This window comes from Eulemur rufifrons, chromosome 29 (assembly GCF_041146395.1).
Source record: "Eulemur rufifrons isolate Redbay chromosome 29, OSU_ERuf_1, whole genome shotgun sequence".
NCBI lineage: Eukaryota > Metazoa > Chordata > Mammalia > Primates > Lemuridae > Eulemur > Eulemur rufifrons.
The window spans coordinates 27,809,780-27,881,868 of NC_091011.1; the positions used below are offsets into that span (position 1 = coordinate 27,809,780).

Below are 72,089 nucleotides of genomic sequence, written 5' to 3' on the forward strand. Positions count from 1 at the left end.
GGGAGAGAGTTCATAATTCTTGGGTAGATTCTCAAAGGAGTTCATGATCCCATAAAGTTGAAGAATCACTCCAATAGAAGATTATTTCTAGAATTATTTTAATATCTAACTCAATTTATAGATGAATACTGTTATCAGTTTGGTCATTTAAGTGCTGGGAACATAATGCCAACCAGAATCACTCTAGTAATTTAGCCTGAACTTCCTCCAAATCCTGACTTCTTACAGTAGCAAGAAATAGAAGTGAGGTGGTGACTGTGCTCGTCCCTTCAGTGTGCTTTCCCCGGCACATCCCCCAAATATTCCATTCCATACCTCTTCTCCTCCCTTCAACACTTCCCTTCCCCGAGGAAATTCCCATTGGATTGGTCCTAACCCAGGTCTCAGCCAGCCTGTGCAAGTGAGCGAAGTGCAGGGACTTCAGGGCAAAGCTGGGATCGCACACACCTTAGACAGCAACGATTTTCATGGAAGGCGGCTTTCATGTGATCTCAGGGCCACATTTCATACATCACACTATAACAATGACCTTGAGAAACACAAAAGGGAAAAAAATTTACTGACTCTGGGACAAATTTCTGAGGGAGAAAAATGAAAGGTCAGTGTTCACCTAACTGTGACTGACGAAATGAAATAGGCAAGAAAGGTGATGATGTTGGCCTCCGTATGTTTATTCCTTTTTTCCCCCTAAAGATTTTCTTGAGGACAGATATGTGACACTCTTCCTTTGGAAGTTGTATTGTTTAATGAACATACCAAGCTACTTGTTATTTCCTGAAAACACACACTTTCACATTCCTGAGCCTTTGCTGGTGCTAATTCCTTCAAATCAAAGGCCTCTTTTCTACCAATCAAAATCCTTTGAGATGAGAGTCAAATTTTGATGCTGCTGCATATAACAGAAAACCTCAATAATATTGTTTTAACCAAGAGAGACTTTTTTTCCTCATACAAAATTGTCTGGAAGGAAGCAGTTCTGGGCTGGTGTGGGAATTGCACACAGTCATCCAGGATCCAGACCCCTGCCATCCTGCTCCACCACCCTGAGCACTGGCTCCACTAGCCAGCACGTCCCTTTCCAGGCAGTAAAAATAAAGGGGTGCTCTTTTTCAAAAAAGCTCCTTTAAGAAGCATCATCCAACTACTTCCTCCTTGGCCACCCCAATCTGCAGATGAGATCAAGCATATTGCCCCAACCACTCTTATATGGGAGAAAAAAAAAGTGTGGACAACTACATGGGTGTGCCCAACCTCTATAAGCTCACTTTCTTGTTATATAAAATATAGAACATATTTTAATTGTTTTTCTTCACTAGACCAGGGTTAACAGTGGTAGTATCAACATTTGGGGCTGTATAAGTCTTTGTTGTGGAGGGCTGCCTGTAGCACCATACGATGCTTAGCAACATCCACAGCCTCTGCCCACTATATGCCAGTAGGACCGTTCATTTCCCAGTTGTGACAACCAAAAATGTCTCCAGACATCGCCAAATGTTTCCTGGGGGGCAAAATCGTCCCCAACTAGGAACCACTGCAGTCGACCGTTCTAATCATCTTTGTATCCCCTCCACAGCTCAATTATAATAATGATTATTTATTGTTATGATAACTATACTTGTTTTAACAGTTAAGGCTACTTCTGTTTTACTCATTTTTATACATGAGAACTGAGCTCAGAAAGAACTCTCCCAAGAAAATGGAAGCTAACAAGTGGGTTCAGCCAGAGTCTGTCTGACTGCAAAGTTTATGCTTTTCCTCTTTCATCCACTGCCCTGTTCACCACCAAACAACCGCTTGCCAATTACCCCTCCAGCACATTAAGCATTCAGGAAACATTTGTTGAATTAAGTTTAAATACGAAAAAATGAATGCTCTGGAGCCCAGAAATAAATCCTCAGTGTTTTAAAACACTACATACAGATTTTGGAAGAAAGGAGGGGAAGGTGGAGAAGGGGAGAAGGGAAAAGGACCCTGTATTCCTGAAGAGCTTTAACTTAGTCATTCCTTAAGGCATCTACCTTTGAGCAGGTAAGGAGATGCCTACCTTATTAGTAATGAGCCACTGTGAAGGGTAAAAGCTAGACCACTTTTACCTTAGACTCTCAAGGAGCAACTGAGATGTGTGTGTGTATGGTTTTTTTTTTTTTTCCTGAAGCAGATAAAGTGCTATTGTTGATGATTAAATCCAACTATATGTTTCTGCGTCGCTGGCAGAACTGTAGTGGTACAGACGGCCACTGATATATGCGGTCAGGGCAAGTGGAGCAGGGAAAGACGGGCTGTAGGTAAACTTCTGCCTAGATAAGTCTGTATCCCTGGGATATTTGCAGTCTGTTACAGACCTTATTCATGCATTGGGACAAAACAGTAAAGGAATTAAAATAAATCAGAAGTAAGTACATGGCTGAGCACAGTGGCTCATGCCTACAATCCCAGCCCTTTGGGAGGCTGACACAGGAGGATCACTTGAGGCCAGGAGTTCAAGACCAGCTTGAGCAACATAAGGAGACCCTGTTTCTACAAAAAATATAAAAATTAGCTGGGCATGGTGGCATGTGCCTGCCAGCCTGGGCAACAGAGAGCCTATCTCTAAAAAAAAAGAAAAAAGAACTAATTATGCCCTTGCCCACTGGCATGAATTATATTAATAGTAGCTTTTTCCTCCCTCTCACCCTTACCTTGATCTCACCCTGATGGTTGATCTGTGAAAAATATAATCACTTTGCTTCCTGGAGTCAGGTTTGAATTAGGAAAATATTATCTGTTGAGCATCTGTCCCTCTTTATTATATCCAATGTTTATTTCAACTTACTATTTATTAAGTGGCCTTGAGTTCCTGAAATGTTTATGAGATATTGCACATTTTACTTTGTTAGAAATATTTAAAAATCAGGGAGACATAACAATAAGGTTCATGCTTTTTAGAGAAGCCCTGACTCTTACAGACTCATATTATTTAGAAATATCATGTTTTTCACCAGAACATTAAATTTTTCCTATATTCCTTTTAAGCTTGTCTTAAAAAGGGATAGTTGTTGCTAATCTTTTTTTCTCTTGAACTCATTTGTTACCACCCACCCAGGTTCGTTGTCCACTACTCAAGAGGAAGCCAATACACTGAGACGGCAGGGTTTACAGCAGAGAAAGAGTTTAATATCGCAGATGCCATGAGAGGAGATGGGAGGAATTTCTCAAATCCATCTCCCTCAAAATTTGGGAGAAAGGGTTTTTAAAGACAGTTTGGCAGGCAAAAGGCTAGACAATTGGGTCTGCTAATTGGCTGGGTTCAGGGCAGCAGCCCAGAGCAGTAAAAATTGTCTTCTTTGCTGCATTGGTTCTTGGGTGGGGGTCGCAATACCAGTTGAGTCATTCCTCTGGGCGGGTCAGCCATTCCACTGGAATGCAGGGCCTGGAAGACATCTCAAAAACTAGCCTTAGGTTTCACAAGGGTGATGTTATCTATAGCAAAAGTTAAGAATCTTTATGACCACCAGCTATGTGACTCCAGAGTAGCAATTATAGAGAAGCAAACAAGGGGACAGTGGCTGGTTATTATTAATATTTTTAGCTAGGTCTGTGCACAGAGTTTTAGATCTGTACCATAGTCCTTGCCTTGTCCCCCTTTATTGATTTGTAAAGGGCAGTTTCACTTTTATCATCTCACCATCTCATAATATATCAGATTCACCTGGGATAAGAGGTACTTCTTTGGAAATACAGGGGACAGCAAAGGTTTCTGTAGCAGTCAGATATGGGGAGATATTAATTTCAGAACAGTAATGAAAATGAAGAGCTTGATTAGTTTAATTTTCCTGGAAAAATGGGAGTCAACAATCATTCATATGCTATTTTATAGCACTTTTCTTTGACCTTCAGGGCTTCTACACATTCTTCCTAATAGCCCATTTTTACTTTGCTTCTCATCTATTTCCCTGGTCTTTTTATATTGCAGTCAATGAAATTTAGAACCTTTGCGCTTAATTTCTGAGAATATGTAATAATAATAATTAGTCAAATAGATGCCTAAGGATAACTAATAAAAATAGTTGTTCGTAAAATATATCATGGCATTTTCCTCTCATAATGTAACACAAATGTAGTACATACAATCTTATATGTAGCTTAGAAATGGGAACTATTATCACCCATTATTCTCTTCCTAAATATAGGAACTAAAATATGAAAGAAGCTAAACAAGAAAATCACTACTAGAATCAGGAATGGAATTAAATTATAACTAGATTAATGTCAAAGTACACTCTCTTTGTAGAAGTAGAGAAATATTATTTTAATCCTGAAGAAAAATTATCTCAAAATTTATTTTACTTCTTGCCAAATTTCCAGGCATTACTATATTGTGCTTAATAAAACATAAAACTATTGTTCCTCTTTCTTAAAATATGCAAGAATAGTAATTAGCTACAGCAATGCACCAACATAATTTTCAAACTGCTTTTAAAATATCATGGAGCTTTTCCTTTGTTATCTAAAGCCCTGAAATGTAACCAATATTGCAAAATTACTTTTAACCACTAGAGGGCAGAAAATGCTCCACATTTGTACATAACTAAGTTTAAATTCTTAGACCAAAACAACAATAACCACCACCACAACAAAAAGTCTGTAAGATCTTGTTTTAGACTGTACAATATACTGTATATTTAAGGCTCAATAACCTTAACAATTTTAATTTTTTATTTTTTATTATTATGGATACATAACTTGTATAATTTTTAATTATGGATACATGTGATGTTTTGATACAGGCATACAATGTGAATTAATCAAATTCAGGGTATCAAATTGGAGTATCAAAAATTTTTAAATTTTAAAGTCAAATACAATTGCCTCAGTTCAACAGTTTATAGAAAGCAAAAGTAAACATCTTTTTTGCATCTTAATTCTAGCCGTGAGTTAAGAATCATTTATTGGCACCAGGGAATCAGTACATCCTCAAGGAAAGGGAGATCACTTAACACAAAACAAAACATATGACACCTATCGAGAATAAACAAAATTCTTTTTATGCTAAAATATTTGCAATGGAATATACTGAAATAGTCACCAAAGTTACAAAGCTATAAGAGGCTAAAATATGTACATTGGAATCTTCAATTCCTATATGTATTTTCTTTTACCACAAGCCAACTAATTGTGGCAAAGATCTAATTGTGGCAAAGATATTTTTGGTTTCCTCTTAATTTGTCTTTGTACCCTAATTAACTTTTGTTTCCCTTCCAATGAAGCCATTTGCATTTCAGTAACTAAAGCATTACTTTGTTTGATTAGAAACCACAACCTCTTCACTTTTTCACTCTCATTAATTAAAACACATCATGGTAAATTAAGCCATTTGGATTTCAGTCTAGGTGGGTGACATTTTAACTACTGCCCCTTCAACCTTCCCTCTCTGTCAATCTCAGCCACGTCCTACATCATAGGACAAGCCAGGGGCAATGGCAGCAGGCTGATGGAGAGACAAGCAGGCAGGGAGCCAGGGGTCATACATCACCGAAGGCAGTGACTTCTCTGATGCATGAGGGTCTCTCTTGCCAATCAAACCTGATACAGCTTTTACCTTGCAGGTTTATGCATGACTTTACCCAAGACACTAAATCATTTCTGAAGTCTTGTTTCTTATTCTAAGCAAACCTACTCTGCTCACTTTTCAGGTCTGTGGGCACTGTTCACTCTAACACTAATAAACACGGTGCAGTGGTACAGAAAAGCTGGGAGTGGGACAGGGTAGTGGTGTCACTCTTTGCAGACTAGTAAAAGCAATGCACTTCTAAAAGCAAGACTCATCACAGAAGAAAGAAACTCCTGTATTATTGCCTATTGGTGGAAGTTACAAATTGGCAAATTTAAAAGAAGCTTCTAACAATTATAGCTGCCCAGTAATAGATCTGACTAATATCAGCCATAGGAAGGTGTTCAAAGGTAGGTATACATCAGGAATAACACAGGTGCCGTTTCTACATGGGATGCGAAGTTTTACTAATTAACTTCTAAAACCTTATGACGCTTCTTTTAAGATTAAGTTATCCTTAGCAAAGAAACACATGTATAAAGTTTAAAAATTTGAAAGAATTTTACAAGGCTTTTAATCAGAGTGACTAATCATCCCAGTTTTCCAGGGACGGTTCTGATTTGTATTAGTCTGCTCAGGCTGCTATAAAATATGTCTTAATGACTAGGTGGTTTAAACAACAGACATTTATTTTTTCACTATTTTGGAGACTGGAAGTCTGAGATCAGAATGCCAGCATGGTCGAGATTCTGGTAAGGGCTCTCTTCCTGGCCTGTAGACGGCCGCCTTCTCACTATATGCTCACAAGTCTTTTCCTCGCTGCATGCACAAGGAGAAGCAGCTCTCTCGTGCTCTCTCTGTTCCTCTTCTTATAAGGCCACAGTACATCCAGGATTAAGGCACCACTGGTATGGCCTCATTTAACCTTAATTACTTCCTAAAGACCCTATCTCCAGATATAGTCACATTGGGGGTGAAGGCTTCAACATATGAACTTAGAGGGATACAATTCCGTCTATAGCACAATTTTTACCTATCACCCCAGTGTAATTATTAATAGTGCCTCCTTTCACTCTCAAAAGTGTCCCAGCTGAATGAAAAATTACCCTTCCAAGTCCCAATCTCATCTATTCTCAATTTCTATTCCCCAGAAGCAACTACTTTCAAGTTGTTTATGATTTCCTCTATTTGGCACCAAATTTCTAAAAAACATGAGTATACTATTTGCATCAGTTAAAAACTGCCTTTGAATACTAATTTATAGACTAGGGAGAAAAATTATTGACTTAAACAATTAGAAAAGTGTGCCTGGAAGGTAAGTTGTCTGAAAACTTATTCACTTGAAAATGAGGAAGAAAATGAATTTTCCTACCTCTAAATTTTGTTGGAATTTTATACCCATCCAAATTCTCAACAAAGTGGGGGGATAAGAAAAGTTACATTATTGTTGAGACATGATATAGCACCTAGACCTCCCTTCAAAGCAGGATTTGCTGCCCAAGCTGTCAGCTCTAACAGGAATTGCCTCAGCTGCAGAGAGCTACCTGGCCCACCGTAATGCCTTCCCAGGTCAGCAGCATCCAATACCTGAATGAGGAAGGGGTATACAGGCCATTTCCACCCAACCTGGCCATGTGTGCCCCACAGCTCCACAAACGGTCAGCCAAGGTTCTGTCAGGCCCTCATCACAGAGAGACTTCTCCCTCTGCCCAATCCTGCATCCTTCCCTTCCTTCCTCAGGTGTTGATCTTTAATAAAAATCTTACGCCTCAAATTCTATGTCAGCATCTGTTCCAGAAAACCCAACCTGCACCAAATAGGCAATATGGTTCAAAATGCAAAAGGTGCAAAAAGGGATATAGTGAAACATCTCCCTCCTCCACTCAATTCCAGTTACCAATTCCTCTGGCCAGAGTCAACCAATGTGGCCAGGTTCTTGTGTATATTTCCAGAAATTTTCTATAGTATATAAGAAAGTATGTGTGTATAACTTATAATACATAATTTTCTTTCATTTGTTACCCAATGGTAGCATACCCTACAACTGTTCTATACCTTGGTTTTTTTCCCCTTAAGACATATCTCAGAGGTTTCAAGTCCATACAAGAAAATATCAACAATAACAAAACCTATGAGATGCAGCAAAAACAGATCTAAGAGGGAAGTTTATAGCAATAAAAGCCTACATTGAGAAAAGAAGAAATAAAGAAATAAATCCCAAATAAAGAGATTAACATTATGCTGCAAGCAACTAGAAAAAGAAGGACAAACAAAAAGGTACATTAAAAATATAGTATAAAAGATAAAAAATGGTACATCTGTATAGGGCACTTACCACAAATGTAGCTCACAAGACTGGAAATTGCTCTGGGTGAGTCAGTGAGTGAGTGGTGAGTGAATGTGAAGGCCTGGGACATTAGAAACTAACACTGTATACTTAGGCCATACTAAATTTATAATTTAAAAAATTCTTTCTTCAATAACAAATTCACCTTAGCTTACTATAACTTTTTTACTTTATAAATTTTTTAATTTTTTTAACTTTTTGACTCTTTTATAATAACACTTAGCTTAAAACACACCACACATTGTACATCTACACAAAAATATTTTCTTTCTTTATATCCTTATAGCATAAGCCTATGCTATAAGCTTTTTTCTATTTAAAAAACTTTTTTTTCCTTTTTAAACGGTAAGTACAAATACTTACCATTATGTTACAATTGCCTACAGTATTTTGTTAAAAACTAAGATACAAACACATATATTAGCCTGGGCCTATACAAGGTCAGGATCATCAATATCTTTCACCTCCACATCTTGTCCTACTGGAAAGTCTTCAGGGGCAATAACATGCATAGAGCTGTCATCTCCTATGATAATAATGTCTTCTTCTGGATACCTCCTAACGGACCTGCCTGAGGCTAGTGTACAGTTAATTTTTTTAATAAGAAGGAGTATACTCTAAAATAATGATAAACAGTATAGTAAAGATTAATACATAAATCAGTAACACAGACATTTATGATCATTGTCAAGTATTCTGTATTGTACATAATTGTGTGTGCCATACTTTTATACAACTGGCAGCATAGTAGGTTTGTTTACACTGGCATCATCACAAACACATAATGCACTGTGCTAAGACCTTTTACAATGCCTACTATCTCACCAGGTAATGGGAATTTTTCAGCTCCATTATAATCTTAGGGCACTACTGTTGTATATGTGGTTTGTCATTGATCAAAATGTTGTTATAAGGCACGTGACTGTATACAATACACAGTTGACCCTTGAACAATGTGAGTTTGAACTTAGAGGGTCCACTTATATGCAAATTGTTTCAATAAATACAGCAGGCCCTCAATATCAGTGGGTTCCCAATCCACAACCAAATGCGGATTGAAAATACAGTATTCAGGGGATGCAAAACCTGCATACAAGAAAGGCCAACTTTTTGTATCCACAGATTCTGCAGGGCTGACTGGGGGACTTGAGTATGCACAGATTTTGGTTTATGTGGGGGTTCCTGGAACCAATCCCCTGAGAATACTAAGGGACAACTGTATTAATAACTTTGGTCATCATGATGTAACAATAGATCTCTTATATATATTTCTAACTGAAATTTTGTGTCCTTCCACCAACATTGCCCCAAGCACAGATGACGTAAGAATTGGTTTAAAAAAGCAAAACAGAAATGCAAATTAACCCAAACATTCATAACTTCAGAAAGAAACTACTGGCCTAGGAGAGAGGGACCAAAAAGAGAGGTGGTGTTTCCAGAACCTAACAGCCTAGCAGGAGGACTCCCATGTGGGTTGGTGCACAGAACTCCATGGGCAAGAGGCTTGTCATAGCTAGTTTTCATACCTCTGGGGAGGGGACACTATATAGCCAGTGCTTGGACTTCTGAAAAGGGGACATGACCTGGTGAGTGTCTACAGATGATCCAGGGGCAAGGCCCAGAAGATGAAGAGTGAGGAATAACTGGTACTCCCACTGTCAGTGGGTTTAACCTGGTTGTGGGCTGTTGTTGGTACCACTGAGGGGCACAGCAAGGCTGGTGCGGGGGACTGCCAAAAGGAGCTGGAGGCTAGAGCTAGAGCTATCCACTACTGCTGGAGGCAGGAGCTGAAAGCAGCAAGGAAATCCCTTCTCCCTTCCTCTTGCCTTCCACACTTTCTCCCCTTGTACCTTCCATTGACTGAATCCAATGGAAGGTCAGCTGGTGAGAGTCTGAGAAATGTAATTTACAGAATCTCTGCCCTAGAACTGCAGAAGGATGGGCTTCAAAGTGAAGGCCATAGGTAAATAACCAACACAGTCCACTACTTTGGCTACTCAGTATTCATGCACACATTTCTACTCATATTTAAATGCCAATTCAATAATAATATGGCCTGCTTCCATGTAAAGACATGCCATTATTTGTCATACAAATGAGGATCCTATCATCCTCTCCCCAGAAGGTCCTAATAGTTACCATATCCATTTCTGGGTGATGTTATTTCCTTTTCCAGATTAATTACAATCTCACCAAAATATCCTGTGCCCTATATACTAAATTGTAAAGTCAACCACTAACAACCACCCTAATACAGAAATAGAAGACAAGAGAGAGAACAAATTATGTAATATATACAAACATATATGTGACAAGTATTTTAGTCATCTATTGCTGCATAAAAAATCATCCCAGAGCTTGGTGGTTTTAAAGAACACCCATTTTCTCTCTCTCAATTTGGTAGGTTGGCTGAGATCATCTGGGCAGTTCTGCTGGTCTCCCTCAGGGCCCCTCATGTCGCTGCAGTCAGATGGCAGCTGAGGCTGGAGTCATCTCTTTAGATGATCAGAATACTCTAACAGAGCCTCTCTGCCTTTCCATGCAATCTTTCCACAGTGTCTCTCCAGCAAGGTGGTACACTCATCTCCTGGTGGCTCAGGGATCCCAAAAGCAAGTGTTCCAAGAGGGAGAAAGTAGAAGCTGACAGTCCTCCTAAGGGCTTGGTCTAGAACTGGCACAGTTTCACTTCTGCATTTAAGTGGTTGACACGAGTCACAGACCAGGCAGCCCATACAAATGTGGGAGGGAGCTACAAACAAGTATGAATAGCAGGAGGGGGTTCACTGGGGCCATCTTTGGAGTCTAGTTACCAGTAGAAGCTAGGAAGAAAATACGCAGCATTCCCATAGTCCTCATGACCATCTGTAACTCCTGAGGCTGAGATTGATATTTATAACTTCCTTATCCTACCATCTATCCCATGTTCCCTCTACTCTCAGTACCAGGGAAAGGATTTTTTACCTGGAGAGTAATCTTTATGCCTGAAAGATCTGAACCAGTGGTGGTGCCTTTATTGGGCTGCTATAGTTTTCTATTAACTTTTACCTTTGAACATGAACAAAAAGGCACCGCCCAAAATTTCAGAGAATTCTCGGAATCTTCCCTTCCCCTACTGTATAGCAGCAACCCATTCCCCCTAAGTAACTGAGATCAGTTATTCCAGCCAATACAGTAAACCCCTGTACTCTTTCCCTATTGGTTCAATGCACTGAAGAATCCCAGGTCACCAGCTATTTTTCTGTATTACATCACATTCACCTACCTAACCAGGCTGTGAGGCTCAAGTGAAGTAAGTATAACAAGTGTAAAATGTGGCAACTCTAGGTAAATAGTAGTTATTCTTTTCTGCTAAAAGCACTCCGTTTCCCCAAAACAACTATTTCAAACCTTCTGCACTACTCACACTTTCCACCTAATCTTCTGTCCTCATTCTAAGCAAATCATCTGACCTGTTTACCTTTCTCAACTTCCTGTCTCAACCTCTTCCCCCAGTTTAGAAATTAATCTGCAACCCCACCCATCTTTATACCTTTTTCTCGTGTCACAATGGAAGGGGTCCTGGTGAGGTAGCTATGGACTCCTACAGCAAATGTGCTCGCCAGCTCCCCCAGTCACGCACTTACATCACTGCATTATGACTATTCACTGCTCCATGTCCTCATAGACTGTAGGTGCTGTGACAACCCCTGACACATTCTAGGAAAGTAGGGACTATTTACTAAATAAGCACATTTTATATATCTGTGCATCTGTGTCGTGTCAATGTTCATTAATAAATGGCCACATAGTTCCTTAGCTACTCAAGGCAAAAAGATAATAATAATATTAAAGTGTCATTTAACTCATTTATAGTTTGAAACCAGAAGAATATATATTTTTAATTGTTATTTTAGTAAAAAGGTATAAACATTGAAACCACTCAATTTTTTTAAATTTCATATTTTAGCTCCCTGAATAAATTCTTCATTTCCAGGAGTTCAGTTTGATTTTTCTTCAATATTTCGATTTCTCTAGTGAATTTTTCTTCCAAGTCCTGGATCTTTTTTGTGGTTTCTTTGTGTTGGCTATCCATTTTTTCCTTGCATAATATTCAGCTTATTTATTATCCATTTTTGAAATTCTTCCTGTGACATGTTGCTATTTTGAATCTGGTTTGTGTCAATTGGTGGAGAACTAGTAATCCTCTTTGAGGGCAAGGTTTCAGCTTGATTCTTTATACTCCCAGAGTTCTTTTGCTGAGCCCTTCCCATCTGGATGAATTGTTAAGATTTCTTCTTTCAGCTTTAGTCTGGCTAGAGGCAAGCCGTTTGCACTGATCTTAGGCAGTGTAGCAGACCAGGTAAGCTGCCTCCTCTGTGGCTAGGGGGAGCCCTTTGCATGTTGTTAAGGATTTTGCTACCTCCGCTGGGGGGCTGCTCCTGTTGGGTCCAGCCCCAGAGAATTAATTTGACCCAAAACCCGTTTGAGAGTCGAGACATTGGGCTTTTCTAATTGCAGACGGAAAGTGACTCTTTCCCTGCCTCTTCCTCTCCCGAGGTGGTTTCTTCCTCTCTCTGTGTGAAAGACAGTGGCTAGGGGGAGGGGGCGGCGCCCTCATTCGCCCAGCGCCCCAGCTGCTGCAGCTCCCGTGGGTGATGGTCCGCCCCGCTCCAATGTCCGCAAGGTCCACGCTCCACTCTCTCGCAACTGGGGAAGCACTCAGTGTTCACACAAAGGCAGAGCTCCTAGTGGGGGTCCACAGACCAGGGGAGGGAGCCGTCCAGGGAGCTGCCTGGTACCCAATCGCTCCGCAGCGTTTAGGCTGTGGACCCCGATAATGGTGGCCGCCCGTCTGCAGATCGCTAGCACTGGGGTTGAATGCTCAGGGTCCGGCAAGGGCCGGAGGAGCTGGGGACTGAGGGAGCCCAGCTGTCCACATAAAGGAGACAGTTCAGCGTCTGCTAGGCACCTGTCGCTGCAGCTTTTCGCAGACCCTCACCAGCCAGTTGCAGTCCGCACACAGAGCCCCGGGGTCCAAAATGCCTCCCGCTAATGTCTCCTCTCCACAGAGCCCCTCGTCTCCCGAGGCAATTCTGCACTGACTTCAGGCAGATCCCTAACTGAGTGGGTGTGGAGGTCAGTGGGGGAACAAGCTGCTTTCCTGTGGGGCTGAACCCACCCCACTCTCTGGTGAGGTGGGTACAGCCGTCCCCTGCTCTCCTCTCTATTGTCCGTCCCGCACTCTCCAGATTTTCCCGATCTTATTTCCCATTCACCTCAGTCTTTTCTTGCTCTCTGTGTCCCACACTGATTCTCCGTGGATTCACACCGCTGTTCTTGAGGGGGAGCGATCCTCTAGCATTGTGGCAGGCCGAGATCCATGCCTTCCTCTCCAGGAGCAGGAATCCAGGAGGTCACCACCACTCCACCATCTTTTTGTCTCTCTAAATTTCATATTTTAAAGTTATTGAAAGAGATTTCTTAATACATCTTCTAGGCAAGGCATCAGACCCAAAATTTTTTCATTTAAAAAATACTGAGTCCCTCAAAAGCTTATTTAATTCATTTTCAAATACCACTTTGTTAAAGGTCTCTATAACAGACTTAAAAGAAAGGTTATAGACTATATAATTCATGCTTTACATTATTATACTTCCTATACATTCTTTACCTGAAGATGAAAGGTCTAGCTGTCTACTGTCATAGATACAGTATTCTATGCATATATTATTTTCATTACCAAATTTCATCTTTCCAGCTTAAAGGATTACTAGTGAAGGAGGTGGTAAAAAAAAGAGATCAACATGTCAGAAGTAGAAGGAAGGTGATCTGAAGCTACTGACCCCACTGGCCGTGATATACAGAACAAGTCAATCACTTTGAGCATCTCTGGGTAGGAAGCTACTTTGTGTGTTGGGGTCACACACACACATCATCTGCTGGCTGAGGTGGAATGAATTACATCACAAAAGCTAAGAATAAAGAGTGTTACTCAAACAAATAGACCCAATCCTGATAACCCTGAGAACTTTCAGATGGAAAAGCATTTCCAAAGAGCACAATTGTTTCATAAGGACCTGACAATGAATTTCCCTTGCCTGTAAATTTTATTCGAAAAATGACAAAGATAAAAATAATTCATTACATTTTCCTACTCTTTACACTCATTTGACATAAAATAAAATTTCAGGCCAGGTGCAGTGGCTCTCGCCTGTAATCCCAGCACTTTGGGAGACCAAATCAGGAGTATCGCTTGAGGCCAGGAGTTCAAGACCAGCCTGGGCAACATAGTATGACCAATCTCCACAAAAAGTTTTTTAAAAATTAGCCTGCTGTGGTAGCATGTGCCTATAGTCCTAGTTACTCTGGAGACTGAGAGGGTAGGATTGCTTGAGCCCGGGAGTTCCAGGTTACAGTGAGCTATGATTGCACCACTGCACTCAAGCCTGTGCTAGGGACCAAGACCCTGTCTCTTTAAAAAGTTAATTAATTAAAGAGAAATTATAAGCAAAATTCAAACCCACTAGAACCTGGAGGTTATCACCACATATCCTGGTTATTCAACCTGTAGTTGCCACAACTTCCCGTGCGTTACCACCATCCACATACATACAAGGCTAGAGATGCATCTTCATCAGATACCGCTGATTATATCTGCCAAGCTCAATTATTCCTTCCGGAAAGAATCAAGCCATGAGGAAGGTCCAGCATGAGGAAAAGATGAAGCATGGAAAGTACTGGAAGGCTGGGGACAGGAAATGGGCGGGGCTGATGAGGAATTTAATAGGAGATCCTGGACACACAAGAGCAGCAAAAGGCAAGGACGGACTTCTACCAGAAACTGAAAAAAAGAAATCCTACCAGCAATTGGAAAAAAAACATGGGTGAAGGTGTCAAAGATAAAAGCCAATGTCACTTAATTCACAATTCTGTCTCCAACAGGATCTTCTTGGTCAGGGTTGGTGGGTGGCAGCTACCTGAGGGTTGGGAGAGGTGCTGGGACTGAGAAATACAGTAAGACTATAAAATCACCACTAGGCCTACTACTCCAATACGCCTTTTTTCCCCCACCAGGAAACACGCACTTAGAAGGCGGCACAAAATGAGTATCTACTGGCCGGTTAATAAAAAGTTGGAAAATAGGCAGAGAATGGCAAAAATACCATCATACCTCCGTTCTCAGAGGTGGTCACTCTCGCCCCCACCTTCTTCTGCTCAATTCTAGCCTTTCACATCCGAAGAATAACATTCCCAACTCCCGTTCCTTCCTCAGCCATCACAGAAGCTCATGGCCATGTAGGTGCAGAAATGTGGTTCGCACTCATTTCTTTTGGGGTGACCTCAGGCAATCGAGGTGGGGCTAGGCCCTTGGGGACAGGGCAGCTAAAGGCCTTTGCCACGTCCTCACCCACCAGGGGAGGAAAAGCAGAGGCTCACTTTGGGTGCTAAACTGGGGCTGCGCTTGCAGAAGCCTGCAGACCCCACCGTCAACCTGGCCGCTCTATCTCCCATTCTCTAAAGGTGAGTCGGGGAGGAGGACAGGTCGGACGCTCCCGCCTCCCCGCAGTCTCCCCTGGACCAGTGCTCTTTCTCCTCCCAGTCCACAGAGAGAACGCCTCAGCCCGGGGACAACTCCAGAGCAGGCAGCTCTGGAGGGAGAACCTGAAATTTCGGCCTCCGCCGCCAGGGGGCTCCTTGGGGCGGGCGAGGCCAGGTCTGAAGGGGGCGGGGCCGGGGGTCGGTGGCGGAAAAGCCCATTTCACCGTCTGACTGGGTGCCTCTCTCTTTCTCTTCACTTCCGGTCCTGCTTCCCGTGGTTGCTTGTCCCGGAGCTACCGGGCTCACTTTCCGGAGACCTCTAAGAGCGGCCTGCGGCTCCCCGCCCGCCACTCAGGAGGCCCCCGCCCCTCAGTCATGCATTACCTAGTGCTATGGTCACGGTCACCGTCACAGGCGCCCTCAACCCCACCCTCGGCCCGCCCGCGGTCCCTCTCTCTCCCTCACCCGCACCTGCCAACAAGCGTCCCGGGGCCGCAGGTGCGGAAGACCAAGAAATTCCACGCCCCGCGGAGCCCGCCAGCTCTAGGGAGGTGAACCGGAGGTGCCGTCCCGTGGCGCTCCCAGGCTGATGTCCCAGGTGCGTTGGAACCCCCGAGGCGCCGCTCGGCAGGGCAAGGATGGCCCGGAGGCTCCGCCTCAGATCCCGGGACCCTCGGTCCCAACCTCTGAGCCGCCTCGGCTTTACACTCAAGTCCGAGGGAGGCGTGGGTTTCTCACCCGCGCAGTTGGGAGCCAGGAATCCCCTGTGGGGTCCCGTTCACACTGCACCACTCAGTCTCCACTCTCTGCAAAGGGATTCTTGTCGAGAATCCCCGAAGCCTTCAGGACAGCTCTTGATTCTGCGGGATGACAAGTCTCTTTGATTTTCAGAAAGACCCGCGAGGGTAAAAATAAGCTGAGTTTTTCTTGAATAATTATGGTTAGATTTGAGGCAAGAATTGAATTTCAGCCGATGTCTGCGAAGTAGCAGGCTTGTATGGACCCAGTAGTGTTTAGATTCTACTTGGAAACATTTTCCACTTCGTGTATTTGTTTCAGCTGAAATTTACTTCCACAGAGCTTAAGTCGCTGTTTATTACTGATTTGACATCATAGAGTCCACATACGGGCTTTGGTGAGTAAGGAAGCCCCTGATGTCTTTGCAGTGTTGAGTTGAACAATTCAGCAGTACAAAACGTGTTTCTTGCCTGCCTTGTCTCCCAAACAATATGTGCCCTCCTTTTCTTTTCCAGATTGTGCCTTTTTAGCCAAGGACCATGGAGGTAATTCACGGCAGGCCCTACTGTTGCAGGGAGCTTGAAGGATCTGACATACTGTCAAACACCTTTTACTCTAATGAATTGCACACTCCCCTACAAACAACTACTCGCCCAACTGCCTCAGAGGACAGGTAAAACAAAACTAGAAAAAGCAAACAAGAAGGAAGCGTTTGAATATATTGGTGTATTTTTGTACATGAGGAAAAGCATTTATCGTTCTGGGGCTCTTCTGTTTGTCATATAGGGAAGGCAAAACATGACAATTACCTAAACCATAAAGTGTCTACATCTGTTAGGAACTCAATGAGAAGCAAGTGGCTGTGTACTAGTGAAATGCAGACATCAATGTCATCCACTGCACTGTAGAATTCCATCCCTTGTTTGGAAGTTACTCTGTCTTAATCAGATTTTTTATTTTATTTTATAAAGGTTATTATATTGGTTTCCTAACATGCCCTACTACCATTTGCTCCAAAATACTTGCAGAACTTGTTGCTCATAGTAATTGAAATTTCTGCTTTACCAAATTACCTGTAACACATTAATTACACATTATGATAAAAATTGCATCTAACATCTAGTGATCACTGTGTGTCAGCACTGTACCAAATGCTCTGTATGTAGTAATTCTTTTAACCCTCAAGACAACCTTATAAATACTATTATCATCCCCATTTTACATATGAAATAAAAAGTACGGTCAAGTAATTTGACAAGATTTTAGTTCCAACTTTTTTTGTATTGTATTTTCTTGAATCGATTTTGAGGGGAAAAAAAAATCTCAAAACACTTGGACAGTAAAAGACATAGACTGTGTGGCTGTTTTCTTGTTTTATGTTTTTTAAGTTCACTTGGTCATGTCTCTTATTTAAGAAGTCTTTCTTTAGGAAATGAGACAAGAAGTCACCTAGCTTCCAGAATGGGACAGCACTACCACACAAGCAGTCCATTCCATTTTTGAAAGCTTTTGATTGTCAGATAGTTTTCTTTCTATGAGAACATTCTTCCTCCTTATAATTTCTACCTGTTGATTCTGGTTCTTTCCTCTGAAGCTGTACAAAATAATAATTCATCAACCCTACGCTAGCAGCTCTTCAAAGAGTTTGAAGATTCTTTTGGCCTCTTTAAGAGTTGTCTTTGCCAGACTAAACATTGATTCTCGCAGACTTTGCTCTTCTTTCTTCTTGTATCTATACTTTCACCGTCTTGATCTTCCAGGGATCTTTTCCAGTTTATAAATATGCTCTTTATATTAAAAAAGGAAAAGTTTTTTTTCCTTAATTATGAAATTAATACATGTTCCTTGTAACTTGAAGATCATACAAATCCATAAAGAAAACAAGAACTGGATATGGTGGCTCATGGCTGTAATTTCAGCCTTTGGGAGGCCAAGGCAGAAGGATTGCTTGAAGCTAGGAGTTTAAGACCAGCCTGGGCAACATAAAGCCTGTCTCTATAAAAAAAAAAAAATTTTTTAAGTGTCCATTTTTGCAAGAGAAAAATTATGAAATTAAAGCACAGGAAAGAAAACCTCTGTACTTCCCTTATCCAGAAATAATAGCCAATGTGTTAACATCTCAATATATGCCCTCTCCATTTTTTTAAATGTAAAGATCATATTCAATTTTTTTATATGTAAACTGCTATTTTCACTTAATTAAAAGTAGTATTTTTATATTTGGGGTTAAAGGGCTCATGTTACTTATACTTCTGAGTCAGTCTTTGCTGCCCCTGCTCCTCTACCGTTAACCTGATGCACAAGAGTGGCTGTCAGTCATAAATTCCTCTTCCACTCCAAGGGCCATCACATTAGGCAGATGAGTCTAATGAAACCCTTAGCAGAGCACGTGTGATCTGGGGATAGGCAGTTGTCCCTGGCTCAAAAGCAGCAATGTGAGGTTTTATATTTGGCCAAAAGTAATCTGAGTAAGAACTTAAGGCTGCCATATCTGATTGAATTCACTGTGGCCTCAAAAAGCACTCATCAAAGGCTTTTCACTGAAATATTGATCCCCTTCTACCTAAATGGTCCTGTGCTTGGTTAGTATTGGCTCCCAAATCCCTTAACTGGTATGAAATTTAAGAAAAGCACCTTTGAGAAAATGTAGCTTTTCATCAACTGGTTATAAAATTAAACACAACATAAGGTCAACTACCTATAAACTATAAGACGGTATTATTTGAAGCTATAGCTAGGTACAACCATGTTCCTGGCTCCTACTACCTAAAACTGGCTTTCCCTTTTATTTCATGTGAATTCTTCGCTTTAACAATTCCCAGATCAAGAGAGCCAGGATAATCGTGTTCTCAGAACCTTTCCTCTTAACTCCCTCTTAAAAAGCATCCAGACAGCTTTCAGAAGATTCTCCTTGATCTCCGTGTCACTCACTGAACTGTTCTGGAAAGTGTCACCAGGATAACAATGATACTTGTGCTCTATCATTGCTGAGGCTCACTTCTTGAGGTCAGGGTCAGGGTTTGTGGCTCCCAACTCAAACTACAAGGCCTCTGAAAAGCAAAATAAAACAATACAAACCAAAAAGTTCCTGGTTTTTAGGGATTACCCTTCACAATGGTAAGAATGAGCGTGAGACCTAGCATATGTTAGCTCCCAGCAGCTTAGTTTTCTAAACATGGGTGTACTTAAAGGGACACTCTTTTTAAATATCTTGATTTATTTTGGACGAACTTGGCAATTTTAACTGGTACAAAATTATTTCCTCACATCAGCCTACTTTTTTTTCATTTCACAATAGGCAATGCAGTCTAGCTCCATCATTCCCCAGGATTGGTCTGTAGACAGGACTAGTCTTATATCAGAATCACCTGAGGAGCTTTCTAATAATAACAGATTCCCAGGATCCAGCTATAGATATTCTGACTCATTAGGTCTGAGGTGGGGCAAGAGAATCTGCATTTTTTAGAAGTTTTTCAGTTTACCACTAGGCTAGCAAAAAGCACTGAAAACGGTAACAAAACCACAATTATGATTCTGGCTTACCTATTGACCAAGAGCAAGTTAATCGTTATACTTTAATTACTTTGTTCAAGTACATATTTTAGAACATTTACAGTAGCCACTATTTTAAGTAATCTCACTTGATTTCCTTTAAAAATAGAAAGTAAACAGGTAATATTCTTTTGTATTTATTTCTTCTATTGAAAATTTAACAGTGTGAGGACACTATTCAAAATGATCACAGATTCCCATCTCCTCTTTCCATTCAGCTGACTTCTCCTTACCTCTAGCAAGTTCGAAAGCTCATTAGGCAAACAAACATATCAATTAAGCAGGTGCCTTGAGAATTGCTTAGGATTTCACTACAGGCTCTTATTTTATTTCTGGATTCACTTCTTTGTTTTCTGATTCCTGAATTTTTTTTTAAATATTAGTTCTCTTCCAACTAAGAAATGAGGGTTATATTTGATCCAAGTTTTCCTTTAATCATGCCTCCTAGTAATTACTGACTAAATTCAGCTCCCTGAATTTGGGATTTGATGCTCAAAATTCTGTACAGTGGACTTTAAAATGAGATATTGGTTCATCCATAGGAAATGTATCTTTCTCAAAAACAAGTATACAATTTTGTAGCTACAGATTATAGTACCAGTTATTTGATTATTATTCTCTTTGTTATGGAGATGTGTTTTATTTAAGCTCTAAAATTACTACATCCTAAAAACTTCAATTTTTGTTTTAATTTAGTTCCTTCTATACAATACTGTGAGTATTAAAGCTAAGGGGGCATGAGACCCTAAAATAAAAGAGAAATTTGACTTATTTATACATTGCCTTTTATTTTAAGTGGTTTTCTGAAGCTTGATGGTTTTAGGTGGATGCCAGCCCAGATGATTGATTAACATTTTCTACTGGCTCATCTTCCTGGGACATGTAATATACAGGGGTCAGATGTTGAAAAATTGACTCATTTATGATTTGAATATAACTTTTACAAACTTAGATATTAAAGCTTAGGTTGTCATTAATCAAGTATGTTTAAATATTTTTCACTTGTCATGTCCCCTGACCATGTCTGTTGATGGTAGTAAGAGCTGATGGTGGGCCGTAAAAGATTGAGCTGAATGCCAGCATCCCTTCTACAGCACCCAGATCAGTGGTCACCGACATTCTCCTTGACTAGCTAGTGCAGGCTTAGCAAACTTTTTCTGTTTAGAGCTGGATAGTAAATATTTCAGGCTTTACAGTCTCTGTCTCAACTATTCAATGGTGCCATTGTAGGGTGAAAGCAGCCATAGACTACAGACAACACATAAATGAGTGGTCGTTGCTGCATTCCAATAAAATTTTATTTACAAAAACAGGTGGTGAGTTGGATTTGGCCCATGGGTCATAGTTTACCAACCCTCAATCTAGTGACTTCACAAGATAATACATTCCATTTATTAGACAGGCCTGGGTGTTTTATTTCTTCAGTTACATTAAGCCAAACACCCTACTGGTACAAAGGGAAGAGTAGCTCCACAGTTCATGCCTCTTCCCTGAGCTCTCTGCTGTGTTCCTGACTGGCTCCCGTTGTTCTCATAGTGTAGCCCAAAGGGCTTAGAAGGCCCCACAGGATATCGTCCTTGTTTCCCCTCTCACCATGGCTCTTCTCTACTGTGCCCCAAATTCCTGAATTCTATATCAGCTCTGTAAAATAATCCAAAATTCAGCTCTATTTTCTGAGCCCTTAAGATCACTCAAATCTTTACTCCATGCCTTGTGGAATCCCCCAGAATTTATCCAAATTCCAGGTTGCGGATAGGGGTGGCACTTGAAAGTCTCTTGGTTACTTATGACTGTGGGTTTCTCGTTCGACTTAAGCTGTTTCTGTTCAGCAACACACCAATCCAACATTGTCAGAAATCTTCAATTCTATAACCTTTCTAATCTCTAGGCCTTTCTACATGTTATCCCTCCTCCACCCCAGTATTCCCTCTCTTCCATATAGATAGGTCCTATTCATCTTTTAGAACTCATCTTACGATTCCCTCAAGAACCCTTCCTTCTGAAAAGACTCCTATTGTCTTGCAAGGTGCTTGGGGGCATATTACCAATCCTGGCCCAGGATTGGTAATATGCCCCCAAGGTCAAGCTTTGGGTGAATGCAAACTTGGGCCACTAGAAAGCTGGTTTACCTCTGAATCACCTTGCATGTGAGAAATTAAGCCTTTAGGGGATTGTGGAGATGGTCTTCTTTTGATTCCTTGCCTGGATGATTTCTGTATCCCTCGCCTTTCAAGGCCCTTAAAATAAATATGTAAATTTACCAGAATTGTCACTGCCCTGGGAAGGGCAATAGTGGCTTCTATGTTTACCTTACAGGATTCCTATTTATCCTCTTTGTAGCACTCATATCCTTTTCTGTCTTATCAACAAGACAGATTTTTTTTTTTTAAGATTTTGCTTTTTCCTCCCAGCATTTTTAGTTGTTTTCAGTGGGAAGTTTGGTCCAAATAACCCTGCTTGCCATTACTGGAAACTAGAAATCATTAAATCGTTCCTAATCAGAAAGCAGATCTTTTACCAGATATATTCTCAAGTGTTTTTGTGAGGCTCTCTCTCCTGCCAGAGAATTTCATTCCTGCACCCTAGAAAGCCATCCAGGAAACAAATCCATCTCTTTGATCTTATTCATTCATGCAGTAGATACTCACTGAGCACTTCTTGTGTGTCAGGCACTGGGGTAAAGCATGGTTACAGCAATGAACAAGATAGAGTCCCTGCCCTTTACTTCTTTGTTAGGAAAGATCAGAGAAAATCATCTGAGCTACCAGATTCAAGATCAGATCAAGACCTACCAGCCAATTTAGTAAACTCCCATGTCTTCAGTCCACTGAATAATGCTGTTGTAAGTGTTGACATATGGAGATCTGATTACCGTAGGCAGTAACTGTTGAATAGGACAGTGCTTCTAAAACTTGAGCCTGTATAAGAATCACCTGCAGGGCTTATGAAAACATTACTTCCATCCTCAGCGATTCTGATTCCTAGGTCCTGGAATGAAGCCTGAGAATTTGTATGTCTAGCAAACTCTTATACAACTAGTCTACAGACCACACTTTAAGAACCATTATCACAGGAGCTCTAAATAGAACTTAGGAGCAAGTAGGTCCTTTATGATATTAGTATCATTCCTTTACAATCTCTTTATTTTTGAAAATCAAAAGATAATCCATGTCCAAGACCATTCAATGAGGAAAAAGCCTTTTCAACAAATACTGCTAGAAATGGATAGCCACATGCAAAAGAATAAAGTTAGACCTTTATCTCATACCATATACAAAAATTAACTCGTTATGACTCAAAGACCTAAATGCAAGAGCTAAAAGTATAAAACTCTTAGAAGAAAACACAGAGGTAAATCTCCATGGTCTTGGATTTGGCAATGTGTTCTTAGATAATGACACCAAAAGCACAAACAACAAAAGAAAAAAATAGATAAAATGAACTTCATCAGAATTTAAAACTTGTGCTTCAAAGGACACTATGAAGTGAAAAGCAATGCACAGAATAATAGAAAATATTTGCCGATTATATGATATGAGACTTGTATCTAGGATATATAAAGAACTCTTATAACTCAAAAATAAGACAAATAACCCAATTAAAAATGCAAGGGATCAAATAGATACTTCTCAAAAAAAGATATATGAATGACCAATTGGAACATGAAAAAATGCTCAACGTCATTAGCCATTAGGGAAATGCAAAGCAAAACCACAATGAGATACCACTTCACACTCACTAGAATGGCTATAGTAAAAAAATTTGGGGGGGGGGGTGTGTGTATTTTGAGACAGGGTCTTACTCTGTTGCCCAGGCTGGAGTGCAGTGGCACATTCATAGCTCACAACAGCCTCAAACTCCTGGGCTCAAGCTTTCCCCCTGCCTCAGCCTCCCAAGTAGCTGGGACTACAGTCCCACATCACCATACCCAGTTAATTTTTTAAATTTTTTGTAGAGACAGGGTCTCACTGTGTTGCCCAGGCTGATCTCAAATTCTTGACCTCAAGCGATATTTCTGCCTTGGCCTCCCAAAGTGCTGGGATTACAGGTGTGAGCCACCACATTCAGCCAATAAAAATAATTTTTTTAAACAGAAAATAATAAGTATTGACAAGGATGTGAAGAAATTGGGACCCTCATACAGTGCTGGTGAGAATGTAAAATGGAGCTAGTGCTGTAAAAAATAGTTTGGCAATCCCACAACAAATTAAACAGAATTACCACATGACCCAGTGGTTCCACTCCTAAGTATATTCCTAAGGGAATGAAAAACAGCTATTTGAACAAAAACTTGAACACAAAAATTCATAGAAGCATTATTCACCAGAGCCAAAGGTAGAAATAACCCAAATATCCATCAACTGATGAGTGGATAAACAAAATGTGATATATCCATATGGTGGAATGTCATGCAGCCATTAAAAGGGATGAAGTGCTGACACATGCTATGACAGGATGAACCTTGAAAACATAATGCTAAGTGAAAGAAGTGCACCACAAAAGACCACATAGCGTATGATTATATTTATAGGAAATGTCCAGAATAGGCAAATCTATAGAAGAAAGTAGATTAGTGGTTGCTTAGGGATAGGGTGAGGGTAGAGGGCATAAGGGGTGTGGCTTAAGGGTATAGGAGTTTTTTTGAGATGATGAAAATGTTCTAAAATTGACCATGGTGATAATTGCACATACCTGTGAATAAATTTAAAAGCCATTGAATTGTATGCTTTAAATGATTTAATTGTGCGATATTTGAATTATATCTCAACAAAGCTGTTTAAAAAATAAACACTACCACTGTTGGGGAAAAAGATAATCTCTAGGTCCTCAGGAATTTAATCTCATTTCTTCCGCAGTCCCATGATGCCTAAATAACCAGTATCTGTTAATATCATAATGTACCTGACACTGAGAATTCTGTGTTCTGAAAATGTGATCTGAAAAGACTTATGAAGCAATAGGAATTTTATGCAGTTAAGCATATGTTATGTTGCTGAAGCTGTTTAAAAAGGTCTCTCTTCTTTCACAGGTATCGGGAATTCAGGGAATCACAGCAACGATGTAGGCTTCCGTGGGGGGCTGAAAGGGAATACGGTGGGATAATGCCAATCTCACTCCCCGAGGAACACAGGCTGAAATGCGAACTGCCTCGCGCCATGGGCAAAGGACATCAGCATTATGGATTTGGGGGAGACACCTGTCCAAGGTAAATAAACTTCCTGCCATTCACATAAAGGTCTTTATTATCCATTTTTCTTTATTTCTATTGTGAGTCCTTTGATAACTTAAATCTGCCTCCAAACGTCTCATCTGAAACTAAATGGGAACATTCCTGAGACAAAAAGAGAAAGAGAGATTAAATTTAAAATGCTTTTACTTGAACAAAGAGCTGGCCTAATTTGTACAGATGCTTTTGGTTTGGGGAACTTTTGATTTGTAATTTGTTCATCAATATTATAGTCAATAGAATCTGGGCATTGTTTTCAAGTATTAAAATACTTCAATAATAACTTATAAATCTTATAGTCACTGAGCAACTGTATTCAAAACAGGTTAAAATTAAAGAAAAAGCAAAAAAATCTGAGCAGCAAATGTCACATGAAATATTTTCTAAAGATTATGAAATTTACTAAGAGCAGAATCTATAAAGCCTTGGCTGGGCGCGGTGGCTCCTGCCTGTAATCCTAGCACTCTGGGAGGCTGGGGCAGGAAGATCATTTGCACTCAGGAGTTCAAGACCAGCCTGAGTAAGAGCAAGACCCCTGTCTCTACTAAAAATAGAAAGAAATTATCTGGACAACTAAAAAAAAAATATTGAAAAAATTAGCCGGGCATAGTGGCACATGCCTTGTAGTCCCAGCTACTTGGGAGGCTGAGGCAGGAGGATTGCTTGAGCCCGGGAGTTTGAGGTTGCTGTGAGCTAGGCTGATGCCACGGCACTCTAACCCAGGCAACAGAGTGAGACTCTGTCTCAAAAAAAAAAAAAAAAAAAAAGAATCTATCAAACCTTGGCACAGAGCCTATTTACTCCTGGTTTATCTAACAATCCTGATTACCTAGTTTACTAACAATCTAGTTAACTGGTGTTTTGTTCCAAAGCATGTAAGAGAAATAAATTAGGAAAGACAAGCTGCAGCTAGAGAGAGAAACATTAACAGGGACATGTGCCAGGAATGACCTTCTCTAAGCCTCAGTAAAGACATGATAAAAAGCAGACAAAAGAAAAGACCTAAAAGTAAAAGGCCAATGGGAAAGATTCATATATTAACACACATTATAGATAATGAGGACCTCAAGTTCATTCATTCATTCAACAGATTTTTTAAGTCCCCACTCTGTGAAACTTACTTTCTAATATAATATAAATTTGTAATGTCTTTGTAAAGTAGATGTCATCATCCTGGTTTTACAGAGACCCAAGAGATTCAGTACATGTGCTTGGTAAGACAATTATAACCTTGTGGAATATGGATTTGAGTCCAGATTTGTTTGACTCCAAAATCCAAGTTCTTTTCATCTGTTCATTTTACTTATCCATCCATGTATTCATTTATCTATTCAGTAGTTTGAGTATAGTGAGCATTGTTCTAGAGACTAGGGGTATGGCTCTTTAGAGAGTTTACAGCTATCGTGCACCCACATTAGTATATTTTTTAAAATGCACAATATTTTATAATAATTAGATGTATTCATACAGAATTTCAGTGTCTACAAAGAAAACCAAAGACTGGTTTCTTAAGGGAAATCCAGTTTGAAATAAGATTTGTGTTTGATCTCTTACTGAATGCAACTCTAAGACGGGGAGAGGAAATACTTGCTCTGCTTGGAATGCCAGTCATCACCTGACTCAGAAATGTGGGTTTATGTATTCTGTTTTCTTCACACCAGAGCCCCTCTGACTCTTCTTGACATAAATATATCTAAGTTAAACTCTTTTAAAGGAACTTTAGCAATATTTACTTACCCACAATGTACAAGTTTCAGAAATTCTAAATGAGGTCAATCATCACTTAAATCAGCATTCATTCACTAAAAGAATAAAGATCCCAGCCAGGCACGGTGGCTTACACCTGTAATCCCAGCAACTAGAGAGGCTGAGGCAGGAGGCTTGCTTGAGCCCAGGAGTTTGATGCTACAATGAGCTGTGGTCATACCACTGCATTCCAGCCTGGGCAACAGAGCAAGAAATCCATCCCCCCCCCCCACCAAAAAAAAGAATGAAGTCACAAAGTAATGAAAATTTATAACTTAGTTTTTACTTCTATAAACATTTCTTTTTATAAGTTTGGTGAAGTAGCAAAACTTTCACTTTGTCTAAGAGAAAGGAAATGGGATTCTTCCTCTAAGGTAGCATCAAAAGAAGCTTTGGTAAAAAGCTTTTAAATAGATATATAATGTTCTTTGAACTAAAGAATACTTTGAATTTCCTAGTAATTAGTACTCTTTAGTAATAGTAATAATGGTAATAAATACTTAAGAGTTGATATGACAATATGAAGTGGCAACCAAGGAAAGAAAATTCTATGTAGTTTATTCTAGGCCCTAACTTAATGTTCCCCAAGGGAGCATTTAGAGCAGGACAGTTCTTTGTCCCACATATTGCAAGATGTTTAGCATCCCTGGTTCTTTACCTATAAATAGCAGTAGCATCCTGAATTCATTGTGACAAACAAAATAAAACCACCCACACATATTTTCATACTCTGCCTAGAAGTGTTGGGGGTCCAGAGGGAGCCACACTGTTGGTTGAGAGGCCTTATGCCTAACTCCACCCCCACATTCCAAATGCATATCAAGGCAGGTGTGTCAACAGAATCCTCAGAATGCTCCAATTTGAAAAGAAGATTAAAAGAATGAGTAGGTCATCTTATTTGGAAGGAAAAACTCTATAAACTTTCTTTATAAATTTATACACACACACACACACACACACACACACACGTATATATATGAAGAAACCAGGTCTAAGAGAAAACATAGCCCAGAAAATAATAAAAGCAGATTCCCTATAAAAGGACTAAATAGGTATATGAATCTAACAAAAGACAAGATAATTAGGCAATAGAATGTTATAAAAGGGGAGGTTGCAAGGTTAAGAAAAAAATGAGAAAAACATCACTGTCACAAAACCACACTTACAAATATAGTAAAAAAGAAAAAGCAAGAAATAGAAGTGACTAAAAGTTGACTTAATAGTATTGATACAATAAATTACAGAGAAGACAGAGGAAAAAGATAAGGGCATTAAAGCAATAAAAAGAACAAAATGATGGCTAGGAGACATAATTATTCATAATAAGGAAAACTGATGTCCCAAATGTAGAGCATCTAATAAGTGGAACAGAAAAACAGTATTCGGAGATACACAAGATAATTCCCATGAAATTAAGGAAGAATTGACTCTGAAGATAGAAAGAAGATACCATAGAATGGGAAAAACTGGTATAGAACTATTGACATTGAGATATAACCTAGTCACATAATTGAATTCATAAAGACTAATTTAGACATTCAAGCAGGAAAAGCCAGTCATCTATAAGGAGGAAAAATGAGGCTAGCTTCAAGCCTATGCAGCAGTTTCCAGTGCTAAAAGACAAATCTAAGTTTTGAGGAAAAGAAAATGTAACCCAAAAATATTATTGCAACAAAATGGCTAATCAGGCATAAAGTCTACAAGCATGAGAGAATTTGGAGTATATAGCACCCAATGAGAGCCTCTTTAAAAAAAAAATCCTGAAAATAAATTTAACAATCCAAAAAATGAATCAAAATAAAGAACTCAAGAACAGAGAAGCTGTAACAAAAGGGCTGGTGATGGGCATTGAATCCACAAGTGGGAAAGTTATTATAGAAAAATGTAAACATCACAAACCCTGCCAAAGTACAGATTGTATAAAAAGCCCAAATAGGGAGATTAGGGAGGGAAAGCAAAAGCAAGTTGTTAAAAAAAATTAACGAGATCTATATAATATTTTGGAAAAAGGAGAGCTTTATTTCTCATGAAGGGCGACCATTCCAACAGGCTGGGAAGCAGAACCCAGCCAGAAATCAAGCACACTTGCTTCAAAGACGGACAAAAGGAATAAGATTTTATATTGAACAGGATGATCAAATATATATATATATATAAATATTTAACAAGCTATAGGAGGGGTCATGAATATTTATGAAAAGGAAATTATGTTCATGTATAATTGTGCTTTGTCTCTCCCATCCCATCATGGCTGGAAACTCAGTTTTAAGGTGTTTTGGGGGTCCCCTTGGCCAAGAGGAGTCCATTTAGTTAGCAGAGGGCTTAGGATTTTATTTTCAGTTCTCAGGGGTTTATCATTTTATCTTTCACACTTGACAGTCAATATTATCTGAAAAATAATAATGACCCTGACATGCTAAATGTTTTCAAAATATTCTAAAATTTTATACAGGTCTGAAGGGCCTGTGTAGTGAAAAGATACATATCTACAGTTCAGGAATTCTTTCAGTTTTACTTTTTCATCTGTTAAGTGCTAATAAAATTTTTAAATTTTTAATCTTCTTTTAAAAATACCATGAACTTTGATCCTACTCTTACAACTTCAATTCTGACTATAGTTGTCCAACTCTCCATTCTTACTTCCTTATGTCTATTTTTAGACAGAGATATATAGAATCATATTCTACCTGGTAGCATTTGTGTGTACTTTTCTGTAATTACTCAAACTTTTATGAGGATGTGTCATTTCCATAAAAATAATAAAATAAACTCTTTTTAAAACATCAGCATTTATCAAGTACCTCTATATGCCACACATTGTGCTAAGTGCCTTATGGACATCTCACTTAAATTACTTTTGCTTTTTTTAAAGTTCATTTTTTCAGTAAAACCACTTTTGTTCTTTTTAAACTTAAATTTTAATTACACAAGTTATTCATTTTTATGTGTTAGGATTTTTTTGTTGCGAATGGCAGAATACACTCTGGCTAGTATTGAAGAGCAGGATTTATTAGAGGACATTAGATTTTCTCACAAAATGCAGGAAGGCCAGAGAAATAGGTTAATTGCTCAGCTTCTAGGAAGAGTAGTCAGACCCACTCCAAGGACTGGCCTCATCCAGGGGAAGTGTCTCTTAAAACTGGACACCTCTGCTGCCACCTTATTAGCCGTGTGGAGGCCCCCACATGAAGCCTGTTTTCTCAGGCTACTCATGTTCAAATCAAAATCTAGTACAGATGTGGATGATTGCCATAATTTAGGGCACATTTGCACCCTGGTTGCTAGGAAGGCCAGAAGTGAATTTCTAGGGAGGTGATGTGTTCCAAATGCGGGAAACTAGCAAAATCTAGAGAGGGTATTGTAAAGATATTATACAGTCTAACATGCTGGTTGACTTCACTCTAAACAACAATAGCAACAACAATAACATGTTTTTCTATTCAACATGTGGTCCATGGACCAGCAGCATCAGCATCACTTAGGAAATGGTGAATGCAAAATCTTGGCCTCTGTCCCAGATTTACTGAAACAGAATCTGCATTTTAACAAGAGCCCTCAGATAATTCCAACGTGCAGCAAAAGTTTGAGAACTGCTGCTTCAATGTAAGAAAATGCAACAATCATTCACACAAATGAAAATGCACTCACCTCCCCAGAAGGGGAGATCCAAAAGTCTCATTAGTTCCTGCATCCAGCTCCAAGTGTTCACTCCTCTCGAGTTCAGTTGTGATCTTGTCCTGATAGTCTAAACCTATGCACTTTAATAAAGTTAACCATCACCAACACACTCTATATTAAATAATAAGGAAAAGGGAAAGAAAAAAAGAAAAATAGTTCATATATAAAAGTATACAAGACAGCAAAGAGGAAAATATGGGAAGTGACTATGGTCCTCATTTCTGCAGCTGGACATAAGGCCACCGTTGGTATTATAATTTCCTTCCTCCACTACCTATTCCAAGTTTCCATGCCCTCAGCCAATACCTGAGATGGTAGAAGGTCATCACTTGGTAAAACAACCCAAAATTTTCTTTGTGAGAGATCTAAGCTCTTGGTGGTTCTGCCCGTGTGAGGCTGCTGCAGTATTCCATCAACTTTATGCCACTGGAGACAATACTAGGTGTCCAAAAGGTTCTTCGGGTTCAAGAAATCCTTCTTCCCCCCATCATTGTATTGCAGGAGTCTTCTGGCCCTTGATCTTCACGATCAGTCATCCCAGCCTACGAGGCGTAATCCTTTCTTGCCTATTTTATCCAAAGTCATAAGGAGCCCAAAATTAGCACATCATCATCTGTTCAGCTTCCAATGCAGTGTGACCATTGTCGTGTCCCTCGATGGAAGCATTTTTCCCTTGACCTCCAAACCAGCAAAGCTCAAAGTGGCTGAGGAAGAAGTAAATTCTCTCAGTAAATATAACAGTGAGAGACACCACTTCCACTTCCATCCTGTGGTTTCTAGCTGGCTACGGGGGAATCTAGTTATTGGTCACTGCTTCAGAGCATATGCCACACTCCTTAGGACAACACTCAGCCAAAATTAAACCTTCAATAGGCTATGCTAATATTTTGTAAATATGGCAAAATATAATATTCTATAAATATGGTGAATCCTTTGAATTCAACCAACCATTGCCCAATTTCTTTTGTGGTAAATCAAGCCCATAGGTCAAAAGTAATATAGTTTAAGATGGCATGGCAGGGGACAAGACATTCAGTAAGTCCACTGATGATGTTACTGGCAGGAGCATAGTAAGAAGAGAAGGGAAATCCATATTTTGAAGAATTGTCTTGTCTTGTGAGGATAAACTATCTTTTTCATGATGGAAGGGGTCCAGTGTAATCAGCCTACCACCAGGTGGCTGACTAGTACACGCAGGGATAGGTCACCCTATTAAGTGCTTAGGATTGGTCACTTCTGCTGGCAAACTCAAATGTGCCAATAGCCAGGTAAGTTTGGGTGCAGGGAAGTTCATGTTCCTGAGTCCATACATAACTTCCGCCCTGCCCGCATGATAACTTCACTATGAAGGCATTAAGCAAGCACAGTGGCGACTGAAAAAACCCGACTGACATCCACAGAGTTGGTCATTTTATCTACCTGATTGTTAAGAACATCCTTAGTTGTAGGGTACAAATAACCCTTACACTCCAGGGCCACTCAGAGGCTAGGAAAGCAAGTTTTTTGGAATCTACGTTGGGCAGATGAGATTCACAGTATACTCACTATACAAATACAGGCTGGGCGTTCAAAAGATACTGGGCAGCCACAAGTGACAACTGAGCACAACATATATGAGAACATCACAGATAAGGTGCAGTCTCTCTTGACCACCACCCCCAATCTCAAGTTCCTTCCCAGAGAGAACCACTGTCACCACTTTGGCATGTCTCCTTCCCCACCTTTTGTTATGCAGTTACACAATTATGCATGTATCCATTGAATATATAAGGTGGTGTTTTGTTTATGTGTGGAACCATTAAATACATAGTATTAGGCAACTTGGGCTTTTTTCTCTCTACAACCTAGAAAGAGTCCCATGTCAGTAAATAGACATCTACGTCATTCTTTTTAATTTCTCAGAGTGTTCCACACTGTGGATGCATCATAGGTTACTTAGCCATTCATGTATTGTTTCTTTTCTCTTTTGTTTTTTACATTAACAGTACTGTGAGGAATATCCTTACACAGCTCCTTGAGCTCATGCACAAATGTTTCTCTAGGGCAAATCCTGAGTCACAATGTATGAATGTTTCTAATTTTAGTAGATGTAGCCCAAATGACATATTCTCATGGTGGATCTAAAAGTATTAATATCTATTTCCTCACACTCTCAGCCATCTGTATTTTATTATCAAACTGTATAATTTTTGCCCACCTAATGGGTATAAAGGGTATTACGGTTATGAGGATGCATTTCTCTGGTTACTATTTAGACTGAGTACTTTTCCTTATGTTTTATGTATGGCCATTTATATTCCTTTTCTGCATTTATTAATTGCCCATTTTATTGCTTGTATTTTACTTACAGATTCTTTTTGGTTCTTTATGTTCTGGATGTCAATCCTTTATGTGTTATCTTTGAAAATATTTCTTCCAATTTTGTTTTATTTGAACTTTTTATGGTGTTCTTGCAAAAGTTTTAATTTAATGTTACCGAATTCCTTTCAGGTTTTGACTTTTAAAAGAAAAAACTTATTTAAAGGGTTCTCCCTACCACCAAAGAAAAAACATATTCCTATACATTTTCTTTTAATATTTATATAGGTTTTTCCTCTAATTCTTTAGATTTTTAATCCCTCTGAAATTATCTTTATGAATAGTATAAAATAGAGATGTAATATTTTACAAATAGTGAATTTTTCCTGTATTGAAGAATACATCCTTTTCCACTGATTTAAAATTCTTTTTTTTTTTTTGAGACAGAGTCTCGCTTTGTTGCCCGGGCTAGAGTGAGTGCCGTGGCATCATTCTAGCTCACAGCAACCTCAGACTCCTGGGCTTAAGCGATCCTACTGCCTCAGCCTCCCGAGTAGCTGGGACTACAGGCATGCGCCACCATGCCCGGCTAATTTTTTCCTATATATATTTTAGTTGGCCAGATAATTTCTTTTCTATTTATAGTAGAGACAGGGTCTCGCTCTTGCTCAGGTGGGTCTCGAACTCCTGACCTCGAGCGATCCACCCGCCTTGGCCTCCCAGAGTGCTAGGATTACAGGCGTGAGCCACCACACCCAGCCTAAAATTCTTTTTATATATACTGAATTTCTATATATACTTTTCATAAACTGAATTTCTATATATGGTTGTATTAATCTATTTGTCTTTTACTATCTCATCATTATACTGTGTTAATTTAAAAAGATGTTCAATTTAACCTTTTCTTTCTTTTCAGAAAGCTTCCTATTGAACAATTCTATCATTTGACACAAAACAAAAAAAGTGACATCTATGGAAATGATTCTTTGTAAGTCTGGGTTTCTTTTCCTTGTATAAGATCAAATAACATTTTTAAGGGGAAATGAATTATATGAGAAATAAAAAGCCCCCAAATGGGGCTAGTCTGGGTCAAGGAAGTGGTGTCTCTAAGTGTTTGTTACTTTCATTTTCTCCTTTCAAATTTGGATTTTTTTAAAATTTTTTCTTTTATTTTTTCATTTTTTTCATTGTTTAGAGAAACAATTTCTTTTTTTTTAATAGTGAGCATTAATACTAAAACCCAATACCAAACAAAAAACAAAGCAAATGAACCATAAACCAACACTGGTCTCACTTTTTTCTACTTAGTTTGTAGCATTTAAACAAGTCAAGAAAAAATGGAGATAATGAATAATAGTGTTCAAAGGGATTACTGCAGGTCATCTTGGTCTATTTCCCTGCCTTTGACCTACTTAATCTAATAAGAACATGTTACATTTCATAAAAGATTCATAGAAAATGCCACAGTTGCCCTAAACAAACTTTCAATCAGAATTTTATTCGGAGACTGGGTTTGTTCTGATCATCTACAGATAACTCTTAATAAGATTATTCCCTAAATCTCTTTTGGGATAAGGAATACTTATTTATCCTTTGCTTAAAGGTATTATTTTCCAGTATATTACATTTTTTATTCCTTGAAATAGTTTGTCATGTATACTACAAAAGCATACATTTTCGTTTTCAAATAAAAATAAAACACAGCATTGAAGTAACTGTGAAAATATCACTTTATTAAGAATTGTTAGTTTATAGGTAGAAGTTAATATAGAGTTTAGCCACTAGAGGGAGTCAAAAGGACAAAATTTGCAGTTGCCTGAGCTTTCTCCTTTGGAATTAGTGAGTTTTGCAAAGCAGATGTGGAGGATGGCAGTACAATAATGGACTAGTCTGGGTCAAGGAAGTGGTGTCTCTAAGTGTTTGTTACTTTCATTTTCTCCTTTCAAATTTGGATTTTTTTTTTATTTTTTCATTTTTTTCATTTTTCATCAAGTCAATTTTATGCATATGCTTATCAATATTGTAGCAAAATTTGTCACATGAGAACAATTTTAGATACCAACTTAAAGTTTTATATGTAGTAGTCAATCTAGTAACTTTAGATTCCTTGGATTCATATATTCATCACCTCCCTACCCCATGTCTCCAAATCAAGAATACAGAGTCCAAATAAAGTTATAAAGTTTTTTCCTTTTTTTTCTTTTCCAAAACAAAATAACTTTGGAAAAAGATATAAACTTTTGTGGTTCATGTGAATCGTGTATTTATAGTACATTATAGGATAATAAAATTATATGGCTTACATACCACTTTATAGTGAATATCCTCTAACATGGAGGAGCATCTAAAACATTAAACAGTGTATTCAATTTGACTGATTTTTTACTATGAAATTGATTACATTCTGTTGATTTTTCATGCCTGAAATCTTTCAGAGTCTTATTTGCATAGACTGAAGCTAATTGTTGAAATCAAATTTAAATAGGTAATTCTCTCTTTAGTGGACTTTTTCCAGGGCTATAATATTATTTCTTGGCATGCAAGGTTCCGAGTAATTGTAAATACCCAACCTTGGAATGAACTGGTTCAGAAGGCATACCTCCAGAAGCTAGGTCAGTTTTTTTCTTGCCTCTCCCTGCCAAATGGGCCACATTTACTATCATGAGAGATCAGCAACCCTGGGCAAAGGGACAAAGTACAACGTGGTATTTACATATTCTCTCCAACCAGGCCACACTCAGGTCGCTTCAGGTCATGTAACTGCACTACACATGTGACGTCAGGCTCCCTGAGAGCACTTTGCCTACTGCCTAATTATGAGAGTAAAGCTCAGTAAGAGCCAGAGCTCTTCCTCATTAGAAGTAGTCAGCCCTGAATCTTCACTACAAATAAGAAATGCAAAAAGGGTGGTGAGCAGGATTGAAGTTAGAATAAATGGAATGGAAAAATTGATCAGTAGACAACTGAGACATGAAACCATCAGATCTCTGTGTCTTGTCAATATTCAGGGATCCAGAAAATTAATCAAGAATATTATCTTGGCTGTGCGTGGTGGCTCACACCTATAATCCCAGCAGTTTGGGGGGCCCAGGCAGGAGGATTGCTTGAGGCCAGGAGTTCAAGACCAGCCTGGGCAATAGCATGACCTCATCTCTACAAAGAAAACTAAAAAAATTAGCCAGGTGCAGTGGCAATCACCTGTAGTCCCTGCTACTTGGGAGGCTGAGGCAGGAGGTTCACTTGAGCCCAGGAGTTCAAGGCTGCGGTGAGCAATCAATGAATCACACCACTGCACTCCCGCCTGGGCAAGAGTGCAAGACTCTGTTTCTAAAATAAATAAATAAATACATACGAACATACATACATGCATACATACATGTATACATACTATCTTAATGACACTGTAGTTTGAAAACAGGGTACAGTGATATTCTTAAGTTTCTAATAGGAGTTTAAGCCATAGAAAGCCCTTAATATAAATCAGGTCTTGTTTCCTGTTTTTATTCTAGGGTACCCAAACCACCCAATTCAGCGGTAGGGTAAGTATTCAACTTATATTTCCTTCTCTTTTACAATCAAGAAAAAACATATTGACATTCCATATGCCTTAGGCAAGTGTGAGGATAAGTAAGACTTTTCATGAAAGCTATTTTTTAACAATTGGAAAGAGAAGCTGATGTAACTCCAAGGTAACATTATTTTTGATTTCTCTCCAATGATATCCCCTGTAAATCTTTTTTTACACAAACTTTTAATTTTTGTATAGTTTTAGATTTATAGAATTATTGGGAAGATAATACAGAGAGTTCCCACACCCAGTGTCCCCTATTGTTAACATCTGACATTAATATGGCACATTTGCCATAATGAACGAACCAAAATTGATACATTAATACTACCTAAAGTTCCTACTTTATTCAGATTTCCTCAGTTTTCTCCTAATGTCCTCTTTCTGTTCCAAGATCCCCTCCAGGACACCACATTACATCATCATGTCTCCTCAGGTTCCTCTTGGCTGTGACAGTTTCTCAGGCTTTCCTTGTTTTGATGACCTTGACAATTTTGAAGATCATTGATCAGATATTTCATAGAATGCCCCCAAACTGGGTTTGACTGATGTTTTTCTTATGATTAGACTGGGGTAGTGTATTTTGGAAAGGAAGTCCACAGAACTAAAGTGCCATTTTCATCACATCCTATCAAGAGTACGTGCTATTAACATCATTTATCACTGTTGATGTTAACCTTGATCTCCTGGCAGAGTAGTGTTTATTAGGTTTCCCCACTGTACACTTACTCCTTTTTCTCTCCTTTCCACACTCTATTCTTTGGAAGAATACAGTGCAGCCCACACTTAGTGTCTGGAAGTATGCTCCACCTTCTTGAGAGCAGAATACCTACATAAATTATTTGGCATTCTTTTGCATAGGAGATTTATCTATTCTCCATTTGTTTATTTATTTACTGAATCATTTATTTATATCCGTGACTTGTGGATTTATTTTATGCTTTGGTACTTAGGCAGTAATCTAATACCACTTTATTTTGTTACTCTAATCGGCCATTAGGAGCTCTTATAGTTCACTCCTATATTCCTTTGACATTTCCCCCATCATTGTGCAGTGTTTGGGTTTTTTTGCTTTAAGCATTTCCTCACTTTCTGGCACTTTAAGATACTCCAGGCTCATCTTGTATGTTCCCTGCCCCACTCCTAGAACCAGCCATAACTCCAAGAAACCCTGGTTCCTTTCCCTGCAGACTGGTACTGGAAACTAAGATCTGAGCACTGGGTGCTCCCAGTGCTGCTGGAGTCCTCTATCAATCTTAACTGAAAATATGAAATTCACATTTTAAAACTGTGTTTCAGTTAAAGCAATGACTGACTCAAAAGGCTATGAAAATTAAGGTCCGGTATTTTTGGTTTTTGTTTTTTTAAAAACAACTAGGTGAAGAACCCTTGTTTGGGACTTTTTAAATTCTCTTCATAAGCAATATGAAAATAAAGCCCTTTTTGTTGGGTTATATTTCTTGGATTCACCTTTCTGCTTATGGGTGGTTAAGTTCCAAAGAGGGAGGCTAGAAGTCCAAGGTCAAAGTGGCAGCAGGGTTGGTTCATTCTGAGAGATGTGAGAATCTGTTTCAGGCCTCCCTCCTGGCTTCTGGTGGTGTGCTGGTGATCTTTGCGTTCTTGGCTTGCAGATTTGATCTCTGCCTTCTCTTCACATGGCATTCTCCTTGTGTGACTGTCTGTATCCAAATTTTCTTTTTTGTAAGGACACCAGTCATACTGAATTAGAGCCCCACCCTACTCTAGTATAGAGAAATTCCACCTTAACTAATTATATCTGCGATGACCCTATTTCCACATAAGGTTACAATATGAAGCCCTAGGGGTTAGGAATTCAATATATGGGTTTGATGGGGAAGGTACAATTCAACCCGTAACACTTAACATATAACTCTTGCTTTTTTGTACTTAATTTTCTAATTACAAACAACATTTCTCTATCCCATGGACTTCCTAATCTTAATTTCCTTCTGATTTAAACAGCTCCCACATGGTTGGTTGGTTGTTTTTTAACCTCTTTCAGTTCTCTAAGTGAAAGGAAAATGATATCTCTGTGGTTTTCTTAACTTTTTTTTCTCCTTCACTATACTAGCTATGTTTGGGTTTTTGGTTTTGAAACAATATTGTGTGCATAAACAGGCAATATATTTTGTTGATTGATTGCTTAAAGAAACAAATAGCCTGGGTTGAAAGTTTAGTCCAAGATGGTTAGAGAACACTTTGCATTACTGAAACCGAATGCCCAAAACAATTCAATAAAATAAAGTACTGGGATCCTCTTAAAACAAGGAGCAGGAATTAAAAGCAACTAGAAATTCTTCCTATACTATTGTAAAAACACAAAATGCATATATCTTCTGCTTTACATTTTTATACAAATTATTGAATTATTCACTGATAATTAGTTAGGTATGATTTATTTTAAAAATTTAGTTTTGTTTAGCAAAATTAAGAAAAGCTCATGCTTTATAGTATACATTCCAGCAGAATGCTAACTCCATGAGTACAGGGACTTTGTGTGGCTCACTGTCATGTTGCCAGGGATTGGAACAGTCTCTGCAACAAAAAAGGGTCCCAATGAATAGTTGATGATTAATTTTTTCAATCATACTTCTTTCTCTTTTTTTGTTATGTTTTGTTTTGTTTGCTCAATAAATCTCAGAGAGATCTGCTCATCGTATCCAGTTGATCACCCCTACCATACACACACTCCTCGTGGTGCCATGTTCCCGACCTTCACGTCGCCTAAGGACCTCTACACTGGCATTAAAGCCCGCACCCAACAGCCCTTTCCTCCCACTGTGCCAACCAAGGCTTATGATACAACGGTTTTGAAGGCAAGAGGTAAAATGTGATTTGAAATCAGAACTGTATCAATTCTTTTTCTTTTGGGGATTTATTTATAATAAAATTAAAGAAAGCAAGGAACACAAGGGATTCAAGTCTCAAACGTGTGACTCATCAGATTAGGAAAGTTCTTCCCAGCTGTGGCTGGACTTTACAATCAGCTGGGACCCCACTGAAGACCAGTTAAATCAGACTCTGGAGACACTCCTAACTTTTCCACTTTACACACAACCTCCCTTGGTAAAATCAGAAACCAAAACTTTGTAGAATTGATTTTTATTCTACCTGTATTTTCTGTTTTATTTCCTTCCTTCTCTCTCTCTTATGGTTTAGCTTTTAAAAATTCCATCCTAGCCCAGATGGCCAGCACAAGGAACAATGTTTGGTTCAATCATTAGAGTCCGGAAGTGGGTGCAGCAGCAGTGATTAAATTGAAAGATCCCCCTTGAAATAAGACTCCGAAAGTAATGGGAGCAGTTTGTTCAGTTCCTCTTAACACCCTGGAGCATCTTCGCCCAGTCCCAAACCTTGGTGTCCTCGGGGATGCGTTTTAGCAGAGAGGACAGCAATCCCAACACCAGTCATCAAGTCTCTCCCACACTAGACACCTTGGTCATTGCCGAGGAGACCTACACACGTGTGAAAACAGAGAGGACACCCCTGGAGAAAGACTGATAGAGGGAGGGTAGCTGAAAGCGATAGAAAAGGCACATGGTAGTCAAAGGTAAAAATTTGTTGAATGCATTTAGGCTGTGAGGTAGGTGAGACTCAACAATTGTCCTATAGTGCAGTTCCTCTGTACATGAAAATGCAAGGACAGAATACTGCCATAATCTCAACCTCAACACCTAATTAGCAAACAGCAACGTTTTGAGCGCTAGCATAGCAGAGGGCTTAAGAGCATGGACTCTGGAGTCAGACTGCATGGCTAGAATTCTCAATGTGCCACTTACTCACTGTGGACCATGGGAAACCTTTTGAATTTCTCTGCCTCTACTTCCTAGTCCATAAAATGGAACTATTAGTGCCTACTTCATAGATTACAGAGATAAACGTTAGCAGTTATTATTTTTATTGCCCTGTTAACATATAATGGCTCCAGTATGTGTGCATCATGCTGAACTTTTCTATCACCTCTCAGACCAGGCAGCATTGATAAAAAGTAGTGAAAACTGTATCAAGCAGAGTGACTGTTTAGTGTCGAGTGCCATAACTATATATTGGGGGAGTAGGAAGAGGGGAGGGGCTACTGTGCAAAAGAACTACAAGATATGATTCCTAAAGCTGGGCGTGGTGCCACATGCCTGTGGTCCCAGGAGGATCGCTTGAGCCCAGGAGTTCAAGGTTACAGTGAGCTGTGATCATGCCACTGCACTCCAGCCTGGGGGACAAAGTGAGACCCCAATCTCTTGGGGAAAAAAAAGATATGATACCTAAACAATTGAAATTTTTATGATCTTATTGGGTAAATTATCAAAGTCAATTATTTTTCAATCCTCAGTGAGTATTTCTGAAATTATATGAAATGCATATAGTTAAAAAGAAATCATAGAAATATGTGTTGACCTCATAAAAACACTTTTCAGTACAGTTATAGATAAGGGATTGAAGAAACAAGTTGCCTTCTTAATTTCTTGCTCTTCCAGGCATCCACCGCTCTCTGACCATTCAGTCACTCTTAGGGGATTTTAAAAAGATAACTATACTCTAATAACCCTTACAAAAAGATCTTTCCAGAAACTAGTACTGCTTAGGTTTCTACACTTCCACTTGTTTCAACTCTTCTTTATTAGAAATAAGAAGCATGTAGGTTAAGAGTGCAGGTTCTATATCCAGATTGCCTAAGTTTGAATTCTGCCTACAAGCTGTGTGATCTTGGAGAAATTGCTTATTCTCCCTGTGCCTCAGTTTCTTTATTCCTTAAGGTAGGAAAAACAGTACCTTTCTCATAGAAATGTTACGAAAAATGCATGTGATGATATATATAAAAAACACTTAGTGACTGGTACCTAGTAAGTGTTCAATAAATAGTAGCCTCTGTTCTTATTACATATGAGAATGGGTGTTCAGAACATTCTTTAACTTGAAACTTATCATGGGAACAAAGCCATGCTGTGTTGTAAAGCTTATAACATTATAAACCAAAATCTAAGAAGCTGTTATCTTTAAAATGTTCTCATTAAGTACCTTTTGAGTAAGCAAGTACTAATTTAATTTTGGAAAACTCTTAATATTTAGGCAGAGAAAAGCCAAAATAAGTATTATAGAAATGCATTTGTTGAGCCTGAAGCGACCAGAAAGAGGACCTGGAAAAATTTATTATTTACCTAAGGATCTCTGTCGTTAATAAGAAAGGTGGAGTCCTGGTGTCCCAGTTACTGCTGAGAGCACTAAGAATAAAGACGCATTCTCACTCTGTGTGGCCACACACTGCTCACATGAGGGCTCAGAATTCAAGAGCGGAATTTATCTCATAAGCTATAACTATGTAGTTAAAATGTACACTGACATTCATCTCTGCTTTATATTATCTCATTTGTATTTATTGTACTTATTAATCCCATTGAATAAAAGACTGTGCTTATTTATTCAGGATAATGGTGCTTTTCCTGAATTTTCAGGTCATCCTTACAGATATGAACTGCTTGATTTTCCCACGGATTCAAAGAAGAAAGCATTGACTTGGCCAGGTCAGGGTGTATATTATGACGTAAGTATCTTTTAAAATGTGTGTTTAAAGAAAGTAAAAAATATTTTTCTTCAATAAGTTTATAGAAATCCAAAAAATGGATTGTTTTTATTTTCTAGCTAAATGAAAAATGTGAGATTTTGACCATGATTCACATTTTTCAATTCAATTTTCTTAGCTGATTTCTTGTACTTTTGGCAGCTATGGAACATTTCCACAGTTACAAAAAAAAAAAATGCTCCCCCAAGAAATATGGTGGGAACGGACTGTGTTTCACACACTGTGTAATCCCCCAACCCTATTCTTACGATTCATAGTCTATCAACTCCAAATATGCACAGAGTGAATGGGAGGTTTTCAGAAAGATTTACAAGCTATTATCATTTCAACCATTATTAGTCATTTGTGTCAAGTCTAAAAATAAAAATAAAACAATAGCTATGATTTATTGAGCAATTGCTACACACTAACCACTTAATATATGTCATTTAACCCTTACAATAATCTCCCAAGGTTAGTATCATCATTCCTATTTTATAGATAAGGAAACTGAGACTCAAGAGAGTTTGTGACTATGTCATGATTACAGAGCTCAGGTTTGTGAGATTCTAGTCTCTGCTCTTACACTCTACACCATATCTCCACATGAATAAAAAGAGAAATTTTTAAATCATGAAGGAAAATATCTAGACATTTGAAAAAGACAATAGCTAAGATTTATTGACCATCCAGTTTGTGAAAAGCAGTGCCAAGTGTTCTCCACATATTATCTCCTTGCATCCAGCAATCTGTGAGATAGGCAAATAATAATCATGGAAGGTTGGAAACATTTTTAATTTTACCTGGAAACCCATTATGGCAGGCCAGCATGTGGTCACTGCAATGTCACACGGTCATCTATGAAGTAAGCGATTTCCTGTTTGTTTTTTCAAGTTAAACGTCAAGGAGACTCCCTAAAGAATCGTCTGCCTTACTGGGTCTCTTTCATTCTTTTAAGCAAAATCTATCCAAGCAACCCAGAAATATGAGAAGTTATTCTGGAGCCATCTTATCATCACATATTCTCATAGCCAAAGGCTCCAACTCTGCAGTTCAGTTTCTTCCTACTCCTCAAAATCCTGCTCCCCTCACGTCACACCCCTTTGCACCCTGAACAGCTCCCCCTGCCTGAGTGTAAATCCCAGTGCTCTAAGTGAGGCATGAAGACCCTTAAGGATCCGGCGTCATTTCTCCCCTGCAGCCTGGCTCCACCTACTGGTCCCTGAACAGGTTCATGCCATTTCCCTTCCTGTAATGCCCTCCTCTCGGCCTCTCTGCCTAACACTTGCCATTTCTTCAAGGCTCAGCTCAACCCTCCTTGTTTCTATCGTGTGGTGAGAGATCTATGTTCTAGTTAGTCTTATATTGCCTTTTGCTCTCTAAGTGATATTAGGCATATTGCTTCCCTTCTCTGTGCTTTAATAAAATTTATCTGTATAATATCAGTAAAATATGCCCTACAAATTTCACAGGATATGAGGATCATATGAAAGATTTGAAAACTAGAAACACTATAATTTATAAGGCATTATTACTCCAGCAGAAGTGATTTCTTCTTCTGACTTCTACCACACATACTATAAATACCTCTTCACATGCATTTTATATCTCATCAACTAAATGACACGTTCTTTGAGAAGAGACTGTTTTATGTGTATATCCCCCACAGCACTTTGTACATAAATATTTTTGATGGATTTGATGATTCTTCTTCTCTCTAATGAATGATTAATCCCACTTTCTTAATCTGTTCTAACTAGTCTTAATTTTCAACCTTTTAGATATTCTTCTGGCTCCTCCCTAACCCTAATCCAGCTTTATGCTTCCCCAGACAAAGAAATAAAAGTAAAATTATTACTGAGCCTCATGGAAGTACCTCATGACTCATCTTTTTTTTAATCTTTAGGATAATACCCTGTACTTGTCCTCCCATTTTTCCTGCCTTTCACCACTTCATTGGGGGAAGTAGTCAAAGAGTCTTCAACTTTATCTGCAATGTTCCATTTTTATTAAAAGAGGGTTTTTTTGATGATATTTACCTTTCCTATTGCTAGAGCAGTGGTTCTCAACCTTGGCTGCACATTCGAATCACGGGGGGCACAGGCCACACCCCACATCCATTGAATTGTCCCCTGAGGATGGGACCCATAGCAAGAATGCCTTGTTTTTAAGGACTTGTGGCCTCTATTTATGAGCTAATAGTCTTCGCTCTCTGCCTCCTCTACCCTGTGCCAGGAGAGGAGGAAGGACACCAATAACCCGATAAGCAGTTTCAAAAATGTCACCTAAGGACATTGGTACTTTAAGACAGGAGTCTAACCACCTCCTCATTTGCTGGCAAATTAATAAACTTCTCTTTCCTTCTCTTAAAAAAAAAAAAAAAAAAAAGTGTCACCTAACTGCAAAAGAAGAAACTCCAGGAACCATATTTTAGTATTTTCTATCCAAGCCAATAAGAAAATATGCATAACATATTGGTAAACAGTGTGAATTTTAAAGTGGCTCAGCCCCTGGGTCTAAAACTTGTCAGCTTTATGACCTGGGTGATATACTTAATCCTTCAGTACCTCAGTTTCCTCATAGATAAGACAGAAATAATAATAAAATCTACCTGGTAGTGTTGTCTTGAGAATGAAATGCATAGAAAAGCACCCAGCACCATAGTAATACATGACAAGCTCATAATAAACATTAGCTACTGGCAGTACTATTATTCCAGTGGTTATAATACTTTGTTGACCTAGCAACATTAAGAAATGGGTAACCTGGGAAAGAAGAATATTCCAAATTAGAAGGTTGAATCTTTTAAAAATTAAGTGCTGGGGCTTAATTTTAACAGTATCTAAAATGTCATTTTGCCCTCACCCTTTCACTTTACATGTGTATGGAGCCTGTGCCTTCAGGAGCTACAGAGATCAGGTACCTCTTTCCCTCCCAGACTCCAGAGCTGCCCGACCTTTTTGTCTCTTTGGACTGGCATACTTTCCCCCAGCAGAGTCATTGCTGATCATTGCACTTGTCACTCCAATCAGGACCTCTCCTACCCACTCTTTTCCCTCAGATCTCTTCTCACAGACCAGTTCCAGCCATAACCAAGCCAATCAACATTCCTTTTCCTTTTATAACTGGCAAACAATAATAGCTTTTAATATTTTACTCTTCTGTGCTGTGTAAGTCATTACTTGTTCAAGTGGCTGAAGACTTTTGTCCTTTCTGTTTCTCAAGAACTCAAACATCTGGTCTTAGCTTTTGCAATATGAAAATAGTCTATGTTAAAATCTTCCTTGTAATCATCTTCTGAGTAATATACAGTATAATCACATAGGTCAAGTACCATAAACTTCCCTAACCTTGGACTATTGGAAATGTTTTAACAAATCCACTTTCAAAGCCTAGTTGAGCCTACTTACTAACACAATGTTCTTGACAACCCAGTTTTCCATAAACCTAAGTATCTGCACAGACCCTTGGCTTCCCTTTGAAAAGGAGCTCACTTATATCACCCTTACAAAGGAGAGCAGTTTTCCTTCTTGAGCCATCTGCCATCTTTCCAATCTAAATGCCCAGTGCTCTCCCAGAGAGGCATTCCTTAGTCCTGAGACAGTTCTGTCTCTCCACAATAGCACCCACAATCCACCCCCATCCTCAAATGGCCAGAAGGAATTTGGTGAGTGTGCAGCCACCTCCTTTGGAAAAGTACATCTTACCACATACCTGGATACCCACAGCACACCTCTCCATCATCACTGCCACGCTGTGCCCCACCTCCCACCTGCAAATGGGCACTCTCTCTCCCCATCTCCCACCTCGCCCCCTCCTCGTTTCCCCTTGTTCCGTCCCAGGCAGCACCTTCCCCAACCGTGCACCCTCATCTGCCTTCAAACTTCTAAGTCCTGAGTAGATGCCAAAAAAAAATATCTCTGCCAGATTATTTTCTCCCTTTCTCTATGTCTCTCTTCATTCCGTATGTACATGAACAAAGTGCTTAGTCATAACTTCTTAGTGTAAAAAACGGTGCTAATACAATAGAATTAAGTGAAATATAATCCAGTAAAGAAAAAGTGTCCCCCAATACTAAAGTCTCTCCAAAGGGCAATGTGGTCTTCACAATAAACTTTTTCATGCTCCCCTATTCATTTGGTTAAGCCCCATCATTCAAGACTAAAAACAAAAAGCTGTTTGATTTTTTTGTTTCATTTAATACAACCATATTACTTTCTGTTATTTTAATGGCAATTTATGGAGTTTTGGTGCCTTGCACAGAGCCCTCAAAACCTTGCACACAGTTTAGCATGTAATAGGTATTAAGTAAATATTTATGAGTTACATATACTTTATGAGCTATGCTGGGACTATAACCACGATTTATATAGTACTATTCCTCTAAGACTGTATTCCAAATTCAAAACAACTAACATCACTCCTTCGTAGACTAGATTGTCTGCCTAGAAACTAACATCTCAGGAACTGGAATTTCTTCCTGCCTTGCACTTATCCTCCATATCAGATACAAACTCTCCCCTTTGAAGAGTATATTGAACCAATTGAACACCTACTGAGTGAAGGATTGCCACCAGCCCCTCTCTCTCTCCTCTCAAGAGTAACAACACCTTGACCTACTGAAAATTGACCAGCTCCCCCTTCCAGTGTTTCCTGGCTCTTTAACTACTTCCCAAGACATCATAGGCTACGGTAAAATTGCACATTTCCTATTTTCTTCCTCGTGCCCTTGGTCACTGCTGTTAGTTCAGCCAGTATAAGACATTAGATTACTCCAGCCCCTTAGAACAATATTTGAAAAAAGTCCTTCTTATTTTCAAGTAAGCTGGGTCTGCAAATAATACGATTAGGAGAACAAAGGGGCTTTCTTTATCCCTGAATAAGTAAGCCACGTATTTGCTACAGGTTTCTAGGGGTGATCATTTAACACTTCTTGAGACAGATTCCAAGTGCCTTTTACCATGAGTACTCTATATATGTAAAATAGGGATCACGCCAAACTCACAGGGTTGCTATGAGCAGTGTCACTTTTAGGCCCAGAAACTTTAAAGGACCTCATGCTTTAGAGGGCCCAGTTCTAGTCTTCCTCTGACTGTGCCCCTCCCTGTGGGACAAGGAGTTTATGGGAGCAAGAGGATATGTCGATCTGGAGCCCATGCTCCCCTGTCTCCCTCTCCAGACCATGATCTTGGACCACAGAATTCCCTGACCAAAGTCAGGACTCAGTCTCAGGACCTTCTTGGGGAATCTTCTTCAGGCCCATCCTGCCAATGGTTGACAGTGCTGCCAGCCAGTATATACCTCTAGGCCAAAGGAGTGGTGAGGACATGGCTGTTTGCTGGAAGTGGAGGTGATGGGTAGATAGGGCAGGTAAGGAAGAAAGCAAGAGGGATGCTGGGCCAGGGGTCAATGTCTGGCTTTTCCTGAGCCACCATGTCTGTGTGCAGAATTTGAACCTGGTCTTCCAGGTTGTTACAAAGGTATTTTGTCTTCTCTATCCCCAAACAAGTAGGAGAATGCAACATATTTTATTTAACAATTTATTTGCTTTATTTATAAATTAAACTATTTAGACAAATGGAATATGGACTTTCATTTGTACTTTAGCCCCAGGCTCTGCAAATGTTAAGGGTGGGCCTGGCTATGAGGGCAACAAGCAGCATAATGTTCAAGAAATATCAGTCCCACACTCGCCACCACCCTCCATACCTGTGCTCCTGCTGTTGCTCTGGTATCCACACCTCTGCATGTCATTCAAGTGCCAGTTTCTGTGGCGTGGCCTAACATGGCCTCTCATCTCCTCCCTCTCTCCCCACTCCCAGCCCCACTTCCCATTCAAATGGAATAAATCTCTCCCTCCTCTGAACTTCCAAATAATTTTGCCTTAATCTCTCTTATAACAAAAAGTTGCTTTTCATCTTATAGTCATTTGACTTCAGGCCTTATTTCCCTACTAGCCAATATGCTCCCAGATGGCAGGATTTGTCCCAAGGATTTGATCCATCCTGTTTCTTGCCACTACTGTGCACACTTAGGTGCTCAGTAAATATTTAGTAAGTATAAGAGAGATACTGAGAAAAGGTGAATTTCTAAGTAACCAAAAAGACCGCAGGGAAACATTCATTCACTCATGTTGACAAGCAGACCTCTTTTGAAAATAAAAAATAAAACTCCATAGTTATGTTTGAAGAATAAAAATTTTATTGGAATTTCAGTGACTTAACTTCCATCAGAAATTCAGAAAAGACATCAAATGGTTTCATTTCAGGCATGAAAGGAAAAGTAGGAGGCACACAATTTTGTCTAAATTTAGCTAAAAGAGTAACCTCAGGGCCCTTTGTATTTCCAATAAAATTTCACTGGAGGTAGAGTATCCAGGGACATTTCTCCAATATATGTCATCAGAGTCCCTGCTAAGGCAAAAGACTTTTAGAAAAGACCCTACCATTTCTTTGACAAAATATTGTGTTTATGGTTACAGTTATAGAATGTTAGTAATTAATGAAGAACAAACAGTATTGAACTTCAACCTAGAATTTCCTTTGCCCCTTTCCTGCAGAGACAGTGAATCAGCCCTTATTCTACCAGGTGACAGTAATAGCAATAATCTTTATGTTCATATTCTAGTTTCCTAAATGCGTTGAGAAAAATAAGCCAGTATTCTACCCGAAACCTCCTAAAACCTTCGCTCCTAACAGTTCTTTAAATTCATGGGACCATATTAACTCTGCAAAAGAAGCCAACATACAAAGAAATCTTGAGAGGTCCCACTGGCTCAGTTCATACACTCATGATTTTACAGGTATGAGTTCACATTAATACAAGTAAAAATTGGAACAAAATTGTAATATTTGACAAATACTATTACAAGCTTTCATCTTCTAATATTTTTCCCTGTTTCTCAGTCTAAGTACTAACAGGAATTAAAGTGGGTGGTAAGTTTCTCTTCATGGGTAGCTGGGAGGTCGGGTTGGTTTTCATTTTATTGGTTCTAATTATATTACAAAAGGAATGGGTAAGCTTTCCTATAAATGACAACTTTAAGTGCCGTTCCTCATGTACTATAACAAAATAATAAGACAATGTTTCCATTAAGGTCTGGGGCCCATGAACCCCCTAGAACTGGATGATTTCCATGAAAAGGAGGTAGCAGAGTTAACTGGACAGATAGGATTTGATCCAGAGCCTGTAAGTAATTACAGTCAACTCTCAATTGTTTAGGGGGAGAGTATGCAGGTGTTTGGCTCCTTTGCTCACTTTTTGTGTCATGAATATTGGTAACTAAGCTAGCAAAGGGAAAATTTACCTCATTTTAAAAGTTAATTCTGAGCTGATTTGAACTAGATTGAATACCCTCGTCTACTACTTGGAAAAACAAGGTTTCTTTTCCTCTTCATTCTGTGTGTACGTGTTTTTAACAGATTTTCCACTATGCTACTCTTGCTAAAATAACTTACAAAGGAGTTGGTTTATGAAATAGAGCTTAACTAGTAATTTAGTGAGATTCTTAATAAATTCTGTGGATCTTTGCATATTTGTATATCTTGTACGTCACCATTGCTTTTGAAGAGATGAATGCTTCCTCCTGATAGTCACAATAATTGAGAGTTGGCTAAATTACAACCAAAAGCCAATAAATTCTCTGCAAATATCAATAGAGACTTTTTAATTGATTATGTGAAATGGCCTGGAAATGATCAAGCCTTTTAATTAGAGAAGGTATAATCTGTTGGCTTAATTATGTAAATGAAATGAAATGACCTAATAATTTGCATATATGTTGTTTTATTTGAGACCTACATTTTATTCTCTACAACTACAAATTTTGAAAAAAAAATATTTTTAAAGACGTAAATTATGGAAAGACACATACAAAACAACTGTAAGATTATTTCAGTTTGAACTCTTTATAAAGACTGAGCTGAACATATCCATTTTACATTAGCTTCAGCATCAGAAGTGGTTCCATAGACTGCATAGACTACTTTATCATTCACTGGAGGGTTTTTAATTGGTTTTATGTTTTACTTGCAATAAGCATGCTCTAAGGTATGTTCAGCAACTGTCCAGTTTTCCACAGATTTGACCCTGTAGGCTCTAGCTCCTTGGGAAGCAGCTTTATCATTTTTACAAAGAAATACATGTACAGTTATGCAAAGGATGCTTGTCAAGTATATTATATGCAAAATTTTTGTGCAAGTAAATCAACACTTAAATATTTATTAACAAGATAAAATATACCTAAAATAGTTGGAAGTTTAAAAGAAAGTTTCAGTGAAACTTGCTGGTTTCTGACTAAAACATAAATAACAGACTCTTGGAAAACATGTTTTAGTGGTAATAAAATACATATGAAATATTATATTGTAGTAGTATAAATTAAAGGTACTAAAAACTGCTTCTTGCATAAAGACATACTATCAAATTATGATATGATAAGCCCTATCTTTTTGTTGTTTATGACAAATTTAACAAAGCATGTCAAAGAGAGTTATTTTCTTCATAATATTTACTCACACTTGATTAGCAAATTTATAATAAATTTGTTATTAATAATAACTCAGTATGGAAATTCCTCCAACTATGAACAGATTAGGTTATAACCAAAAGGATATTCCTAAGTCCATTTTTTTAAAGTCCAAGTTACAGTTTTCTCACCATTCTCATTTGTATCATCTCTGCTGACAATTCCATCATCATACATACATCCTTTTTAAGTTTTTTTTGTTCAACAAATTATTATAAAAATTTTCAAACATACAGAAAAGTTGAAATAATTTTATAGTTAACACCCATATACTCACCACCTAGATTCTACCATTAGCATTTTACTATACTTGTTATGTCACATAACCTATCCATTTTTCCATCTCTCTAACCATCCATTAATAAACTTTATTATTTTTTATGTATTTTAGACTAAATTATAGATATTTGTATACTTCACCACTAAATATTCAGCATATGTATCATCAACCAGAGTCCAGTATTTGTTTCTTTTTTTTTTTCTTTTTCTTTTTGAGACAGAGTCTCACTCTGTTGCCCAGGCTAGAGTGCAATGGTGTGATCATAGCTCATTGCAACTTCAAATTCCTGGGCTCATGCGATCCTCCTGCCTCAGTCTCCTGAGTAGCTGGGACTACAGGTGCACAGCACTATGCCTGACTAATTTTTTACATTTTTGTATAGAGATAGAGTTCTCACTATGTTGCTCACACTGGTCTTGAACTCTTGGCCTCAAATGATCCTCCTGCCTTGGCCTTCCAAAGTGCTAGGATTATAGGCGTGAGCCACTGCACCTGGCTTCAGTTTTTTTTAAGGTGCAATTCAATGAAATTGCACAAATCTTAAGTGTACGTTCACTGAGTTTCGACAAATGCATACACCTTTGTAACCCAAACCCTTATCAAGATATAGAATACTGTGATTCCAGAAAGTTCCCTCATGCCCCTTTCCAGTTCAACTCCTTTCTCTTTCCCCCACCCAGCATATATATAGCACTTTGAATACACTCACTGCTTTCACAGTTAACCAGACATGAATGAGTTCGTAATATTTAGAACACATCTCAAAAAGCAGCACAGACATGACACCTCTGACCAGCTGTTTCTCAAAGCATGGCACATCACAGGCCTCAGCATCACCTGAGATGCTTGTTAAAAATGCATATTCCTGAGCCCCACTGCAGATCTTCTGAATCACAATCTTGGAAAGTCTTAGGAGCTTAGGAATTTCATGTCAGCTCTGAAGAGGATTCCGATTCAGCCAAGGTTTAAGAACCCTTGCCTTGGCCTAATATAAAAGGTGTTGGCTGAGATTTAAATAATTGCACACAACTGCCAATGTCATCTGTTGGTGATAGGCAGTTTTATTCCAGTGATTCCTTTATATCTCTGAAGTTTAAAAGCAAAGAATTCCTACATAGAAGAGTTTCTGTATGGCCAAATAAAAAAATATGCCCTTTCCATATTAGCTAAAACCAGTGAAGGAGAACAATGTGTTTATTTGGACCCGAATTTCAGTGTCTTTAAATTAACATCAAAGAACACTGTAATGTACACTCCTGCACCCCTCTCATGTACTATGACAGTGAAATGGATATGACTTTTGACCTGCCATTTGTAGCAATATTCTTGTAATGCCATATTTATTAATTGATTTATTTTTCTCCTTTTTATCCCACAACTACAGCAAGAAAAATTCCATCCTGTCTTCAAACCCTGCAGACCCTTAGAAGGACGAATTGCCCGACTGATTCAGAACCGAAGACCTCTGGAGGCCTCTGTCCAGGAAAGACCTTCTGCCTGTCCAGATTGTACCCCTAGAGTTTTGTGTAATTTTCATACCTTTATACCCAGTTCTGCAGAAATGATGGCACTTAAAGATACCATATCAGCTGGTGTGACCCATAAAGACCAGGATATTGAAGAGAAGATTAAAGAAGAACAAAGCTTGCTATCTACCTACGCACATCCACCTTATTACCCAACAAAAACTCTAAGTAGTATTTACGACATAAAATCATTTCCGAAAATCACAGATACTAAAAAGACAGAAGATTTGTACTTGAGACAGCTGTTATTAAAACCCCAACCCATACCGTACTGTAAACCAAATGATTACATTCACTATGACCATTTTAAATTTCCCTTACGTGATACCTATACTATGTGTCCAAACCCTGTTCGCCTTAGTAACTCTAGTATTTTACGAAATGAACTGGACACAGAAGCCTTTGCTTTAGATCATTTTTTAAGTAAACCAGAAGAACAGTTGGGCTTGAACATGGAAACCTATGAAGAAACAAAACCTATTCTGGGCTGGATTCCTAGAGCTGGAGTGGCCAAGCCACATACCAACCTGCTGGACCTTAAGAACTGCTTTTCAAAAACTGGTGCACAAAAACGTTTCCATAAATCAATTCTAGAAGACCATAAAGACCTCAGGGATAATGACCATTCAGGGATGAAACACCAATTCTTTGGCCATAATTCCCATTATTTCTATAATTGAGATATTCATTCTTCCCTTCAAAACCCAGCGTCTTGCAAGAAAAGAAAAAATATAACAGAATTTCCTTCATGTTACTGGATTCTGTTTTCTAGATTAAGCCACAATGACCTTTTTAATGAGGTTTATGTTTTCAGGAATTTAAGTTAGGATCTGGTCAGAGTAACCCAGAAAAGGTGATGTCCTGACTTCTTAACAAGTTTAACAATTTGGCAATAAAATATTAGAACCAGAAAAATTTATAGTCTTTAATCTCATCTTCAAATTATACTCCAAGGAAAATTTTCCAAAATCATGAAAAGCAAATGTGTACAACAAAGTTTACATCATCACTGTTCTACCAAAGTATGAAGATTTGTAAAAAACTCAAATGCTTAATAAATGACAAACTATAGCAGCTCAATAAAATAAATGTGAACATTGTGCCTTTATGTAATTGTTTACACAAAATAACATTAGTTAAAAAAGACAAAACTCGGCCGGGCGCGGTGGCTCACGCCTGTAATCCTAGCACTCTGGGAGGCCAAGGTGGGCGGATCGTTTGAGCTCAGGAGTTCGAGACCAGCCTGAGCAAGATCGAGACCCCATCTCTACTAAAAATAGAAAGAAATTATATGGACAGCTAAAAAAAATATATATATAGAAAAAATTAGCCGGGCATGGTGGTGCATGCCTGTAGTCCCAGCTACTTGGGAGGCTGAGACAGGAGGATCGCTTGAGCCTAGGAGTTTGAGGTTGCTGTGAGCTAGGCTGACGCCACGGCACTCACTCTAGCCTGGGCAACAGAATGAGACTCTGTCTCAAAAAAATAAAAATAAAAAAATAAAAAAAAGACAAAACTCAAACATCCAGTTCATTGAGGGATGGACAGCTCTGCAAACGATGTTATCTTAATAAAGTAAATATGTGGACCCTCCTTTATGTAAACATGTGGACAAAATAACAGCCAGTGGAAAAGATGAAACCCTAATTGCTGTGCATGCACACACTGCAAGTCAAATAGGTTTCCTTCCCTTTAACCTTCTGATCACTGAAACATCACCATTTCTTTCATGCAGATAAAATTATTTTATTGTGAAAATCTAGTAATGGCTTTAATTAGTAACTGGTGAGTCCTAACTGTAGCAAGAAAGGATGGTTTAATATCAGTAAGTCCAGATCCCCAAAATCATCATTTTTGGAAGGTGTTCACCAAGAGTTTAGCTAACTCCCATATATGCAAGTCAACTCAATGTGCCAATAGATTATTTTAAATAATAGTTTATCACAGAAAGTTCATGAGGAATTTTTTAAGTATTTTGTGAAGTTTTTTTTATTTTAACTTTTGTTTTTGTTTTATAACCAACGTGTCATTTGGTTATACCTCCTTAAAACTATTCTGAGCTAAAATCAGGAAATTTTTTCCAAACTGTATTCTAATTAATATATCACACTAACTACATTATGTATTGTGGGAGGCAAAAGTTTACATGGTAAAATAACATTGGAGAAAACTGGGGCAACAAATGCAATCACATAACTTAATCACTGGATTCTCCATAGCCTTTACTATGTAATGTAATTAGGACTGTCCAAGGTAAGGTGGATATAGTGTATACATTTCTTAAACTAATTTGATCCTTTTATCATAAAGCACATCATTGGACCAGAATTCCAAAGAACAATTTTTTTTTTTTTTTTAAAGTAGAAATAGGGTCTCACTCTGTCACCCAGGCTAGAGTACAGTGCCACCATGATAGCTCACTGTAGCCTGAAACTTTTGGGCTCAAGCAATCCTCCCACCTCAGCCTCCTGAGTAACTGAGATTACAGGTGCCTGCCACGATGCCCATCTAATTTCTTTTTAGAGACAAGGTCTCGCTGTGTTGCTCAGGCTGGTCTGGAATTCCTGGCCTCAAGCGATCTTCCCACCTCAAAGAGCAAACTTCGATGATGCACCTTTCCAGTATGGGAATTTGAGGTTTTAATTGCACATTTTCCCCTGGGTTGCATGGAAGTTGGTGAGAAATTACATTCTATTAATATGACATTTACTTTGCCCACGTCCGTGGGCAACCTTCTCTTCAGACATTGTCATAATCATCCTCCTCAACTAAGAGGAGGTCAGCCCTCCTTCTAACTCTGCTGATCAGTAAGGCTAATGGATCCGACCTTATTTGGTATAGAGAATACCTACACTCCAAGTATGCTCATCAAAAGCTCAGTTTTAAAATACTAGTGGAGGCTTCCAGGTTAAGACACCCTGGGTAGAGTGCAGTGGCATTATCATAGCTCACTGAAACCTCAAACTCCTGGGCTCAAGCGATCCTCCTGCCTCGGCCTCCCAAGTATCAGGGACTACAGGTGTGTGACACCAAACCCAGCTACTTTTTTCTATTTTTTGTAGAAATGGAGGTTGGGGTTGGGGTGGGGGGCATCTTGCTCTTGCTCAGGCTGGTCTCCAACTCCTGACCTCAAGTGATCCTCCTGCTTTGGCCTCCCAGAGTGCTAGGATTACAGGTGTGAACCACTGCTTCGGGCCAAGACTAGTAACTTCTTATGATAAAACAATCACTTATTTAAGGACCACATTTTTCTTGGAGAGATATGGGTGGCAATATCAGGACCGGGCTTCATAAGGACACACTGAATTTGCAAGGTGTTGCTAAGCTTGGTCTTCTAAAAACTTGGAGAGTTTGCCAAATAAGTCTACTTAACCAGTACATCCAAATGCTCACTATCTCGGTCCCCTCCAAAAGGCACAAGAGGTCTTGAATAAGTATTGTGACTTCTGCTGTTTTACAGGGAGACTGTGGCAGTAGTGTGTGAGATTAAACGGGAACTGGAAGTCAGGACATAGTTCAAAGGCAATAAAAATATTCCAGTCCTATAGGGAGATGGAGGGTTTAGAGCTGAAATCCATCGGTTTGGAAGGAATCTAAAGTAATCTAGTATCTACCGCTTGGGTTGGGGGTGGGAGGAAGGATGCTAGAATGTAAGCACCATCAGAGAAAGAGTTCTCAATGATTTACTCCAGGTGCCTAGATGAGTGCCTGGCACATAGCATCCACTCAGTAAACACTTAACTGAATAAAGCAGTGCTAGACAGAATACAAGAAAAGAGAAAAAATTAATCAGAACATGGAGGCTTAATTTGAGGTGCAAAGGAGTTAAGAAGAAAACTCCCAATGACAGAAATGAGTATATCAAGAAGGGGAGCTCATTTTTTTAGGATAACTATGATAATGATAACTAAAGGCTGCGGTAATAATACTTGCATTTCTAATATGACCTCAACTGCATTATGCTTACTTGAACATGATCTTTACCTAGGTTAGAAGTGATGCGAATCCTCTAGATTTCCAAGAATTCGCTAATCATTTAAAAATGTTTCTTCCTAGATGCTGCCTGCACACTCTCCATGTTCTTTCTGCACACAAACGCGAGGGGGCGGGGAGCGTTAGCAAAAGAAAAGCCGGCAGGGCAGGGGGCCAGAGCGATAATCCTGTCTCTGCTGCAATTGCAGCACCCTCCTCAGTCTTAGGGCGTCCATCAAGCAGAGAGCTGGAAGATCACTTAATGCCCAACTCTTATATCTCCTGGTTTCAGGCTGTCCCTCCGGGGTGCAGTTGGCGCCGGCCGTGTAAGTATGACCGAGCCTGGGTAAAGGTCGCCCGCTGACTGGAGCGTAGCCAGGAGACTTCCAGGTAGGTCAAAGTTTCGGCGTCTCTTTCCGGAAGGCCAAACGCCCGGCTCAAAGCTCATTGCATCACCGCGCCCAAGACCCGTTACCATAGCAGGATTACCCCTCAATACACCACGCGACTCAGCTCCACAATTTCCGCCTGCACACGCAAGCGCAGAGAGGCTGGCGGGTGATGTCAGCGCCTCCCGGCACCACCTCGGCGTCGTGCGAGCCGGGCCTGTCGTAACGGCCGGGCAAGAGAGGCCTGGAGAGGAAGGGCACCCACGCGGTACACTCTACCCTGCTAGTCGGCGTCCGCGCGCAGGTTCCTGGCGCAGGCCCTGGAGGCTGGAGCCAATGAGACACCGTGACGTCACTGCGCATCAGCCGGCTCGGCCGCTCGTCGGGCCGCGGGAGGGCGGAGCGAGTTCGGTTGCACCAACACCGGTACATAGGCGCGGCCCGGCGTGTCCTTGGACTTAGAGAGCGGGACGTCCGGCTTCTGACTGGGAACCTTCGTGCCGTCAGCAACCAAAGAGAGGTGAGCGCGGGTCGCGGAAACCGTAGCGGTGTGATCCCGACGTGTGGGGGAGCGCGGAAACGACCAAGGCCCTCCCCAGGAACCTGTCCCAGGGTAGCCCGCGTGGGTTGGGCAGGGCCGGGAGTGAGAACCCTGGCCTGTGGCCAGCCAGTACCCGGTGGATAACGGCTTGCGATGGAGCAGAACCCTAGTTAGGTGTGGAGTAGGTCGGGAACTCCAGGTGGCTTGGATGTGGATTCCAGGAGGACGCGGGCCTCCCGTTGTCGGTGTTGGGGGGCAGTGAAAATGATAGACAAGACTTCCTCCCGGAGGGCCAGAGCGCAGCGCTTCGCGGCCTCCTTCAGAGAGCAAAAGCTGCTGCTTCTCTAATAAGGGGTCATTTCTTTTCCTGGTTGCCTGTTGTTTCTAACGTCCACCGCTCAAGCATCCCAGAAAGGTGGATTTTCATCAGTCACCTTGAGAGCGACCTGGATGGGTGACCGACCTCGTGGTCGTCCCTGGGGATCTCAGAGGTGTGGAGAGAGGGGATATCCATGGGAGACCTCGCAGCCCGCTCTGCTCCCATCCGCAGCGAGGCAAGTTAGAATGACAAGCTCACCTGTGACCTGAGCAGGTGGAAACAGCCAGGACCTGTTTTTTAAAATCTGTGTGCTTTATATTATCATCAGAGAGAGTGCCTTTGAGTTGTAGTACGAATAAATGTCTAGACCTTCTTAAAAGTTGGAATTTTGGTAGTTTTGGTTTAATGTAATCACAGTTCATATTAGTAAGTATGTGACCTTGACCTCACTTTTGAAGCTGTGGTTTGAACTAGGTTCCTTCTTTGCTTGCTTGGGCTTTAACCTTCTTTTACTTATACATGCAAGGATTTGCTTTTAGGAGGTTCTCCTAAATAGTGTTTTTGATATTAGAGAATATTGTGAATGTACTAAGTGAAACAAGATTCATCCTGGTGCTTAATGTCATAGATTAGCAACGGATTAGTAATTACATAAAGTGATCATTGGTTTGTACAATATTTGTTACTTGAGGAAAAAATTACTAAGTTCGGTCTTTTCATTTTTAGAATTAAATATGGGTGATGTTGAGAAAGGCAAGAAGATTTTTGTTCAGAAGTGTGCCCAGTGCCACACTGTGGAAAAGGGAGGCAAGCACAAGACTGGGCCAAATCTCCATGGTCTCTTTGGGAGGAAGACAGGTCAGGCTGCTGGATTCTCTTACACAGACGCCAATAAGAACAAAGGTAAGAGGGAGACCGTTGTTAAATAACACTACACAAAATGCATGAATGTAACCTGTGGCAAACTCTTTTATCAGGAATGTGAAATACTTAATCCATCCCTTCTTGTTTAGGCATCACCTGGGGAGAGGATACACTGATGGAGTATTTGGAGAATCCCAAGAAGTACATCCCTGGAACAAAAATGATCTTCGCTGGCATTAAGAAGAAGGGAGAAAGGGCAGACTTGATAGCTTATCTCAAAAAAGCCACTAATGAGTAATAGGCCACTGCCTTATTTATTACAAACCAGAAATATCTCATAACTTTTTTTATGTGTACCATAATTTATTGGTCTCATACACCAGAATTCGGATCATGAAAGAGTGACAGAATATTTTTGTTGGACAGTCCTGATTTAACTAAGACTGGCTTGTGGTTAATTCGGTTTTTTGAATTTTGATAGTAATTCCAATAGAGTAAATGCTATCATTGTATTCTCCTTCTAAGATATGATTGGATTAATTAGTAGTGTTCAACTTTTCACAAGGATGGTAAATTGCCATTTCAAAACCTATTGAAGATTGGTTTTATATTTAGATTTATATAACTGGTTATGTGAATATATTTAAATACTAGGGAAATTGCTTCACTGTCTTGGAACCAAGCAAGACTCATGGGTGTTTTAACTTGTGTTCATTAGCCTGTTAAAGGCGAGGGCTGGAGATAAGGTAGCAATGTTTACTTTATATATTTTTGGTCTTCACTATGCCAATCTAATTTCCCTGTGTCTACTAAAATGCTGCCTTTTATTTATTGAAAGGCATTTTAGTGTTGTTTATGTGTAATATCAAATAAAGAATATTTAACATTTATCACATTTTATAGACAATCTATAAGGTTAAATGCTTTTAAAAGTCAATGTGACAAGAAATAGCAAATTAAACTTTTGAATTCTTCACTACCTAAGTCAGACTAAGTTATAATTTAGGATTGTCTTTAAACAGCTCTTCAGAAACACATAAAACTGTAGAACTTCTGTATATGTGTGATTGGTAATGGTGCTTTTACCAACTCATTAGAAGGATTAAAGTAGAGGAGATAAACACAAATTTTAAAATTATGTGTGATCATGACTTAATTAAAAACAAAATCACAGATCATGATTTTTTGACTGCTTGACTTAATGACTGATGATAAAATTTTAATGGTTAAGAAGTACAGTAGTCCTAACTACCAGTGTAGCAGTGTTACAGTCATGGTACTATATTGTGTCTTCTTAGTCCTCTAGGACAGCTTGAACACTAGAACAACACTTGACTAATTCACACTTTAGTTTCTTTGGCCAGAATGAGAATTCCAGTATTTATGCCAGATACAGATAAAAGAATGCTCTGGTCATAGCTTTGTGATGTGTAACAGTGTACAGTTACATACTAAATTATTTTGTGCACAGTCCGTGCCATACACATTTAGAGTAGTCCTTGGAAATTTTATGGAGATAGTGAGCCTGAACTAAGCCATAAAGAATGGCAAGAGAAATAAATCTAGTCTGGTGGAAGAGAGAGCCATGTCCTTGTGGGACAGTGAGGAGACTGGGAAGAGGGCCTTATCCATGGTTTCAAGGCTAAAAAGCATGATTAAACAGGTCTTTAAGGTCTGGCAAAGTAATTTGTAATATGGGGGTCTTATTTTCATTCATAGAAGAAAAGTCTAGAAACACATGCAGAAGCAACTTGGGAAAGCCTGCTGTAATTCAGATTTGAAGTCCTTACCTGAGTTATGGTGGGGGATTAAATAATAATACATCCTGGAAATCCTTCAAAGATTGCAGCCTTTGTAACAGAGGATGTGTTGACTGCATTTAGTGGTATTCAGAGATAGTGTAAGGACAATTCTGACTAATGTGCAAAGATCTGAAAACTAGGGAGTTGATTTTCATTTTCATTCATATTAGAAATGGAAATTGGGACAAAAGCTAACATTTGTAATCTACATGTCTTCTTTCCTAGTGCTTCACTGTAAGTGGTTAGGATAGTGATATCAAAGTGAGAGCCAGATGTATTTAAGGAGTTTAAGTTCTTCCAAGTGCCACCTACATCCTGGATTTTGTCTAGAACAGCATTGTTCAATACAGCTTTGTATGATAGATATCTTCTAGACCTATGCTGTCTGATATGATGGCCACTAACCACATGTGGCTGTTAAGCCCTTGAAGTATGGCTAGTATTAACTGTAGAACTGAATTTATGTTTAACTTTACATAGCCACAAATGGCTAGTGAATACTGTATTGACAGCAAGGATCTAGAACCAGTAGTTTGTAACAAAAGTGCTTCCCCTGGACTCTATTTTTTTTAATCTAGGATTCTTACAAGTACACTATAATGCCCTTCAGAACACTGATTCCAATTTCTATTTCTAAACCTGATGTGCTCTATTATTTTATTATGTATTACCTATTCTGATCATAGGTTGACAGTTTATTTTGGATAGGTAGCATTCAGGTAGTAGCCAGGGATGTACTTTTTTTTTTTTTTTTTTTTTTGTTGAGACAGAGTCTCACTTTGTTGCCCAGGCTAGAGTGAGTGCCGTGGCGTCAGCTTAGCTCACAGCAACCTCAGACTCCTCGGCTTAAGCGATCCTACTGCCTCAGCCTCCCGAGTAGCTGGGACTACAGGCATGCGCCACCATGCCCGGCTAATTTTTTTTTTCTATATAGATTTTTAGTTGTCCATATAATGTCTTTCTATTTTTAGTAGAGACGGGGTATCGCTCAGGCTGGTCTCGAACTCCTGACCTTGAGTGATCCACCTGCCTCGGCCTCCCAGAGTGCTAGGATTACAGGCGTGAGCCACCGCGCCTGGCCGTGGGGATGTACTTTTTGTCATCCTTTTCCTGCACTTTTCTCTAATTTCTTCATAGACATTATATTATACATTTTCACTTTAACCACTGAAGATTGTTATGAATTATAAAAGGTATGCTGGGATCTACATGGCTGTCTACAAAGAGGCCTTACTGGAGACTAGCCTTCCACAGATGATTAGTCTCAGGCTGTTTCGTGGTCAATCTCAGGCAAAAATAAATCGCAATCAATTTTCTTAAAATGGAGAATATTCATTTCTAGTGATGGGCTCTTTGGGCTCTCCTTCGTCTTATCATAATGTCTTGAAAGCCAAGAAAGATGTTGCTGAGCATGGAATATTGGCAAGGCTTGTACCTGACAACACACAAACACACCTCTACGGTGACCATAAAGTTTGTCTCCCAGGTATATCTCTTCTAAGCAGTGCTGGGGTACATACTGAGCTGCTTTGGCTGCATTTTTTGTGCCTCAGACTGACCATTGTCTTGGTGTTCACATCCTTAGGGTATAACACAAAATATTACATTTTCATTTAGTAACATTTGGATTCCAGCTTATCTTAGTTGGAGTTCGGAGTATTTGAAATTGGTCTTGTTTCACTGAGAAAGCTAAGTAGATTTCCTATGTTTATTTTTCGAAGAGTAAATGTCCAGGTTGTTAGGAGGAACTTCACTGTCAGCCTCTTCTGTGTATCACCAACAAATAAAATACAGCTTTCCATACATAGAAATACACAGTGAGGAGAGGACCAGTGTATGGTACTCACAGTTTTACAATAGGCCTGGGAAAAATGGCAAGAGATGATTAACTCAATTGCTAGGACTTTGACAAAATATTTTTATTTTAATCAAGAGTAAAGTCTCAGGATGCTGGAGATGGAATAGATCTTAGAGATTTCTCACAACCTAACTGTCATTATACCAGTGAGAAATGAAGTTAACCTGAGTTGGCTTATCTAGCTGATAAGCAGCATAGCTAAAACCAGAGCCAAGATACCCTGCCTGCAATTTGGTCTTAGTCAAAACCCCCTCTTCTCAGACATACTCGTGAATTTCTTCCTTTTATTTTTTCTTCTATTCATTAGAAATGCAGCTATATTTCATATTGGAGCCATATTTAATATGTCTATATAAACATCTAAACACGTTATATTTAACAAACATTTAAATGTATTTATAGCTTGAACAATGTAGGTTGAGAAAGGACCATTGGACTACTATGTTATCTGTGTAATGCAGAGAATGCTGGGCCTGGAATTAGAAAAAATTGTGTTTAGAGTAGTGTGTGTCCATAAACAACAGCCTGTGGGCCCAATCTGACCAGGGATGTTTTTGTGAATAAAACTTTGTTGGATCACAGTCATATTCATTCACGTATTGTCTAGGGCTGCTTTTGTGCTACAGTGGTAGAGTTGAGTAGTTGCAACAGAGACTATGGCTGGCAAAGCCTAAAATATTTACTGTCTGGCACTTTAACAAAAAAGTTTCTCAGCCCCTGGTTTAGAGCTTTGTTTTGCCAATCTGATTAACACAACCTCATTTTTGCCATTTGGAGAATAGGAATAATCTCTACTTCAAAAGATTAATCGAATGACATGTGAAAGCCCATAACTGTGGTAAGCATGGAAAGATTTGTTTATTTTATATCTATGTCAAATTCCTTGAAGGTCACATAGTGAAAAACTACTACTTCCAAGGTTAGCAATAACCTATTTGTCAAGTCTACTATTGTTTTCTATTTTCTATTGACCCGGATAATCTGTATGACATCTGACACACTTGACTGCTCTTATTTTCCCACCTCCCTTGGTTTTAGTTTCACATTCACATGGAATAAAACACATAGGCATCGTAAAAATCTTTATGCATACGTAGCTATAGTAATCTGGTGATAACCCAAATCCATACTTCAGCATGACATTTTGCCCAGAGTCTAGTCCCATAACTTAAATTGCTTTGTAGTTATAAGAAGCATTCACCTCTCAATTCATCCTCACTGCCTCATAAGGTACTTGGGACAACATAGTGGCCCTATTTTATAGATAAGTAAACAGGCTCAGAGAGGTGGTTGCTGCCAAAGTTCACACAGGTGGATTACCTTGTTAGCAGTACCTCATGTACTGACACCTGCCTTTCTACAGTGCCTTCTAAAACTCCCTGTAAACTGGGTCATCTCTATCAGCCTGTTTACAGAACACTCACACACGCCCTTTCCTTAATAGACATTGGGCTTTCTCCAGGCCTGTGCACTTCCCAGCCCGCACCAGCAGAGCCTGCTCATTCTTCCACTTCCACACTGAGGCCTTGTAGTCTTGGCATCTTCCAGTCATCAGCCTTCTCTCACAGGCAGGACTACTTGTGTGGGATTGCTGACATCCGCATGGACATTTTGCTGTCATCTGTGTACTTTTAGACTTTCATCACATTTTGATTTATTTTTTTATTTCTTTAGAGACAGGGTCTAGCTCTTATCCAGGCTGGAGTGTAGTGGTGTCATCACAGCTCACTGCAGCGTCAAACTCCTGGGCTCCAGCAATCCTCCTGCCCCAGCCTCCCGAGTAGCTGGGGCTACAGGTGTGCGCCACCTCCCACGCCCAGCTCCTTTTTTTTTCTTTTTTAATTATCTTGGTAATAGCTACATATAAGCGAACACATTCTTTCTTTTTGATTTTTTATTTTTAGTAAGTTAAATATTTTTGTCACTACCTATTGTAAGCCTATTTTAGGGGTGATGCTAGTTGCTATAATAAGTGAGCCTGAAAGTGTCTGTAGCTTGAATACAACTGATGCTCACATCTTGCTCACAGAGCAATCTGGAGGGCATTCCTGATCTGTGACCTGGTAAATTAGGAAACCAAGCTACTTCCATCTCCGGCCTTGCCATCCCTGAAGATCTTGGAGTTGTCTTCCAGCTGGCAAAAGGAATAAGAACATGTATAATGTAATGTATACATACTTACCATTTTGAGCCCAGAAGTGACACCTCACTTTCACTCACACTTAAATAGTGAGTGAGATCCAGCCTTTGGGACCACATATAGATAGAACAGGAGAATGTTCATGAACCACCTTCTTGGCTGTTAGTAGAGGTGACATATTTTCCCTTCATTCTTCTACCCTCCTCAGAATGACTGCTTTTAAATGAATTATTTGAGAATAGGAGTTCGGATAGGTTTTTTGGAAGAACAATTAGCCACTAGAGTTTATCAACAACAGGTAAAGTGGGACTTTCTTTCAAGTACAGGATTTCCTTGGCTCCTCAGGTTGGTGAAAAGGAAACATCGGCACAAATCTTCAACCATGTCAAGTTCAGACCCAGGAGCACTCATAAGAAAGGTCTTAGGATACAGTTGTTTTTTTTTTGTTTTTTTTTTTTTTTTAACAAACATTTACTTATCTTGTGAGAACTTACTATTGTTTTCCTCTTTACTAAGTGCATTTATCTCAGTTAACATGCCATCATTTCTTACTCTTTTCCTCTGAAAATTGGTAGTTCCTTAGAGGGCTATTTCTTTTGCCTCCCCCCTCAATGTCTTGCACAAAAATTGCACTTTCCACACAACTGTATTTACTGAGTGTATCAATTTTTGCTACAATATAGCTGTGTAATAAAATACCCAAATTCAGTGGCTCACAAAAATAAGCATTTATTTTTCACTCATTTAAAAACATTTTTATTTACTTATTTGTTTTTTAGAGATAAGGTCTCCTTTCTGTTGCCCAGCCTGTAGTGCAGTGGCACAATCATAGCTCACTACACCCTCAAACTCCTGGGCTCAGTTGATCCTCCTGCCTCAGCCTCTCAAGTAGCTGGAACTACAGGTTCGAGCCACCAAGCCTGGTGTCCTATCCATAGCCTCCAATTTTACTTGATTTTAACTCTTCTCAGTGCATTTCCATCATTACAATTTGGACTTGTCATTAGAACTACTCCACCTCCGAGATTAGAAATCCCACTACTCCACTCTCTAACAACATATAGTTTCCTGATGTCCATTTCTATTTTATCTTCTTGAACTCACCAACCCCCCAAGCTTTGATCATTCCCTTGTAGCCTCCCTTCCTTAGTCAGCCTCTCAGTGTGTCTTTTCAATCACTGCATTGCCTACATCCTCTACCTTTGTCACCTCTATTTCCTTTTGTGGCATTTGCTCTGCAAACTCCAAGCCTGGGAATGGCCAAGCCATCTTTCTCCACTTCCACACCTGATCTGAGCGCTGTTGGAGAAAATCGCACTTCTGCCCTTCGGCACCATTGCATTAATATACTTACCATCTCTGAGTCCATTGAACCAGCAGAAACCCTGTGCAACTGTCCTTCTTTTATATCCATCCTTTCCCAGTCTTCCTTGTGGTTAGTTTAGCCGTTCTTCATGCTCCTCAAGCTTCTTATCTCACCCCCACTTCCTTTCTATAGCAGATGGCCTTGCCTCCCGTTTCAGATATGAATTCTCTACTTTCTGACTACAGGGAAGGTTTTGTTGTCCCCCACCCTCCACCTTGAACAATGTTCTTAATTCAGATATGGTTCAGAATGTTCAGTTGCATCAGAACGGTAGATCCAGATGTCACGGATGCTCCAGCATGATCCATCCAACATCCATTCCCATCCCTCTCTCCTCTACTTGCTCTCCCATAGAATTTATCAAAAGAAGAACTGCAAGCCTGCTTTCTTCTCACTGTGGGAACGTTGTATGGGGAGCCACACTTCAACAATACAAATACGCTGTGTGCATAAGTTCTGGTAATTAATAGCTTTTCTCATTTAGCTTAAGTTTAATGAAACTGTAGCTGCCCCTACCTGAATCTGGCATGAGTAGTGTGTCCAGACCAAGAGAAGACAAATCTTTCCAGTTTGGGGATGTAGGGAAAAGCTGTAGATTTTCTAAGTCACCTGCACTGAGTTAGGGCATATTGTATTGTCAGTAAGATAAAAATTTTGTATACTTTTTACTGGTGAATGTTGGAGGAAGACAGCCCAAGGGGCTGAGCCCTCTGTTGACACTGCTTAATGGAATCTTAGGCACACTGGCCATTCTGTACCTCATCTGTAAAGTGGCACTAATTATATCTGCCCTTAGGGTTGTTGTAAGGATGAAATTAGAGAATGTACTTGGCCTGTCGCCTGGCACTCAGTAAACACTCAAAGATTAGCTATTCTTGAACTAGATGGGCAGGACAGTTTGTCAAAGTGTATAACAGCTGGGCATACTGCATGGGAGAGACAGGATGCTCACTGAGACGATTCTTCCAAGTGAAGTGAACAGGAGGTTTAATGGGAGAGAAGTGCCTGGAATTAGAGATTTACATTCCTGACTTAGGCCCTTAGTTCTAATAACTCACACACCAGGTGATGTCTCATTCCCTATTAGTGACCTGGATCCAGAATCAATGAAGTTCAACCTCCACCAACTCCATTTACCTTGACAGCTTTTCTAAGAGGGGCTGAGACTTGTGGTCAAAAGCTAAAATAGGCACCTAATTTTTGTACACTCTCATCTTCTAAGTATGCCTGATTTTCCCAGAAACCTAAGAAAGGCGTAGTTTTTAACATCCTATTTGTTGGGGCAATGCCAACCATAGCCAACTTCTCCTGAACCTTAAAGTTCATCTCAACAAGAAGGGAGAAAAATCGAGATGGGAAGATGTGGATTAGAGGCAGCTTACAGTGGGGAATGTTTAGGAGATTGGCTGCAGCCTCCACTCTTCCCCCTCCCAGGAAGATTTGTCAGGAGGTCCTATCCAGGTCATAGCAGGGTGCCACTTGGACGGCCCTTACCTGTGAAGAGCTAGTGGTCCTGCCTCCTATCCTGTCACAGTGCATTGCTAACCTGTCTTGAGCAACATTCTGTAGTTACATTGTTAAAGACTGCTGATTCTGGAACATCGGTACCTCATATAATTCTTGAATGGGGCACATATGATATAACAAAAAATCACTACGCTTACCAAACAAACCTGTATGCTGGATGCACAGGTTAGAGAAGCTATGGGAAGAGATCTGCAGGAGAGATTTTTAACTTGTGAGTCTCCTAAATCAGACTAGGTTACGATATCTAGAGAACCAATTCTTACTGGGAAATAACAGAAAGGCCCATTTCACCCCCTCCCAACCTGGCATCTCTCCAAATAAGGTAGTGAAGGAGAGCTTTGTGCTTTACCCCAATGTCAGATAAAGATTCAGATAGTCTTGTATCATAATAAAACAAAACATGGTCTGTCTGTGCCAGGTTCCTTTTGTAGTTATTCTCCCTGCAGATTCTGATAGCTTTCTATTCTCCAACCTAAAGTTGATTAAGCAGGTTAGCACCAAGGCCTATATTAGATACAGGAGAATATAGGCAAGGTGTGTGATTTTCTAATGGATCCAGTCATCTGAAGCAATTGTTTCCTCTACCAAGCTGGTTCTCCAGCAGACTACCTTGAAAGTGAAGAGCTAATGTCATTACTCTTGGTCTTCTACACAGCGGGTGCCATATCCAAATCCAACTACCTTATGAGTTCGTAGGAAGGCAGAGAACTGCCCTTCAGTAAGCAGCCACAACCTCCCCACCATTGGTGCCTGTCCTGCTTCACTGCCCATTCCCCATTCCTTCTCAACCTCATCTGCAGGCTTTTTTTTTTTTAAGACAGAGTCTCACTCTGTCACCTGGGCTAGAGCGCCGTGGCATCAGCCTAGCTCACAGCAACCTCAAACTCCTGGGCTCAAGCAATCAATCCTCCTGCCTCCGTCTCCCAAGTAGCTGGGACTATGGTCACACACCATCACGTCCAGCTAATTTTTTCTAATTTCAGTAGAGACAGGGTCTTGCTCTTGCTCAGGCTGGTCTCAAACTCCTGAGCTCAAGGGATCCTCCTGCCTCGGCCTCCCAGAGTACTAGGATTACAGGCGTGAGCCACTACACCCAGCCTCAACTCCACTCTTTAAATGTAGCCTTTGGGGTTCCCAGAGAGCCTGGGGAGCTGACTGGGCTCATTCCAAGGTGAGTCTTTAACCTCGTGTCTTCAGCACTACGTGGCTGACAGAAACTCCTGACTGCTCTTCAGGAGTGTTCCACTTGGCTTCTTGCCTCTTGCCTTGCTCAGCTTGAAATTTTGCAAAGGTCTTCAGGGCTGGCTGGTGGGCACATATTCCGCCCCTTGCTTCTCACTGAGAAGATTTCAAGTCTCTGATGGTTGTTTCTATACCACCAAGATGCTGCCCAGAGCTCTGTGGGCTCTCAGCCTTTCGGTAGAGTCCTCCACCCAAGCCCCTTCCCTGGATCCTTAGGTCTTGCCCCACACCCAGAATGGGTAATTCCCCCGAGGAAAAATGTAGCTATAGAATGTTACCTCTCTTCTCTTTACAATTCTCTCTTCTCCAAGATTTTTGTCCTTTCAAGTCCTGATTGCTTCCCCATTATTTCCAAGCAGATTTTTTTTAAACAAACAAAAACCATGGTTTTTCGAATTGTTCTCAGCAGAAGTGCTCTCTCTCCTGCAAGTTACTTCATCTTCGGCTCCATGCAAGAAAGAGAGGTGGGCCTGGGACTTCCTGAACCCCCACCACCCTCCCTCTGTATCCTGGACCTGCAGCTTTACTCACAAATGACCCGCACTGTACAGAACTCGTCTCCCCGAGCCCTGCCTTAATGACAGAGGAGTGATGCTTCCTTTCCCCACGATCTCACAGCATCTCAGTGCTGCTTGTTTCCGGGTTTCCAAACTAGCCTCACTCACTAGGCCACAGTAAATAATACTTGGGCTTTATTTTTCTGAAAAGTAAGATTGCCTGCTTCTAAATCCTGTGATTTTGTTTTGCAGTGCTCTAAGTCCTCTCTCCTTGTTAAAATGCTGTGTCAGCTCCAAATCAATCGGGAAGGAAGGCTCATTTGGACATTTATGGATATATTGCTTTCTGTTTTTCCTTTCGTTCCCCAAATAAAAGTCTTGTTAGCCCTCTTGCAGGTTGAATTATCTTCTTCAGATTGTAAATTAGTCAATTTGTGACTACTTTGCTAAGCAGAGTCAAAGATCCTTATTAAAAACAATAATAGTAGCTATTTTATAGCTGCGATGTTTTGTGCTCCAATTACTTGTGTACCAGGTGTTTTCTACGCCTAGTCTCAGCACTTAACAGTCCTGTGCATTTGAGGGGCGGGGGAGTGCTAATTGTTGGCTGCACTTTGTTTATCAGGAAACTGAAGCTGAGAGATGTTAAATTGTTCATTAGTAAGGTATAGAACTCAGATTCAAAGTCAGGGCTCTCTGACTGTAAAGCCCTCGCTCTTTCTAATACAGGTCCAGCTACTAACCCTTAATTCTCAGCATCTGATGCCATAGACAATTTCAAACCCTAGATAGTCATCGTGACTACCCGTGGGCCCCCAGTGAAAGTGTACGTGTCTAAGAATGGTCCATAACCTTGACATACAACGACAACCCAGGACATTTTTAGAGGCTGATAATAAAATTTAAGAATAATTATGCCTCCCATCCACAGATGAATGGATAAAGAAAATGCGGTGTATATACACACAATGGAATACTATACAGCTTTTCAAAAGAAGAAAATTATGTCATTTGTGACAACGTGGGTGAACCTGAAGGGCATGCTAAGTGAAATAACAAGGCACAGAAAGACAAATACTGCGTGATCTCACTTATATGTAGACTCTGAAAAAGTTGAACTCACAGAAGGGGAAAGTAGAATGGCGGTACCAGTGGCTGGCAGGGGGTGGGGAGGGACTGGGGAAGGGGAGATGGTCAAAGCAAACCAAATTTTAGTGGTTAACTGCGCAGCAGAGTGGCCACAGTTCTTAATAACGTATTGTGTATTTCAAAATTGCTTAAAGGTAGGTAGATTTTAAATATTCTTACAAAAACACGGTAAGCGGGTGAGGTTATGGATATGTTAATTACTTTGATTTAACCTTTCTACAATGAATACATAGATCAAAACATCACATTGTACCCCATAAATATATGCAAATATTAGGCCTAAGTACCAGTGACTGAGAATGTACAAAGAAGACTGGAAGATTTAAGTACCTCGTTACCTCTAAAAAAAAAAAAAAGAGAGAGATTCTTGGTGCAACCATTGGTGATTTGCTGATGGGGGTCCCAGGGCACCACCGGCCTCACCTGGATTGTGCACAGGTAAGGAGCAAAGGATGTGGATGAAGAAGTAGAATCCTGGTTTGCATAAACACCGAGCTGTCCCTCAGTTGGGTGACTCCCTGGACTCAGTTTCAGGTAGGTCTACATGTACTAGCAGTTCCCAACACTAGTTAACTTTTGTGTCACTCCTATAGTTGGAACTGCCTTTTTTCCTAGAATGATTTGTTTTACATATGTTCTAGTCAGGGGTCCTAGCAAGGAAAAGAGATTTTATCAAGATATCTTAGATAAAGGGAAGTTTTGAAGGTTTGGGTTTTTTTTTAAATAAGATAGTGAAGAGTCTGGGATTTTACCCTACTTGGAAGCTAACAAGTTAGCCTGCCAGTTTCATGGATGCCGGCAAAAGACACAAACTCTTAGTCAGAAGCGAAGGATAATTTATTAATTGCTACAATAGCAGAAGCCAGAGTATCAGCATTTTGTGTGTCAGTTTTCTAACCCCTAAGTCGCACAGGATGACACAAGAAGGGCCAGATGATACCTGTACATGCAATAGGTTACAGTATATGAGGAGCACGGGGCATAGTGAACCTGAATCTTTTATAACAGGCTTAAGCCTGACCAACCTTTGTTCCCTTGGGAGACATTACCTTTATTTGACTGGACAATAAACAAACCTTCCCTTTGCTCTAGAGGGACACGCTATATCTTGCAAGGCTGTTTATTACATAAACATCCTTGAAAAAATTGTCTAGAACAAAGACTCTATTCTCCAGAACGGGACCTCTGTTCACAAGACAATTGGATACGTGAGAGGCCCATAGAGCTAGAGGATGGCAGGAGTTTGGAGATCAAAACTCTAGAGCACTAGCATTATTGGGATTCAGCCACGATTCACATATCTTTCTGCCCTGTACCAACTGGAAAACTCTTTTTTTGGTTTCAGTGTAAAATATAATTGGCCCAGATCATTTTTAAATCCCAGATCTTAAGTCATATATTGCTGACCATTCTGTGTTTTGGCTTTGGTCCAATTCCATCAATGGTCTAGACCTGCAGTCCCCAACCCCCGGGGCCATGGCCCATTACCAGACCATGGCCTGTTAGGAAATGGGCACTCATCGCCGCCTGACCTCTGCACCACACCACACCCCGGAACACCGTATGCCCCCACCCCCAGTCCATGGCAAAATTGTTTTCCATGAAATCAGTCCCTGGTGCCAAAAAGGTTGGGGACCGCTGGTCTTGACAACAGTGATTAGAGGAATTCATACGGTGTTAAAAACCTCCATGTGGGTGTTGGTGTCTCCAGGGATGTTCCAATAATGATCTCTCTTCCCCATACAGGTTCTGAACAGAATGAAAAATTAGACCAAGACCCTTGCCAGCCCACCCAATAGGAGCTTCTATACCTTTGAACAAACTTACTTATACAAATTGGTTGTTATATTGGGGGACAAGTTCTTTAAGTTGAAAATTGTTAATTCAAAAAAATAAATAAACAAAAAGAAAAAGAAAACCAAGAACAAGGCAGATGGGAAACTAAATACCACCCAATTTACTGATGAAGATGAAGTTGGCAAGCTTAGGCTAAGAGCCAAGTAAGCCTACTAACTGAACCACAGAGTTAGACTTAAGTACCCACTTACAGGCAATGCTGGGCAGAGTTAGAATGTCTGCTTTCTTGGGCTGCTAGCTCCCAAAAGGGAGGACAGAAAATTTGGTCCACATATACCAATTTTAATTCTTCCTAATTTATAGAGGAAGGGGTGAGGCAATGAAGAGAGGCCATGAGTTATATTAACTGAGCTTCCTTCACAAAGATGGACACATTGGACAGTATTCTTGTCTAATATTAGGAAGCAGTAACCATGAATGCTAGAAGCATCTTCAGTCCCGAAACCACTCCCCACA

The 72,089-nt window shown here is 39.7% G+C and overlaps 2 protein-coding genes across 3 annotated transcripts; both read left to right on the forward strand.

Moving 5' to 3' along the window:
• Positions 1-15,762: 15,762 nt before the first annotated feature.
• Positions 15,763-52,790, forward strand: SPMIP4 (sperm microtubule inner protein 4). Its single transcript, XM_069462053.1, has 10 exons — positions 15,763-15,993; positions 16,649-16,806; positions 24,715-24,891; positions 33,551-33,622; positions 36,144-36,173; positions 38,865-39,046; positions 41,671-41,759; positions 48,405-48,579; positions 48,874-48,965; positions 51,969-52,790. The coding sequence occupies exons 2-10, from the start codon at positions 16,673-16,675 to the stop codon at positions 52,788-52,790; spliced, it is 1,773 nt and encodes a 590-aa protein (XP_069318154.1). The 5' UTR covers positions 15,763-15,993; positions 16,649-16,672.
• Positions 52,791-56,900: 4,110 nt separating this feature from the next.
• Positions 56,901-59,380, forward strand: CYCS (cytochrome c, somatic). Of its 2 annotated transcripts, none has more exons than XM_069461852.1 (3): positions 56,901-56,991; positions 58,058-58,234; positions 58,345-59,376. In XM_069461852.1, the coding sequence occupies exons 2-3, from the start codon at positions 58,066-58,068 to the stop codon at positions 58,491-58,493; spliced, it is 318 nt and encodes a 105-aa protein (XP_069317953.1). In that variant the 5' UTR covers positions 56,901-56,991; positions 58,058-58,065; the 3' UTR covers positions 58,494-59,376. The 2 variants fall into 2 exon arrangements, with proteins under 2 accessions (XP_069317953.1, XP_069317954.1); XM_069461853.1 differs by lacking the exon at positions 56,901-56,991 and adding an exon at positions 57,055-57,084 and having other exon boundaries at positions 58,345-59,380.
• Positions 59,381-72,089: the final 12,709 nt, after the last annotated feature.

What these genes read in the sequence shown, in the direction of transcription:
- SPMIP4 (XM_069462053.1), top strand. Translation starts at nt 16,673, where the DNA reads ATGGAGGTAATTCACGGCAGGCCCTACTGTTGCAGGGAGCTTGAAGGA. An exon ending in CCAACTGCCTCAGAGGACAG is followed by an intron (nt 16,807 to 24,714) that starts GTAAAACAAAAC and finishes CTTCTTTCACAG; the next exon opens with GTATCGGGAATTCAGGGAAT. An exon ending in ATACACTCATGATTTTACAG is followed by an intron (nt 48,580 to 48,873) that starts GTATGAGTTCAC and finishes GTTTCCATTAAG; the next exon opens with GTCTGGGGCCCATGAACCCC.
- CYCS (XM_069461852.1), top strand. Translation starts at nt 58,066, where the DNA reads ATGGGTGATGTTGAGAAAGGCAAGAAGATTTTTGTTCAGAAGTGTGCC. An exon ending in AGACGCCAATAAGAACAAAG is followed by an intron (nt 58,235 to 58,344) that starts GTAAGAGGGAGA and finishes CTTCTTGTTTAG; the next exon opens with GCATCACCTGGGGAGAGGAT.